General features: G+C 36.0%; 2 protein-coding genes across 3 annotated transcripts; both read left to right on the plus strand.

The window, feature by feature from the left end:
- The first annotated feature begins 20,150 nt into the window (after positions 1-20,150).
- Positions 20,151-39,356, plus strand: LOC109021842 (probable LRR receptor-like serine/threonine-protein kinase At1g07650). Of its 2 annotated transcripts, none has more exons than XM_035683608.1 (24): positions 20,151-20,334; positions 20,712-20,886; positions 23,285-23,368; positions 23,964-24,032; positions 24,122-24,193; positions 25,613-25,684; positions 25,784-25,855; positions 26,218-26,289; positions 26,362-26,433; positions 26,521-26,592; positions 26,672-26,743; positions 28,990-29,061; positions 29,147-29,212; positions 29,498-29,563; positions 29,643-29,678; positions 29,829-29,887; positions 30,680-31,062; positions 31,160-31,355; positions 31,898-32,038; positions 33,948-34,066; positions 37,375-37,585; positions 37,684-37,924; positions 38,256-38,406; positions 38,935-39,356. In XM_035683608.1, exons 1-24 carry the CDS (start codon positions 20,217-20,219, stop codon positions 39,304-39,306), a joined length of 3,063 nt encoding a protein of 1,020 aa, XP_035539501.1. In that variant the 5' UTR covers positions 20,151-20,216; the 3' UTR covers positions 39,307-39,356. The 2 variants fall into 2 exon arrangements, with proteins under 2 accessions (XP_035539501.1, XP_035539502.1); XM_035683609.1 differs by having other exon boundaries at positions 23,297-23,368.
- Positions 39,357-64,043: 24,687 nt separating this feature from the next.
- Positions 64,044-68,027, plus strand: LOC108982175. Its single transcript, XM_035683740.1, has 2 exons — positions 64,044-65,637; positions 65,887-68,027. The coding sequence occupies exons 1-2, from the start codon at positions 64,044-64,046 to the stop codon at positions 68,025-68,027; spliced, it is 3,735 nt and encodes a 1,244-aa protein (XP_035539633.1).
- Positions 68,028-71,170: the final 3,143 nt, after the last annotated feature.

Raw genomic sequence — 71,170 nt, forward strand, 5'->3', positions numbered from 1 at the left:
GAAAATTTTCTTTTCTAGATAATATGAGGAGCATGATCACTTTCTCAGTTTATTTGACCTCATCTAGTGTCACTGCTGCCATTGTCTCCATTGGGATTTATTACTAGTTGTGTTTATTTTTCAAAAGTGAAAATAGATATGAGATGACATGCTTTGGGGTTTCTTTGTCAATCAAAGCTTTTAATAGATAAATTAAGCATAAAGTTATGTGTTTAAACTTTATTTATTGTCATGCAGTATGGTTTATATTAAAACTGAATAATAGGTAAAGTTAATATTGGATTAGATGACAAATTTAATTATGTACGTTGTATTCATTTGCTCTTGATAACAATCCAGACAATACATTGTATGGTCTGCTTATTTACTTTGTTAGATGTAGTGTTGCCAGTTATTTCTCTGTTCAATGTTCGCAAGTCATTCTTTCCTCTCCATTGTTGTAGGGGAAATATGAATCTTACAGTTTTGCCGACATCTGATCTGCGCCTCTCATTCATTGGAGACAGTGGTGAGATGGAGATATTATTTACCTTGAGACAATGGTGAGACATGAAAGAACATGCATGCACACACACCTACTGTGTCATGATAATTTGAGTGGGCCCTGAGGCTTCAGGTTGTTTGACCCTAAGATTTTCCAGTTTTGATTTGAGAAGAAGATACCAGTTTAACCAAAAGAGTCTTTTTTTTCTTTTTCTCTTTTAACAGATGAAGGATTTACTCAAGAGGAAACCTTCTATTGCTAAATTAACTGGAATCTGTGAGTCATGCCTCAGTTGCTTTGCAACTCATCTTCGTGCCAATCTTGCAGCAACAGTGGGTAGTATACAAGCAAGTTATCCAGGCTCACCTATTCCTCCCTTGGATACCACCACTGAACTGTCTGATACATCTCAGAGTGGACACTCACTGATATCATTTAAATCTATGCGTTCTCGGCACATTGGAAGTCAATCCGTAGAGGCAAATTCATTTCATCCAAGCAGCCTCAGTCCAAGAACCGACTCCTTGAGAATTTGGCCATTACTTTGTCAACTGCAGTTGATGCATCCTCATCAAATAGTTTAGAAAATGATATCACCAGGAATCTGCCATTCTCCCCATCGAGTTTGCTATAGTCACTAAGGAAATTAGTTGTTGCACCTGCTTTATGCCTCACGACTCAAGTCTCTTGTTGTGTCATGTTATTTATTAGTGTTGTGCAGTAATTGGCAGTAACTGGGACCTGTTTTTCATTGTATGTATTGACAAGTTTGTCTAAGGTCATTGTATGTATTGACAAGTATGGTATTGACAAGTTGTTGTATGTATTGACAAGTTTGTGTAATGTTATATGTGCGAAATTCAAGATTTGGTACTGGCCTGATTTTGTCAACAATTCTTGTCAACAGTTCTTGTCAACATTTCTTGTCTAACCCGATTGGCAACAATCATAATGAAAATACAATTCATGAACTCATATAGGGTAACTCGATTGGAGGAGAGGAAGTACATGCCAATCTATCCAAAAATCATTGGCAACAATCTTGTATCTTTTGTTCCAGATAATACATCCATACTAGTTTTGGAGTCAAAACAAAAAGTGACATTAATCTGTGTAATAAATTCTTGCATTAATCTGTCAACTTACAAAAAGTGACATTTACAACTTACAAAAAAACAACTTTAATAAGTAATTACATGCCCCACGATCAAGTACAACATGATAAACTAACAAAAAATGACTAATGTTTCCTCCAAAAAACAAAAAATGACTAATCCATTAGATTGTATCAGCTCTTGAAAATCCTTCACGTTCACTCTTTCACCTCTTTGACCTTCACGTTCAACTTACAAAAAATGACTAATGTTTCTTTTAGAGGATTGTCATTAGTCTCAAAATAATAAACAAACTCAACAAATCCATCAGAGTGACTGCCCTTGAAAACCCATAAATTACATTGGGATTAAAACCCATAAGTTTCCTGCATGTGAAGTAAGAACAAGAAATAGAATTAATATAATTGGAGAACATATTTGGAGGAAAACAGGCTATATATGCTCATAAAAAAAATGCTCCAAAATGGATCATGGCATCTACATTTGTCTTCAAGGAGCATAATGCATTTCATGGTCTAGTTAGGTTCCCTACCAATGCTACGCATCATACTTTAACAACTTTCCAATGAAAAACCAGACCATACCTACCAGACCATACCAGACCACAAAATCAGCCATCAGACCATACCAGCCCCACAAAAACTGCATAATTCCACAAGTTATTTTTTATTCAAAAAAAGAACAAAAAAACAGTGATCAAGTTATCCTGTATAGTTCAGTTTTGGATGATTATACCCCTTTTTTTTTTTGTGCTTCAACTTCTATGCATATAAGCTGTGACGTCAATTACAGCATATTTGTCAAGTTACTGTCCTACGAATAAATTTCTCTCATCTACATAATTGCAAGGATTCTCGACCCCAAGAGATCAATGGACTCAAATATGGAGTGTCAGGGGCTTTTATATTACATATGAGTGAGATTTGTTTTTTTCTTGACAAGTAAAAATTTTGTTAATAGTAATAGAAGAATAGGCATAGGCTAGCACATTGGACATATACAAGGGAAAACACCTAGTTAGGAAGAATAAATAGGTACAAGGAAATCATAAAAATCAAGCCTATTAAAATATATTGCATATAGAAATAATGTATTGTCACGACATGATGTAACCATAGTTGCAATCCCCTCTTAACAGTTGTTACCACTATTAAGATTATACTTTCCCTATGTCAATTCTCTCTCTTTTACTAGGCTTTTAAGTTTCAAAGTAAGGCCTTGCCATGGGCAAGAATCCAAGTCTGACCTGATCAGACTCAATAAGGATTTGACCTGAACTTGGGAGATAAATCTCACTAATGGTTCTAATCAAGAGATATTTATATTTAAATTTTAGCATTTTAAAAGGAAACATAAAAGCAAGATCTCCAATATATACCATTTTCATTTAAATTCAAATTGAAACTGAATTTGAACATTGCTTCAATATATATGCATACTAGTGGTTGTGCAGAAATAAATTTAAGGATATTCATCAAACTTACAAGAAATATCTAACTGTTTCTTTACATAGCAGGAAGTTAATATATATTCATCAGATGTTGTACCGCACTATGAGACATAATGCACATCAGTACAATTTGACAAAATATAATTCCTTAGGGCACTTGTTCTTTGCAGTGGAGTAAAAGATAGTTGAACCTCTGCTCAGATTTATATGGGAAAAAATGGGCTTCTTTCTTCTGTGACCACTATACAATGTATTGTACTTCCTAGTTCATGTCGTCGGCTTCACAAAGCTAGGTTGTATTGTACGCTGTCAGTTAACCTTATAATTTGTCAGATAATATTTATGCTATAACAAAGAAACTACTCTTTGTTGCAGGATGGCCAAAGATAGAGAAAAATAGAAAAAAAAATTGCACATAAAACAGAGAATGCTCATACCCACGGGCACTTTCTTTCACAAATCGACCACCGGCACAGATGGTGGTTCGACAGCACAATGACGCGGGTTCGACGGCACCAAGACGAGATGGTTGATGCCCGTTGCTCAGATGGCGAAGGAATGAAGAGGATGAAGAAAATTTTTGAGATGCAAAGCAGGGATGAGTTTAGCGCTAGATGAGATGGGTTTCTAAAATCTAATTTTTTTTTTAATTCTTTTATTAAAATAATAATATAAAAGTGACGTGGTTATACCACGTCACACGGCTCCGCAACAGGTACCCAACGCGGGGTAACAGCAGAATTGTTCAAAAATATTTCATCAAAAAATCATCTCCTGATGGAAAAATTATGTTAAAAATATAATTAATTAAAAGAACTATATGAAAATATTCTTCAAATATGAATCTTACCAGTTTCTAACTTATAGCTTTCCGCATCTTCCATTAAATCTTGAGACTCATAATTAACGGAGGGAGCCATTAACCAACTTTGTGTGCAAATAAGAGTTTCAACTATTGCAGGGGCCAATGAACTACAGAATGAATCTAAGACACAACCTCTAACACTAAATGCCGACTTGGAAGCAACAACATATATGCGAATAGCTAATACATCTCGAGCTATATTGGCAAGGATCGGCAAATTGATTGAATTCATCTTCTACCACATTAAAATATCAAAGTTGGGCGTCAATCCTTCAAGGCTCTCCATAAAATATCGATCCAACTCTGATTTGGACTCTACGACATCCTTTGATGCTTGATACTGCTGATACCTATTATAAATATCATCCGCATTATAAAACGTTGTGTTGCTTTGACTCTCACCAACACTTGAACCTACATTGGATTTTGAATATTGTTTATACATCCGCTCAATCATCCTCCTTAACCTTATAACAAGTTCAGATGCTCACTCATGGCCAAGAAAATCTGTAAATCAAAACTCTAAAACTTCAAACTTGGAGCGCAGATCAATGACAGCCGCAATAAATAAGATTTTGTTTACTTTTTCAAAATCTCTCCAATACTTGTCATATTTCAACAACATCCTCTTCGTCATAGTTTTCAACATATCATCATCACCCATAGAAAATTTGATCGAATGGGTTATAGATTGAAGCTATTTCTCTAATGAACAAATGTGAAGTTGCATAAATTGAGCCTGAAATTCGCAAAGTGATATCGTAAAAAATCTTCAAAAATTGTACAAAAATCTTGATGATTTTCCAATCATCTAAAGTTGGTGGTCTTTCTCCAACTTCAAGTAAATGCAGACCAAACTTATTGTCTTCATCTTGCATCACCTCAAAAGCCGCATAATAATTAAGAGCCGCACTCAACATCTACTCAACATCAAATATGTTGAGTTCCACCTAATTGGAACATCAAGAGAAAGAAATGCACCACCTAAGATATTTTGTTTTTTCGTGCATGACTTGAAATTTTCAAGTCTTGCAAGGTAAGACTTCACATATTTCACCGCATTCGAGTTTTCACAATTGATCTATCAATTTCTTTCAAGCCATCATGGACAATAAGATTCAAAATATGTGCACAACATCTTATGTGCATAAGGTCATTCCAAACAATCTCTAAGTTTGGTAATCTTCCTCAAATAATCAATGGTCGTAGTATTAGAGTATGCATTGTCTACTGTGATTGTAAATATCTTCTTTATGCCCCATCTAAGTATAGATGACTTGATCTCTCTTCCTATTGTTGTTCCTTTATGATTAGGAACTTTCATAAAGCATATAATTCTTTTATACAAAACCCAATCATCATCAATAAAATGGGATGTTATACACATATAATTAAGATTTTACATTGATGTCCACATGTCAGTAGTGATGCAAATCTTATAATTGGATGCCATGAATGTCCTTTAACTTATCTTTTTCTGACAAGTACATTTTCATACAATCTCGCATAATAGTAATGCGATAGGGGATTGGAAATCTAGGCTCAACTGCAACCATAAAGTCCTTAAATCCTTGTTTTTCTACAAATCTAAATGGTAGCTCATCCACAATTATCATCTGAGCTACCGCCAATCTTATTTTATGCTCATTATAATTGGCAAGTCCAAAACTAGGACTGCTAATTGTACCATCCACCCCATCCCTCCTAGGTCCGGCCGTTTTTTATTGAGAATTATTCATTCTAATCCTAGTCTCAATAAAGGTCTTACATGTGTCAATATGGTATCTCAAGGATGAAGTATCTTATTTTTTAGAATGACATAATAAAGTCTTACCACAGTAATTGCATGCAGCTCTTTGGTCATTGGGATCCTCATTCTCAATTTTAGAAAAATGAAGCTATACATTCGATCTACCTTAAGATCTTTTGATAGGAGGGCGAAAATGAGAAGGAGTAGTTGTAGGGAGAGAGCTATCCAAATTAATTACATCAAAGATTGATTCAGACCTAACGAAAGCACAGTAGCACTAGGCTCCATAGCTGCAATTTGAGATAAAGAGAGCATCATTAATATATATATATATATATATATATCAATATCAATATATATCACACACACACGCATACATACATATGATTAGGTACATGATTCCCAAGAAGCAAGAAATTCCTATCATCATAATACGTATCATCGCTAATACCTATTTCATTTTGGGTCTCATTACCAAATAACATGGTGGTTTTGGAGTATGGATTCAACAACATAAAGGATAGAAATGATCTATTTTAAGGGCTAGAGAGCAGAGAATCACGAAGAAAACGGAAAATCCATAATACCCAAAAGTTCAACAACCAAGATCAACCCAAACTCAAGAAAATGGAAAACCCAAACCCAAAAGTTCAAATCATTCATACCTTCTGTCCAAGAGAGATATTGAGAGACCGAGAGTGAGAGGGCAGAGTGCGAGAGGGATGAGTTCTGAGAGGAGAGTGTCTGAGAGACTGAGAGAGAGAAAGAAATGCTGAAGTGCTCGAGTGGATGTCCGAGAGAGAGATTGAGAGACCGAGACTGGGGCAGAGTACGAGAGGGATGCCGACTGAGTTCTAAACTTCTGAGAGGAGAGTGTCTGAGAGACTATGAGTGAGAAAGAAAATACTGAGCGCCTGAGATTGCTGAAGTGCCCGAGTCTGGAAGAAAGAAATCGATAAAAGAAATCTAAAACGGCGTCGTTCGGTCAACAAATACGGTTATCGGGTATTAATCAATTTAGCCGACTAATTTCGAAAGCCAAATGGAATTCACCTGTTTCGCACCCATTTCGTTTTGAGTCGGGTAATTCAGAAACTTTGAGTAGGGTCGGTTAAGCAGTTTAAATTTACACTCTTATGTTGAACCTTGGACCTTGAATGGAGTAATACCCTAAGATCAAGACCTTCACCACTTGGGCCAACCTCTTGACATCAGTACTATTTACGTCCTTCTAAATAACATCTTTAAGCTTTATAAGCTTTTAGATAGTTTGATATCTTCCAGCACTACTTAGCTTTATTTGTTTTTGTGAATTTATAGTTGCCATTACGAGATTCTCATTATGTGCATTTTGATATTTATTTGTTTTCATTGGTATATCTTGCAGCATTTAATCCATTGGTATATCTTTGTGATGCACGCACAACCTAATCCTAAATAGCAGGATATTTTTAGTTGCTATTTGTGATTTAAATCTTTTTCTAAGGTTTTTGGGTTCTATACCCTTCAGGTTACTGATATATTTATGAGTGATGGTAGCCTATCATCCAGTGACCGTTGGGCATGCTGCATAAGTAAAACTCCTCTTTTTTTTATTTATTTTTTATTTTTTATTTTTATTTATTTTTTAACATTTTTAAATATTTTTTAAAACAAAAATACGAATGCACTAATAGTCATTTTCTTAATCAGTAAGTAAAATAAAATTAAATACATAAGTAATCAAAATGAGAGGCAAAACGAGATGACATACTAGCATTATTCTATATTTATTAGTTGGTTTTACCCTTGTTTAATATTTCCAGAATCTTCCCAATGTTCTTTTCGGTTTGCCACTGTAAAGCTTTTTCTAATTGCATGTTTGGTATTAGCGTTTTTGGTCACAGTAGAGTAATTTTTTGTCTGCAGTAGAAGTTTTTCGCTAACTTCTTTCCAAATAATAAAAAAGAATAAAGAAAAATCATCTCATTCCACCTCTTCATTACTGCAGCCACGAGTAGATTACTTAAGAACATACAAGGAAAATCTTACATGTATGGTGTTCATTACTATCAAGAGCATATCCATGGCTAATCAATATATGCTTTTTCTTGAAGATTACCATATATAAACAAATACATTCCAATTTCCTTTATATGAAGTTGGTAAAGAGGCCAGCCAAGAAGGACTAAGAACAACAAAAGGCAAACTTCAAACGAAATTTAGATATTGGGGGTGAAAGTCTCTAGCTAGATGATTAACAACGTATTTTGTACATACCATTCTCCAATCAGTGGCACCTGTCGCTGATCAATAGTATTATCAAGAAAATATTTAACATGGTAAACCCAGTGGTTTTGACACCCCTTGCAAAGATGGTTACACCGGAATTCGGTGTCTTGCAAAAATAAACATACGATATAAGATTACATATCTATACGATTATTTAGAGTAATATTAGATCATATAGATATGAGAAAGATCGGTAAGATTTACTATTAAAAAATTAATTTTTTTATATAAATCTCATATTTATTTACTTTTTTTAAAAGGAATGAGCGATGTCTGTGCACTCTATGCCTGCAAATATTATTTATTTATTCAAAATTATCATGATAACCATTGCTGAATCTTGTTCATGGGATCTTCGATCTCATTTAATTGGAATTACAAAGTAAATCACTACAACCTTAAACCATTGTCCACCTTAGGGCAGAAAATGGAGATAGTCAAACGGGTCAACCTCCAATTGCTCCTGATCTATGTCACTCCCGTCTGATCTGGATATGCTTTCGATGGAAAGGAACGCATATGGAGTTGCACAGTTTCAGAGGGCCTTGTGCAGACTGAATTCAACAAGGACAAAGGGGGTGGAAGGATATTAAAAAACAGAATGGCCTATATGTTAACACGTAAATGCAATCCATGCAAGTCATGTTGACGAAGAGAGTGGCATGATTTGTAACGACGGAGTTTTATTTAAAGAACTCGAAGGCTTGCCGTCCATGAGGAGCCAAAATAGTACTTATCCAAAAATAGGAAGCCAAAATCATAAAATTCCCTTGATTGGAGCTAACTCATTAAGGTGCGCCCATATAGATACCCTCATTATTATATAAAAGATAGAAAGGTTGGTTTTGGGATAATGATATTCAAGAGTAGTAATAAGGCAAACCAACAATGCATATTCATCTCCCGTATTTTTGGTGAAGAAACATGATGGATCTTTCTTGACGTTTATGTATTGATTAATGAGCTCTAACCAAAATCACTATCAAAGACAAGTGTCTCATATATATTGGGCATAGATGAGCATTTGGATGAGTTGAATGGTGTTCTGCCGCCAGTACTCCACCGTGGACTGCCTATAAGGGTGTAACCTCAAATAGACCCAATCCCCCACTTCATATTCGACCTTCCAATGATGCTGATCATACACTTTCTTGATTATCTCTTGGGCCAAGCGTATGTGTTCCTTTAACTCTTGTAGTATCACATCATTCTTCTTTAGCGCTAGCTCTTCTTCCACTGATGCTACCTTGGTAGTTCCTGGAAGATATGAGAGAAGTGTAGGGGGTTCTTGACCATATACAACCTCAAAATGAGTTTTTTTTTTTTTTTCCAAAATGGAGTGTCAACTAGTGCTGTAATTATACTCTGCCCAAGCTAATCAATTGACACATTCCTTCGGTCGAGCCCTTGTAGAGCACCGTAAGTACATCTCCTCTGTGAGATTGACCACTTTTGTTTAACCATTTGTTTAATGATGGCAAGCGGAGTTAAAATAAAAATTGGTGCCTTGGAGTCGTAATGCATGGTTTCGTCCAAAACAGACTTGTAAATGTCGTTTCCCAATGACAGACAATCATTCGAGGTTGCCCATGGAGCAGAAAAATATGGTCGAAAAAAACTAAGCGACTTTAGGGGCTGTATATGGATTACTCAAAGCCAAGAAATGCCCATATATGGACATCCTGTCCACCACGACCAAAATGGTTGTCTTTCCATTGTAATTTGGTAAGCCGCCAATGAAATCTACGGAGATATCTTTCCAAATCCTATTAGGAATGGGTAAAGGCTGCAATAATCATGCTGGAGCCATATTAGAGACATTCTTACTTTGGTACACGTGACAATCCTGGAGTGCTCTTTGATGTCTTTTTTCATTCCTATGCAATTCCTTGACTCGCTGGTATGACTTAAAATACCCTTCATGGAATGCCCATGGAACTGGCTGAGAAAATAGGGAATGAACTTAGAATCTCATGGCAAGTAGATTCAATCTTTTAAGATTATGAACTTCCATGGGCCCATTGCCAATTGTCTTTTAATTCACACAATTTGAAATTGTTAGAAACTTCATCTCTGATGACCTTGGCCCAATTCAGAATTGGGTGCGAAATTATGTTAAAGACATCTCATCTGGATAATGCATCTGCCACCACATTTTCTCGTCCACACTTGTACTCAATTGTAAAGTTAAAGCCCAAGACTTTGTGAGCCACCTTTCTCAGGCACTCGTAGTAATCTTCTGGGACCATAGATACTTGAGGCTCCAGTGATTGATCCAAACCAAAAAGTGATTTCCTGATAAATCAGGTCGTTATTTTTGTAGAGTTAAGACCATTGCCAACGTTTCCTTGTCGTACGTTGACTAAAAGAGTTGTTTTCCCTATAAGCCTTGACTAAATAAAGCTATGGGACGTTCCTGAGGAAGAATGGCTCCAATATCACCCTTGAATGTGTCACAATCAATATAGAAGATTTTGGTGAAGTGTGATATGGCTAGAACTAGTCCTTGGGTCACGGCTTTCTTAAGTTTTTTAAAGGCCGTTTCGGATGAATTGCTCTAGGAGAACCATCATTTTTAACATTCGGGTGAGTAGTGACATTATTTTTCCAAAATGTTGTATAAACCGCTGGTAAGTATCGACCCTCTAGTCCAAAGAACGCAGTGTTAGCCATTGAACCAAGGCGGAGACTTTGTCAAAGTCAACTTGTTTAGCTGTAAAACTAAGAAAACCTTCTCCAAATACGTAAGGTAATCTTCCCATAAGGAACTATATACCAATATATCATAAAAAAATAATAATTAAAAAAAAAAGAACAAACTTTTGGAAGTACCTTTTAAAACTTCATTCATAAGGGCTTGGATTGTCGAAGGTGCATTAGTTAAGCTAAAAGGCATAGCAAACTTCGTCGTGTGTTCAGTTCAAGTTTTTGTGATGTCGTGTGGAGCCACGTACCCAAACTTGATGATATCGAGAGTGGAAATCGAGCTTAGAAATATGGGCACCATGTAGTTCGTTCGAGAGTTCATTGATCAACGGAATTGAAAACTTGTATTTGACCGTGATTTTATTCAATTCACGGCAGTCCATACTCATACACCAAGTGTCGTCCTATTTTGTCACGAAAACAATAGGTGTAGAATAAGAACAAGTGGACTCGCAGATAATACCTGTTGAATATTGCATGTCTGCTATCATTTTCTCAATTGCTACCTTTTGATATTGTGGGTAACAGTAGGGACTGGGCCCATTCCATTATATATTGGTATCCTATGATCATATTTTTGTGATAGCGGTAGCTCTTGTAGTTTTGAAAACACGTTTTCATTTTCTCTGAGTAGCCCCTCCAATTGTCCTTTATCGGTTGTCCTACTTTTTATCAGCTGTCCTAACATTTTATCTTACTTTTTATAATTAGTTCTTCTATATACAGTCAGTAGATACAATCGGCATACAGTCGTTCATGTCACGTCAGATTTAAAATGAATTATTTACTCTTTCTCTAAATGCACATGTTCTCTCTCTATCTCTCGCTCCTCATGTCGTCTTCCTCTCCCATCAGCTCTCTCTCTCATCAGCTCTCTCTCATTAGTTTTGTCTTTCTCTCTCATCAAGTGTCTCCATGTCAATCTCGTTTGCACCAGGCACTTGCAACAAGCGTTTTGCTTTTATAATTAAAAACTTATTTTTAAATATAATTTTATTTATAAAAAAAGAACCAAAACATAAAGCCACCGCTGGTGGCTATTACATCCACCACAGCTCGTGGTGGTGGTAGTACCCATGTTGGCTGGTGGTCGAGATCATCCCTACGGTGGCCAGGCCACCCATTGTGGAGATGGAATATTTATAAGCACCCACCATATATGGTGATCATCTTGATCGGAATATTCTATCATTAAAGAAAGGACAGCTCTAATTTTCCGTTCTTTTTATATAAATTCCATCTCCAGTACATTAATAAAAAAGTTTTCAAAAGATTAATAGTCAAAGCTGCAAGGACCATTAATGTTGATGCTATTGAGTGTGCACGAGAGTCTTGAAATCTAATTTTATAAGTTAATAAATGTCCCTAGCTAGCTAGCTTCTTGAGCATATATGCATGCAAGATCATGATGAGTGGGGCGTTGGATCAATTTGGACCTGTCAGTCTATATATATATTAGGTAGGAGGGATAGACAAACAACGATGGTGTAGAAGTAGGATTTCATGTTGTATGTTCACAAGTACCTACAATTAATTATGGATTTTCCCATGCATGTGGCATGGAAGAGATCGAAGAATGTCATCAAAGATAAATCGAAAAAGGCTTCTTGAGATTGTCTGAAGCAGATATATCATGTGGTAGATAACAACTCACCCGTGAAGCCTATCTCCTTAATTAATTAAGATATAATATATATAGTACTAGTACTACTGCAACACAAGACAAGATCGATCATGTAAAGAAAGATCCAAGCTGAGTAGTCACTTTCCTTGACCACTTGTCATCAAAGCAATACACATATTTATATATATGTTTGATCTATCCGCACTAGGAGACGTTTGGATTCGAAGATGATTTGAGATGAGCTGAGATGAATTGAGATGGATTGTGAATAGTAATGAGATGAGTTGTGAATAGTAGTGAGATTTATGAGTTAAAGTTGCTGAATAGTAGTGAGATGAGTTGAGATGAGCTGAGATGAGCTGAGATGAGTTGAGATGAGCTGAGATCACTTACGAATCCAAACGAGTCCTAAATGTAAGTGTGTGTGGCATCAGATCAGATATTATTCCACCCACCGGCAAGTGGGTTTTGGCTGCATCGACCGCTTCTGGTCACAGAAAACACCAAAGTCAGTCGTCAATGCAGAACGTATGAGATACTTCGAAAGCATGCGCGCAGACTTTGACTGTGGAAAGTCTAGTTGAGTTAAAAAAGATTAAAATTCACTTTTTCTCTCTCTTTTTCAGACTATTAATTATGAACTGCATGCATGCACATCATGAGATAGATATATAAATATATATATATATATATATATATGCACATCATGAGATAGATATATAAATATATATATATATATATATATATATATATATATATATATATATACACCAGCAATAGGATAACGTCCAAATGACATTTGCCTAATTTTTTTTTATTTTTTATTTTTTATCTAGTGATTGAGGAAGTGTTTTCTTTAGTAATATTGTGAATTTTTTATTTTTTTAAATATTTATGATGATTAAAAAAATATATGAAAAAATAAAAATAAAAATAAAAAAATGAAATACACATTCAGGACATATTTTTGAATTACTTTTTCGGTAATTGTAGCAGTTCTCTTTAGTTAATTAAGAATATTATCATATTTAAATTATATTAAAACTCTAATTATTTATATAGTTTTACTTTTTTAAAAATATTTAACAAAATTTCATTATTTATTTAATGATTAAATATTAGTATTTTATAAATTAAATTTGATAATTTATTTATGATATAATATTTATATGTTAATTATCTATTTTTAATTAATTTAAATCAGTATTTAAATTTTTACAATTTGATCAAATTTGAAAAGTAATGATGAAGGGTTAGATTTAAATCTTAAAAAGTTTCATTTTCGTCTCGCTTTCTCTTTCTCCCTCACACTTTTTTTTTTTTTTTACCTAGTGATTAAGGAAGTGTTTTTTAATAATGTTGTGAATTTTTTATTTTTCTTAAAAATGTTTATGATGATTAAAAAAATACATGAAAAAAAAAAGAAAAGAAAAAGAAAAAAGTGAAATACACATTCAGGACATATTTTTGAACTACTTTTTCGGTAGCTGTAACAGTTCTCTTTAGTTAATTAAGAATATTATCATATTTAAATTATGTTAAAACTCTAATTATTTATATAGTTTTACTTTTTTAAAAATATTTAACAAAATTTCATTATTTATTTAATGATGAAATATTAGTATTTAAATTAACTTAAATCAGTATTTAAATTTTCACCATTGATAAAATTTGGAGAGTTATAATGAAGGGTTAGATTTAAATCCCAAAAAATTTCTTTTCCCCTCACTTTCTCTTTCTCCCTCTCTCTCTCTCTCCTTCCGCTCAGCCACAGCTTCTCTCTCTCACCCGATCTCCTCCCTTAAGCAATCGTGCGCCACCGTGAGTGTCATCGACCACGTCATCGGCTTTCCCTCACACCGGCGAACAAACCGTACCGTCGAAGCCCATTGGCAGCTCCTCCCTTCGCCGCACGCGAGCAACCCGAAATGGGTTTCAACGCTTGCGTCACTGTGCCATCGCACCACCACCATCGAGCTCCTCTTCCTTCGACAATCACCCCCATGGGCCCAAGCCAACGTCGAAGCCCCCATGGCAGCCCTCGTCTCCCCGCAACTCCCTCTCCTGCATGGGTCTCACACAGTTTCTCCACCATACCACCGCCGTACGTTGTCCCCACACCACCGCACCACCACCATTGAGCTCCTCTTCCTCCGGCGACCACCCCCATGGACCCAAGCCACCGTCGAAGCTCCCATGGCAGCCCTCGTCTCCTCGCAACTCCCTCTCCCGAAATGGGTCTCTCTATTTATTGATCATTACATATAATTCAATTAAGATATTGTATGCGGTGATTTTGTGATTTGTTGTGGTATTTTGTAATAATTTTTGTGATATTTTGTGGTGATTTTGTGAAGTGGATTGCTGTGAGGATGTAGAGATGGACGAAGAAGGGAAGCGTAAAATAAGAATATTGTTTATTATTGTTTATTATTGTTCATCTTACTATTCATCAGATGATACACACTTTTAAATATAAGGAGATATATATACACACACATATATAAAATGTTAATTGGCATCCTAGTATAGTAAGGTCGGTAAGAACAGAAGCGTCAGATCGGCCAGACGGCAGTAATTAATTAGTTCATATTTTATTATTTTTTTTTCTATTTGTGCTATTTATTTGATTCAGTGATTGCACTGATCTCTAGAATGAGTTTGGTTACTCTGAAATTAATGGTACTTGTTTAAAATCCTGTATGTCATAAGATTTTCTAATTGATAAAAAAAAGCACGTTTGCCATATCTGTTAAATGGAAGAAAAAATAAAGTGTAATTTCGAATATTAAAATAGTCTAATGTATAAGAATAAAATTATTATTTATTTATGTTCATCTTAAAAATATACAGTAAAATTTCATCATTTATTTAATGATGAAAAATTAGTATTTTATAAATTAAAGTTGATTTTTAGTGTATGATATAATATTATTCTCTTAAAAATGTTCAGTAAAACTTTATCTTTTATTTAATGATGAAAAATTAGTATTTTATAAATTGAAATTAATTTTAAGTGTATGATAGAATATTTATATTTTAATTATCTATTTTATGTTAGTTTAAATCAATATTTAAACTTCTACCGTTAGATTAAATCTAAAAATTAAAGATAAAAGGTTGGAATTTAAAACCCAAAAGCTAATATTTTTCTCAACTTTTTCTTTCTCCCTCTCTCATTCACCATACACGATTATGGTATTACGTAGCACATTGACTTTTACACAGATGAACCCAAAAAAAAAAAATTTTTTACTGTTTATTACTGTTCATCGTACTATTGATAAACAATAATAGGGATATGCGAAAAGAAAAAGTAAAAAAAAAAAGGCATCTTTACTGATGAATAGTAACAAAAATAAGCTCTTTTAAATTATAGGAAGAGCATGGATGTATACTTTTCCTTTTTAACCCTTGGCCGACACCAGCTTTAAGTTAATTATAAATATTGTAGTCTTTTCATTTCTAAATTATGAGTATGCAAACGTTAAAATATTAACTCTATTTAATTTTCTCTATATTGGATATATATAGTATTAACTTTGATAAGATGAGATCGAACAATTATAAGAAAAATAAATATTTGTGATTAATTATTTACGATGAAAATAGACTAATTTTGATAAGAAATAATCATTCTTAAAAGAAATAGTTTTTTTGTAGTGAACTAATATATACATGCATGTAATCATTTATAATACTATTTATTTTTTTGCATTTGGATGAACTTCTAGTGATCATTGGTGGAGATGAAGCAATCTCAGTCCATGATCTAGTTTAAGTACTTATATATTTAAGAGAGAAGAGCAGTAACGTCTGTTGGTAATGACAAAGGAGTGGAGGGGCTAGAATGCCAACTTCTTGCTCATAAGCATCTCATCACCATTGATGGAACCATTTGGGCAAGAGGATGGAATCATGCATCTTGACTCTGATCTAAAAGAAAGGATCACCAAGCTGTATGATTGCAATTGTAGTTTTGGTATAGAAAAGCTAGCTCTTCTATCTTAGGCTTCCACGTAATCACAACAATTATAAAAAGAGCTTTGCTACACAATCTCTATCACACTCCACACTCCACACTCTACATTTTTTTAAATTTTTAATATTTTTTTAAAATTTTCTTTTGAGTTTATTCTTTTTAAATTATTTTAAATTTTTTATTCATTATTTATATAATAAATATTTAATAAAAGAAAAAAATAATAAAAATTAAAAATAATGTAGAGTTTGAAAATTGTATGAATAGTAAGAGGTTGAATAGATTTTTTGTTATAAAAATAAAGGTGAAAAGAGACAATAATCTTTTTGGGACATGATGTGCCTTGGCATTGGGTGGTGTCATAAAGCTGGAAAAGGTGCACTGGAAAGGTGGTGCATGCGAACCCTAGTTGGGTCGTCGTACTTGTAGGGACGATATACTGAGAAAGGTGATGGAATCAGTCCTGTCCATCATGAGAAATTCATAAAATCATTGATTTTTTTTTTTTTGGTCAAAATAAGGATATTTGGATAAAATGATGTAATTTTTACGAATTAATTTATAAAAATAATCTTTTTATTAGTACATTATTGTATAAAATATTGTAAAAAATATATGTGTTTATCATTTTTCCAAAGTTAATACCTAGTGATGACAATTTTGAGGTTAAGACCAAGGTATGGGCAATTTCTGTTTCAAGTCTTGTTTATATATTAAGATGAGATGAGATAATTTATAAATAGTAATGAAATAATTTATGAATAATAGTGAAATAGTTTGAGTTGAAATGTTTCATGAGATTTTAAAAAATGAGAGAAAAAATTGAATAAAAATATTATAAAATTAAAATATTGTTAGAATATATATTTTTAATATAATTTTCATTTTGAGATTTGAAAAAGTTAAATTGTTGTTTGTGCTTTATTTAGAAGTTTAAAAAAATTGTAATGATTAAGTAATGACTGGATGAAATGTTAGAAACTTAAAATTAAAAAGTATTTTTATTTGTAGTGTTTGGATATTGAGATAAAATGAGATGAGATAAGAGGTTTTTATTATGGCTCTATGGCGAAGAGGCCTTCTAATTGTTTTGATAAAATGAGATGGATTGAAATGAAATGAAAGTTGAATAAAATATTATTAGGATATTATTTTTAATATTATTAATATTTTGAGATTTGAAAAAGTTGAATTATTTATTATATTTTGTATGTGAATTTAGAAAAGTTGTAATGATTAGATAAGATGAGTTGAGATCAACTTTGAATCCAAATGAGGCCTAAATAATAAGAAGGTTAGGTAACTGTTTGAAGATTAGATAAGATGAGTTGAGATCAACTTTGAATCCAAATGAGGCCTAAATAATAAGAAGGTTAGGTAACTGTTTGAAGATTAGAGATGCTTGAAGAATGAGATGAGATGATAATTTTAAGAATAATAGTAAAATGGTTTGTGAATAGTTGTGAGATAGTTTAAACTAATTAGTATTTTTTGGGTTTTAAGAAATGAAAAAATTGAATAAAAATATTATAAAATTAAAATGTTGTCAGAATATAATTTTTTAATATAATTTTGTTTTAGCATTTAAAAAATTTAGATTATTTTTTGTTTTTTGTTTAAAAGTTTAGAAAAATTGTAATGAGATTATATGAAATTAGATGAATGAAATGAGATGAGATGTGATGAAAATAATTTCCAAGCATCCCCTAAGAGATTTGTAGAGAAGTAAGGAAGGTAATTTGGAGGGTAATGTGGAAATCTTGTTTGGTGACAAACAACTTTACATAGAAGGGTGGGGAGAATGAGATGGAGATTGAGCAATAACTGAAACAATAATGCTATTATGTCATTTCATTTTGTTCTATCATTTTGATCGTTCAAGTATTTATTTATTAATTTAGGAAGTGATTATTAGTATATTAGTATTTTTTTTTATATTTTTTAAAAAATGTTAAAAAAATATGAATAAAAAAAATTTAAAAAATTTAAAAAATAAATTTTGCGTGAGACACATCCAGTAGTCACTGGGCAACACCCTAATAACACTCTAATTGAAATTAGTTAATTGTTTGAAGGGGCAGTGCTAGAGCCACCAATAGTGGCTCCCAACATGCACCGCCCCTCGTGAAGGCTAAATGCCTCTTTTATTTTTTTGTCTTTTTTTAAGTATTTTTTTATATTTTTAAATATTTTGTAAAAAGAAATTTACAATATCATAAAAAAAAAAAAATTTACTTAATTATTAAGTTTAAAAAAGAAGAAGAATATGGGTAGAAATGTTGGGGGTTCAAAATGGTGACCTCAAGCATTTCTATTGTCTGAAGTGACGCAGAATAGGAGGAATGCCAAGGGCTGATCTCAAAGGCGCAGGAGTAGGGTTTCTAGGCATGGTACCTAAGGTGACTAAAATGAGGGAAATGATACACTTCTCGCGCTGGTCGCGCCTCTCGCTCCCTTTTATTTTTTTTTAATATTTTTTTATTTAATGATTAAAAATATATTTTTTTAATAATATTATGATTTTTTTATCTTTTAAAAAATATTTAAAACTATTAAAAATAATATATAAGTAAAATATATATATATAAATCCTAACATTAACGATAGCTCACACCTAGAGTTGAGAGCAATAACTGTAGAGCCATCTTTAAAAAGAAGGATTGGCCAATAATTGGAAGTGTTTGTTGAAGGGTCATATTAGCGTAAGACCATGTTAATTAGTAGTGAAGTAATTTCACATGATTTATAAATATTAATAAAAAATAATAAAAAAATCTTAAAATAATAACGAAAAATAAGGATAAAATATTTAAAATAGTGAAATGAGAACACTCCATTATCCAAATACAGCTTAGACTCCTCTACAACAATATGTCTGGTTGGGTTTATCATTTTTCCTATATATATTCGTGAGTTTGGAAATCATGAATAAAATTTGTCATTTTTTTAATTTATTCAATATCAAAATCAAATATACTCCAAATTTATCCCAACAGAGATTTGTTTGAAGTTAAATTCATAACATCTCTAGTCTTCTTTTGCACTCTTACAATCGGTAGGTAATAAGCTTTCTTTTAGATAGAGAGATGAAATGAGATGATATTTAAATAATAGTAAAATTATTTGTAAATAGCAGTAAAATTATTTGAATTGAGATATATTATAGAGTTTTGAAAAATGACAGAGAAAAAATTAAATAAAAATATTATAATGTTTAAATATTGTTAGAATATAATTTCTTAATATTATTCTTGTTTTGAGATTTGAAAAAATTAAATTATTTTTTGTATTTTGTTTAGAAGTTTGAGAAAATTGTAATAATTAAATAAAAATTAGATGAAAACGTTAAATAATTGAAATTGAAAAATATTTATATTTATGATGTTTAGATATTAAGATAAAATAAAATAATATGAGATAAAATAAAATGAGATAAAATACTTCATATCCAAACAAATTTAGAAATTTTGGTTTAGAAGAGCATGTTGAAACTTTAAATACATAACACAATATATACAATTTTAAATAATGTTACATACAATCGTTGAGTATATAAATACTGCATAATTATTTAAAAAAAAAATTTATTATTAAAAAAATAATTTATTTTATATAAATCTTATATTTATTATTTTTTTAAATAATTACATAATAATTACATAACCCATAATTACAAATATCAATTTCTTAAGATTTTAGTTTTAATGGTTGTATAATTTCACTAGGGGCCCTTTCAGTACTTGAGTGAATCCTAGAATTCGTGACGCGGTAGTAATCATAATTTCACAACGTGGTCCACAATTTCTTGGAGTATTTTTGTCCTTTCTATACGGACTACATTCGGTCCTCGGTATTCTCGGGCAGCCATAGCCTGACACATTCATTAACTCGGTTACAGTATCTCTCCCTCTGCTTTAAATGCTGAGCTGAGACTGATATTCTCAGCTTCTACACAAATTCTTATTCCCAATGGGAGCTGTTTTTGCAATTCCAAAACTGCTTCTTGCACTCGTCGTCTTCTACACTACAATGTTATCATTTGCAACCATTGGATTGGCAGCCACCGCTAAACTTCACAGTGACGAAGGTATCAAAATCTGTCATCTTCTACACCCCTTTAGACTTGGAGACGAAGAAGAGAAAGCAGAAATTTCGTAATTCATTTGTTATTGTTGAATGAACTCAGTTCAGCTATTCCCAAATTGTTGCATTAGCCTCTACCAACTGATCTGGGTTACAATTAGTTAAGATTACAGCCTATGATTAATCATTTGTTTTGTCTGAAAAGATTATTGTTGCTTATGTTGAATGCTCATATACTGCCTCAATAAAGAAAGAATGCAGAAGATTGTTTCTTAAGAAAATCCATGATTATTCAAATGGGATTTTTTTTTTCTGCCTATATTTTCCCGGTAGCCAAACTGGTGACTTGATACTTCTTTGGGTTTGTTTTGTTTGGTGCAGTGGAGATACTGAAGAAGATAGGGAAGAAACTGGGGAAGAAAGATTGGGATTTTGGAATAGATCCCTGCAGTGGAGAAGGGAATTGGCAGAGATTGGGTGAAAGAAAAGGCTTTGAAAGCAATGTGACATGCGACTGTACCTTCAACGGCAATTCCTCTTGCCATGTCGTAAAGATGTACATACATCTCTGATTCTCTATTGCTTTTCCTCATTTTGTTCTCTCTGTCTCTCTCTCTCTGTGGTAATGTTTTCTCCAAGGCTTTTACGTGCTGATCTTTCTGTTATGATTAATTTTCTTTAGGGACTCTCTTAGCTGAGGCTGAGAGAGAGGGGGGGTGGGGGGGAAGAGACAATGACTGCAAAACCAAGGGAGTGTGTCGTATCAACTGTTGATTGGTAAAGCACATGGGTGAACTTATCTATATAGATAGGAGTGTAATGGTTTAGAATAATACTAGACCTACCTCCGGTATGTTTTTTTTATATGTTTTTTTTTAATTCCTTTTTTATATAGATTTTTTTAATATTTTTTAATATTTTTAAAAAATAAAAAAAATTTACAATATCATTAAAAAATAGTTCCTTAATCACAAAGTAAAATAAGGAACTATTTAACTTTATGATTAAGGAAGTGTTTTTTAATAATATTCTAAATTTATTTTATTTTTGTTAAATATTTAAGATTATTAAAAAAATTTCTATAAAAAATAACTGAAAAAAAACACATAAGAAAACAAATGCTAGAGCCAGCGGGAGCCAGCAGCGGTGGCTCTAGCAGTACTCAATGGTTTAATCTGATTTTGGACATATTTTAGAATTCAACTAATATATATCGGTTTTGAGATTTAAAGAACCGATACCGCACTGATTACAACCTTAAACCGATACTTTCGATCCAATTTTTTCAATATATTATGTAGTATATATTTTATAGTATATAATAATATAGTAATAATATATTATAGTATATTATAATATATATTATAATTATATTATAGACTATAGTAATATATTATAATATATAATATAATGATACATTATAGTATATTATAATATACAGTGCTATTGTATTAGTATAACTACTAGTACAATAGACTATAGTGATAATATATAGTTATTTATATAAGATTTTTAAATTTAATAATATATTAATTAGTAATTTATCATATAATACAAAATTATTTTATATATAATTTTTATAATTATATATAAAAATTATATATAATATAAAAAATCAAATATTTTATATAATATAAAAAATTAAAAATATATATATATTTTAACCGTCCGGTCCGGTATTAGGAAAAGAAAAAGGGGAACCGGGTCGATTTCAACCGGTTTTGAAAAAAATGAAATCAGTACTAGATTGGACTGAACTCGTACCAATCCGGTCCTTGTTTAACCTTTTTTTTTTTTTTTCACCCCTAATAAATCGGTTTTGGGTCGAGCAACTTTGGATGGGGATGTTGGGTTGGCCAAGAAATTCCACTAATGCTGTTGTGCTTAGGTCTCGCACAGAAGTTTCAATGAGCATGTTTGAACCTACTCATCAAACAATACTAAACTTTTCATGTTCTTTTATTTTATTTTATATTTGCTTTGATTTCTTTATTTTTTCTTTTTCATTTGTTCTAAATTCCTCTGACTAGGTAGTTTTCGACCATAGATGTTTGGTAAGGAAAAAAAAAATATTTTTTACAAATAACAATTTGGGAAAAAAATATATGTCTGAAACCAAATTATTAACGCATACAACCATATTATGATTATGCTCTTTTTTACCTATCAATTAAATCAATAATTAAAACTGTCTGTCCCTTGGTATATGCAAAGTATACGAGTTCTTTGTTTCTACTTGGGCCACTCTGCCAGCACATGGGGGTTCCTCCATTCTTACTCACTTTTTCTTATTTCTTAAGTTTGGATACAGAAACACTCTAAATCTATCTTATCTCATTATTACAATTTTTTTAAATTTTCATATAAAATATAATAAATAATTCAACTTTCTCAAATCCTAAAACAATAATAATATTAAAAAATAATATTATATCAATATTTTATTTAACTCATTTAAAACCATCTCATCTCATCTTACTATCCAAACGAGCTCACATGGTATCCAAAACTATCCATGTTAGAAGTTCTTTTTTTTTTTTTTTTTTTTTTTGGTGATTTTGGAAGCCACTCTGGCTTGAGTTTTTGACCATGGATGTTTGGAAAAGAAAAAACTATCCAAAACATGGCAAAAAAACTTCAGTCAGAGGATGTAAACCTGTAGTCCATACATCTGCCATTATCAGACATTCCTTTTAACTTGCTAATAGTATTATTTCTTCCTTTATTTTTTTCACTTTTTTACAATAATCCATACATCTGCCATTATTAGAAATGTGTCGAATCAAATCTACCAAAAAAACCTTTTTCCTGCTTTATTAATTAATATTCAAAACAAAATGTAAACCTATAAGTGAAAGATATTTTTAAGTATGCTTTATTTTCTGTACTTTCTGGATTCCAGATGTAGAATGGTTCTGTTGTTATGAATGCCATGTTCATCTAATTTGCTTTAGAGATATATGCAGAGCTATGAAGGCGCAAAATCTATCAAGTACTCTACCACCAGAGTTTTCCAAGCTTCCCTACCTCAAACAATTGTAAGCAAGAAAGCAGTACTCCTCTAATTTGAACTAAGTAACCATTTACAATTGTTTTATCTTTTTTAAGCTTCCATGTGTTCTATCATGTGAATTGTTGAGGAATAATCTCACTTTGCCTGTGGACAAAGTCTTGGGCATATTTATAAGGAATGAACAATCCTCTCTTGTTAAACCGGTTTTATGAGATGAGTTAGTTCCATAAATTTCTTCATGGTATCAGAGCCTGCCATAGGACGAATGGGGACCCATACTACTTATCCCGTCACAAGGATTAGGAAAAATACTGGCATGCACGTGAGGGAGGGTGTTGAAGAATAATCTCACATTGCTTGTGGACAAGGTTTTGGGCATGTTTATAAGAATGAGCATTCATCTCTTGTAGAACCGGTTTTATGACATGAGTTAGGCCCATGAATTTATTCACTGTTGAGGAATAATCTCACATTGCCCGTGGACAAGGTCTTGGGTATGTTTATAAGAAATGAGCAATCATCTCTTGTTGAACTGGTTTTATGAGATGAGTTAGGCCCATAAATTTCTTCATAAATAGTGAATCACCATTGGCTAATTCCAAGCACTTCATTTTGTACAGAGATCTCAGTCGAAACTACCTCACTGGTTCAATACCTCCCCAATGGGCTACCATGCACTTGGTCGAGCTGTAAGCACCCTCTCCCAGCTTTCAATCGGTTACCACTTAAGAAGAGTATCCTAGTTGGAAGTTACATGTTTTGTTAATTGTATACGCAGCTCTCTAATGGGGAACAGCTTGTCAGGTCCCTTCCCAACAGTTCTCACCTGGATCACCACCCTCAAAAACTTGTATGTTGGAATCATTCTTTGATTACTTTCATATTCACGATTTATTTTTGTCACAATTATTACGAGTTGATGCTGGTGATTAAGGTTAGACTTGCACCATTTTACAACAATAATGGAATCTGCTTATGATCATATGTGTTACAAAATTATCAAATTATCGTTTTATCAACTATGTTTTATAGAAAAAAGCAGTAGTATGTGATATTATGCAATTTCTTTGGGTAAGATTCTAGGAAGCTTCCTTTGTGTTGGTTAGTGCCCATCCCAGTTTTGGTAAGTTTTTCTTTTCCTATACTAGACCCAATTAGGCAAGTATCATCAACTTGCCTGTTGTACAAACCAGTACTTAAATCAATTAATTCTAAGAAAAGTGTTAGGTTTATGAAGAAACATACAAAATGAAACCTTACAAACTGAGGTGATTTGATATGATTTGTTAATCTACCCCAAAATAAAAAGAGCTTTATAATCTGATCTACCATATCAAGCCATGTCAATTTGTATAACAACTATTTGTAATTCTTTTTGTGCACCAAGCATTTATCTAATTCTAAACCTTCAAACAATGAAACAACAACTCAAATTTCGAAATTAATCTACCCAAAAAAAATAAAAAATTTAAAGACTCTAGATACTCGGATATGACTTTTGTAGAGTGATTTATTTTTTCAGCTGGGTTGGTTTGGAATGGGTCATGTCCAAAAGAATAGTTGACCTTTTTGTTTCGTGAAGAGGGCTACTTGCCTCGTGTGGTGTATTTGGAGGGAAAGAAACTAAAGTTATTTTGAGGATCATAAACAGACAATGGAGGAGCTCAAGACTTTCTTTCTGAATACTCTACTCAGCTCGACAGATTCTTTAGACTTCAATGGCTTAATTTACCAGTTTTTCTTGTAACTTATTCTCTTTCCAGATAGGTAATCACTTAATACATGTCTTCTGTATTTGGATTGCACCTTTCTACCTTTTAATGAAACTTTTATTAATGATAAAAAAAAATGATGCAATCACACAAGTCATTAAAATTAAGGTGTAACTGTTTTGGGTTTTGTGCACAGTAGACTTGGGTCTCTAAAACTGAATCACCTTCAATTTTTGTGACCTTTCTATGTCAGCTGTAATAAAGGCCTATCCAATCAATTTGTCAAGGCTAACGTGAAACAATCCATCAATCCATTTGCAATTTTTATAACATTTTATGATATTATATTAGAATTCTTTTCTGTGGGATTTAAAGTTTAAAAAAAAAAAGACTCGTAATGAAATTGAGCCACACAAGATTCATCTGCAGAACCTGTCAACCCACTCTATTTAAATGGGGGCTTTGCATAGCTACTTTAACTTTTCCAGCTCTATAAATGGCTTCAAAAAATATTCAGATGCATTTTCTAAATTATTAGAAATTTATTCATTTTACAGGAGCATTGAGGTAAACAGATTCTCAGGACCCATTCCACCCGAAATTGGAAAGTTGATCAATTTACAAAAACTGTAAATCTTTATCACCTTCTTCACTACATTAATCATTAAAATGGACCTTACTGATTCCCATAATGTAATACTTATGACTCCTTTATTATCTTTTTGCAGTATCCTGTCCTCAAATGCTTTTACAGGAGAACTGCCAATTGAGCTTGCCAAGTTAACCAACTTGACTGATATGTGAGTACTGAGCATCTTCATTAAATTCATGATATATTTCTTAACCCAGTATCATAATACCAGGCTGGACAAGACAAGTAAGCCATATATATGAACAACAAGTTCTTTCTAGCTGTGCATTAGAAACTTGTCATAGTGCCAAAGATATATAGAAAACAAATTATAACTATTAGCTTTTACTCAATACAAATCTTATTTTGATATTTCATGATTACTACCTACCATACAGTGTTAGTGGATGTTATAATTTGATTCAATTATTTCTTATGTTATTCCATTTGAAGCTTCGTATGTAGTGTGTGCCTGAAACAATGATGTTTGCCAGAGTGACTTCTTATGTTAGTTTCTATGATACGTTTTAGGAGGGTAAGCGACAATAATTTCTCTGGAAAGATACCTGATTTCATTGGTAATTGGACACAGATTAAGAAACTGTAAGTTTCCTACATGTAGCTTACTGCATCATAGTGTATGCTCCTATTGATCACAAACGCATTATCTGTCAGGCATATGGGGGGTTGCTTTCTCGAGGGGCCAATACCTTCAAGCATTTCTGCCTTAAGAAGCTTAAGTGATCTGTATGAATGTACTACAGCATCATATATTTCCTTGTTTTAAAAAAATTGAACATACGAGTAATTGTTTATGTTCTTTTATGATTTTAGGAGGATAACTGACTTAAAAGGTCAACGATCTACTTTCCCACCATTGAGTAATATGGAATCCATGAAGACGCTGTCAGTTGAATTCCCTATGTGATTTATTCTTCTCATACTCTGAAATTATACTTTTAGTAACTTCAATGTTGTGCTGCAGGATACTGAGGAAGTGCCAAATTTATGGAGAGATCCCTGGATATATTGGATATATGGAAAAACTTAAAATTTTGTGAGTAGTTCAAGAGATGGCTCTGAGGACCTTCTCAATTTTCCATGTTCTCTTGGGAAACCTCAATTAATAAAGAATTCATGGAGGATAGGTTGCTATATGATGTTAGAAGGTGATTATGAAAATGGTTTTGATCATCCACGTGATTCTCCCTGCACAATATTATTACAGTCATTGAGTAAGTCAGCCATAGTCAATTGTTATCAGTAGCTATTGTTATCAAGCCAGTAACTGATATCAATGGTTGCTGTCAACAAGTAGATAATCATTATTTGATTAGGTTAGGTTGTTTGACTTGGTTAGGAAAGAAGATATCAAATAAAAGTTTATCAGGATTTTCTTTAATCGAAAGCTATGAGGATGCTACCGACGTAGACATGGACAAAAGGAGCACCAAAACATCAAAAGGAAAAAGAGCAAGAAAGTCCTGAAAACTAGAAACAGAAGAATTCGGAAAATATCAAGTGAATCATGGAAAAGCTCCTCCATCACCCTTTTGCAATCTTGATGCGCCAATAACTTCTTCCCCTCCAAATGCACACATCATACATGACACAATCAAGTAACTTTTATCAATAATATAGGAAAAAAGAGCAACTCTTATCAATTGTTATTGTTAATATGGGAATTATTATTTGATTGAGCTATGTTATTTGATTTGGATTTGGACAGGAAATATCAAATAAAGTCTCATATGAAAATAGTACTATAGGTTTATTAGATTTAGTTTCTTATTTCATTCATATTTTTATAGGTAGTTTCTTATTGCATTCTTAGGAACGTAATGTTGCATATCAATAAATGTTTTTATCATTATTATTTAGAAATACAAAACTACTCTACCAAGGAGGCTAAAAACCTCAATGAATCCAAAAACTTTGTTTTCTCTATTGCTGAGAATCATAGTTAAGAATCCAACAATATTTAATATTGTTGGATTCTTAACAGAAAAATCTTGGACTGCCTCTCTTGGGAAAATTTTGACGTTCAATATTTAAGGAAGCGGGGTATTATAGGTATGGATTGGTGTTTCATGTGTAGAAAGAATGGGGAAACCGTGGATCATCTACTCTTGCATTGTGAGGTGGCAAGAGCTTTGTGGGATGGCATTTTTTGTAGAATCAGTTTGGCTTGAGTGATGCTTTGAGAGAGGTTGATCTTCTTGTGTGTTGGAATGGGCTCCATGGTTGTTCTCAAATGGATGTGGCTTGGAAGATGGTTCCTTTGTGTCTTATGTGGTGCATTTGGATGGAAAGGAATGAGCGGTGTTTTAATGACAAGGAGAGTACTTTGGAGCAATTCTGGAATTTCTTTGTGCACTCTTTCTTGTTTTGGTTTTCTGCTTTAGTGATTAACGGAGCTTCTATTCATGATTTTCTCTTGCCGCTTTCTGTTTTCTAGAATGTATTTAGGTGTTTTCTGCTGTATACTAACTGTGTACATGGGCTTTACCTATACAGTCATCTCTAATAAAATTACTTCTTACTTATCAGAAAAAAAAAGATAAATTTAAGTATTCAGTTGAAGAGTGTGTGGAAAGGCTGGAAACAATTTTGCTCATTGCATGGCATGCAGATTTTTAAAAAATCTAACAATGATAGCAGGCAGGAGGGACTTCTTTTCTAGTTTTATTCCAAGGAAAAAGAAGTACCCAAATGAAATCCCATGGACAAGCGAGAGTTTAGAGTCTTTAGACTATTTTAGTTTGCGAAAGCTTTACATAAATGTAAGTTAGTTATGATAAGCATATTCTGCCTGTATTTTCTTTTGGAAGTTATGCCCTTTTACATCATATGATGTAAACCCAACATTCTTTAGGTAGGTATTTTAGATGCTTCTTTATCCACTAGTTTTGTCTCATAACTAATTTCTAACATTTCATGATTATTATTATTTGTTTTTTTCCCCGGAAGAGGTGGAGAAGTGAAACTACAATGAATTTTTCAGACCAGTCTCAAACAAGAATTACAGTATCTTTCTAATTGAAAAATGCTTTCCTCTTGTGATACCTAGAATATGACATAGTATGGATCTTAAAGTTCTTCTATCATTCACATGAAACTTATATGACAGAAGGTTATAAGATTTTCTTTTGTTGGTGAAGTTTGCACAATTACACAATTGCATAATTGTTGTAGTTAACATTCCCGCACTCCATTATTCATGACTTATTCACATGTATATATAAGGATTTGATATTTCTTTTTTTGGTAGAAACTAATATCCACTTTCCTTTATTAATATAGAGACCTCAGCTTTAACGACTTAACTGGTGAAATTCCAATGACCTTTGTCCAACTTGCTGATGTAGATCTCATGTATGTGAATTCCCAATTAACAAAATTTTCTGTTTACAACCTTGGTAATGCTATCATTTAAGATATGCATGTTGCTTTGTCCTAGCTATTTGACAGGAAACAGGCTCACTGGAAGCATACCCGGATGGCTCCTAGGAAGAAACAAGAATGCGTATGTAATTCCTTGACTCTTTTTCTCACATTACCATCTCCCCTTTGTAAGCCTTTAATAGAAACAAAGATACATTTTGATAATTGTTTGGTTCCACTTGGATCTGGTTGCATTTGGAGCACCATGCTATATTTATTGAAAAGTATGATGCACCATGCAAAACTTATAATACGACTTTCTTTATGAACTTTGATCCTCTGATTCTAACTTTAAGAAACACAAAGCTTGCAGCAGCTACATATGAAAAAATAGGATTATTTTCTCATTTCTTGATATTTGATATAGGGATGTCTCTTACAATAACTTCACTTGGGAGAGCTCGAGTCCTGCAGAATGTCCACGTGGGAGTGTGTGAGTATTTTCTTCTCTTATGTTTTATTTTGCCATCAACAATGTATAGTGACAACAACTATTTGATTCGATTTTGCAGAAACTTAGTGGAGAGCTACTCGGCAGAAGATAAATTGTAAGATTTTGTTCTTGTGTAATAATATAATCTATTATTAACTGTAAGAGGTTAAACAATTGTCAATGGTTGCAGTTTTGGAATAATAGCTTCAGATTGACGTGTTTGTATTTAAGATATAAGCTCAAACATCTCTTCCATCTGTTGTAGAAGTAGAATTCATCCATGCCTAAAAAGGAATTTCCCATGTCCAGCTGCGAATAATGAGCGTAAGTTTCTCGATCTAGAACTGAATTCCTTTTTTTGGGGCAATTTTTGTAACATTAATTTTATGGATCCACACCTACATAAATGAATTTAGTAAATAAATCCTCAACTACCCCCTCCCCCACCCACCCCCAAAGAAAAAGGAAGGAAAATTAGGATTTTAGGGTGCCTACTTGGGAAGGGCCTGGTGGAACAATTAAAAATGTAACTATTTGAAATAAACCTGTACTTAATATTGTTTTATGCCAAGTTGTTCCTTCTTCTTAGATAACGTATACAGCAAGAAAGAGGTAACTATTGTTCAGTGAAATATTTCTTGCAAGGTTGGAGAGCAGTATAGAGGCGCAATTCTCAGTAAAGAAAGAAAGAAGTATATATTGCATCCCATTTGCTCATTATAACTTACAACTACATAAAAGATTCAGATTTCAATTTTTAGATTTTGTGGGATTTTATTATCAGTGATGTGAATGGAGTAAATTGCTTCAATCCTTGGAGTAAGCTTGAAATAGGTAACTTGAACTTTTTGTTATACTATGCAGAATATAAGTAACAATGCGTCTATTCCCTAGGAAAGAAAAAGAACGAAAAAAAGATAATATTAGCCATCAGGTATAGGGTGAGTCAATTCAATAAATAATTTAGAAAGACTCATCTTTTGTACCTGAAGATGGCGATGCACAATGAATATGATTTACTGAGTCCTGAGGTAAGCCTATCTTTCAATGTGTACTGCTATGATGTTTGGAAAGATACTATTTGAACATTTCCCCTAATTATCCAAACTTAAATAGGTCATTACTTGTTGCACATTAATTGCGGTGGTAAGGAAGCCAGTGTCAATGGCACCAAATATGAAGCAGATAGAGAACAAAGAGGTGCTTCGATGTTTTACTTGGGTCAGAACTGGGCTTTCAGCAGCACCGGTAACTTCATGGACAATGATGTAGAAGCAGATATCTACATTGAAACCAACACCTCTGCATTTTCCAATATATCTGTTCCTGATTCAGAACTCTACACAACAGCACGTGCTTCTCCCCTCTCTCTGACATACTACGGACTCTGTCTCATGAATGGGAACTACACTGTTAAACTTCACTTTGCAGAGATTATTTTCACAAATGATAGATCATTTAATAGCCTTGGGAAACGCATATTTAATGTCTACATGCAGGTAAGAAAACTTCAATATGCACCAACTGAGAAAGAAACTTTCTCCAGTCCAGATTGTAAACAAATGAGTACAATCTTTACTATATGTTTTGATACAGGACAAGTTGGTATTGGAAAATTTCAATATAGAAGATGAGGCAGGTGGAGCTGGTAAGCCACTTATAAAGTCATTTACTGCGGCTGTCACGAGCGGTACATTAAAGATACACTTTTACTGGGCTGGAAAAGGGACAACAGGCATCCCTGATAGAGGAGAGTATGGTCCTCTCATATCAGCTATATCAGTAGATCCTAGTAAGTAATTATAAGCTCGAAATTCTTCAAGGTACATTTCTATATTGCCTGTTACTTAAACAGCACAATTCTGAGAGTGAGAATGTGAGAGAGGTTGTTGTGATGCTTTTAAAAATGCTTCTGCCTAAGGATTTTGTTTCAAAAATTGTAGCAAAGGTAATAGTTTACCTCCTAAAAGTTCCTTACTGAGTTACAAATAAATGGATGTTGTTCCATATGCATTGCATGCAAGGAAGCAAAAAAAGGTTGTTTGCTAACCTTACTACAAAGCAAAATATGTTAAAATAGGATGAAAAGAATTAGTTATAGAAAGGTCAAAAGTAAAATTCTTTGATGACATAAAAATGATGCTAAATTGGAAAAAAAGAAGTTCGAATTTGAACAATTCAGCTGTTATCAAATGAATATTGATTTGTAACCAGAAGTAAAGCCCAATGAGTTTGGGATTTGCTTATAAGACTAGGTCATTTCATGCGTTTAACTGGATTGAGTTTTTTTTTTTCCTTTCATTTTGTTGACTTGAAATAATTCCTGTCTTCCAGATTTTGAACCTCCATCAGATGGTGACAACAAAGATCATTTGATAATAGTGGTTGTGGCTGCAGTAGTACTTCTCGGTCTTCTCGCCCTATGTGTAATGTGGAGGAAAGGCTGGATGGGAGACAATGGCTCTGCAAACAAAGGTATGAAACATTTTTTCTATCCTTAGTGAGATCTTTGTTTATTAGCATCTCTAAATCAAAATTGCACCCCACGTAGTCAGAGTGTAATTCACTCACCATTTAGTGCATCACATCACAGTTTCACCATCTCCAGTTTCAAATGGGTCAAATGGAATTTACTTCAGCCACATTGACACATCAGCTTCCAATATTCCCCTTAGGCTTCTGTAAATCATGTTGGTTTTTCAACTTAGAAATGATTAAAATATTTGATATAAAGTAAAAATAATGTAAACCATTACCTTTGTTCAATGTATCGGTTCGATTGTCTAGATTTAAATGAAAATGTGTCTTGGTACTTGAACCAATGTATGCCTCTTGGGGATATGAGCCTTAACCGTTTCCCAACCAAACAATGGGTTGTGTCCTTTGGTGAATTAGAAACATTTTCAATGTATTCTCTAATTCTTGAGAAGTTGTGACTTCTCAAAAGTGTGACTTCGTTTAAGTTGTGATTTTTTATAAGTACCATTTCATTTATGTGATGTGACTCTTCATATGTACCATTTCATTTAAATAAGTTGTGACTTTTCATAAGTACCATTTCATTTAGGTGATGTGACTCTTCACATGTACCATTTTATTTAAGTGATGTGACTCTTCAAATGTACCATTTCATTTAAATAAGTTGTGACTTTTCACAAGTACCCTTTCATTCTCTATAAATAGGGAACCCCACCCACAAATTCATTAACTCCAAATTCTCTACAAAACTTAGATAAACACTTCTCCTTCTCTTTGTCTTTCTTTCTTTGGGCTTTGGCTATTTTATATCGGGTTCGAGGATCTCCTTTTGTGTGCACCGAGGAGGAGATTAACGGGAACCGACGTTGTTGTATCTTGGGAGTAGACTGTCAAGAAGCCTAGTGCATGTTTAATATTGGAGGCGGCGAAATCTACTTTAAGGAAAGCATCTATCATAACGTGCCTCAACATCGGATTCTCTTTCTAATTTATTATTATTATTCTACATATTCTCTAGTTTACAAAGCATGTCAGAATATATTCCCAACAAATCATACCGACTAGCACAACCAGGTCAAGCATAAGGCAGTCCACATTCGCTTGACTGTAAACAGTCCTTAAAAATCTGTCATTAACATATCATTTGAGTGCATTTAGTTGCACTAAAAGATTAAAAAATAAATATTTTTATGTCTTTCCTGCATATGCAGGCAGTCTTAAAATTTCACCAACAATTTTCATTATCATGATTTTTTGAGAAAAGTGAGATCACTTACTTGCACAGTGTATGTTAAATTCATGAGAAAAAGCTATTAGCTTAGTTTTGACTTGTGTATATGATATAATGTGTCCATATGGCATATTCCACATATGGTCATGAAATTTCAAATTCATCTTTTTTTTTTTCTTTTCCTTTTGAAGCAACATTCAATGCAAGTTCGCCATCTCCTTGAATCATACTAGCAGAACCAGGTCAAGCACAAGACAGTCCCGACTAGCATGACTTCAGACAATCTTTACAAATCCATGTTTAAACGTATCGCTTTGACTATAATAAGTTGCCTTAAAGATCAAAATTAAAGTGTTTTTTTCCTGCATATGAAAATTGTCTTAGAATATTAGTCACAATTGTCGTTCCCATCATTTTTCTAGAAAACTGGGTTGATTTACTTTGTCATGGGTTTTATGTTAACTTTGAGAGCGAAAAAAAGTCTAACAGCATAGTCTCTCTACTTGGATATCTACTATGAGGTGTCCATATTCCATGGGTGCCCTTGAAAGTTCAAACTTGTCACGTGTTTCTCTTTTTCCCTTTTCAACACAGATAATTAATTAGCAAAAGAATATAACAAAACAGATTATGGTATCTTCTCTCTATTGACATTCAATACTGTATTCTGGACAGAGCTTAGAGGTATTGACCTGCAAACAGGATTATTTACATTACGACAGATCAGAGCTGCCACCGAGAACTTCAATCCAGCAAACAAACTTGGGGAAGGTGGTTTCGGGTCAGTTTACAAGGTAATTTCATGATTCTCTTGTATGAGATCCATTCTATTGCAACTACGTATATGTATATGAATGACTTCAAATATTTATACAATGGACAATTGTAAACTTTTTTGTAACACCCTTATTCCTCTAGGGTCTAAGAATATACTAGTTTTAGAAAAATATGAGGGTTGGAATGCTACACACCTTTAAAAAATTTTCTTAAGATCCAAGTATAAAAGATTCCAAAACTAACTTTAAAAAATTTTCTTAAGATCCAAGTATAAAAGATTCCAAAACTAAAAAAAAAAAAAAAATCTTGTGCTAATAACTTATTAATAAATGAAAACATGAACTAAGATTTTCCATAAATAACCAGGACTCATAAATCTTCTCCCTGAACCAAGTCCTCTCCTGCAACATTTTCCTCACATTGATTATTACCTGGGACATTCACACAATTAAAACAAAAATGAGTAGAATACTTAGTTAGGAACTATCTCATACAGTAACCATATATGGAAATAGGTTTTCCATCATGAAATAACATAGTCACATTATGTGACAGCATTGCTTTAAATTGAATATGGCCTGTACACATCGTTACCCCAGTGCCATCTAGAAGTGGAGAAGAATTGGAATAGTATTTCTTATTTTCTAAAATAAGGTACAATCCGTATGTCTTATAGACTACAAGGATAAGCCAGAAGGAAAGAATAATAAAGGAAAGAATAACAAAAGGTAAGAACAACAATTGCTAACAAATCTCCTAGAATATCTCCTAAGAATATTTACATAATCACAGAAATTTCTCCTATAATCCAGGGAGAGTTGACTGGATAAATTTGGAAACTCTCCAACAGTTAGGGATAGGAATCTATGTGACATTGGCTCTTTTCAGAGCTAATGGGTAAGAAACTAGCCTTCCACAAGAATGACCATCACTAGGTGCACTGCTAGTGATGCATTCGAGCATTGCAATCTGTCCTTCAATTCTGGCACCATTTCCTCTGTCATGGGCCATGGCCCTTTTTATTAAAACATTTACCTCATGCAGTCAATTATTAACTGTCTGCTTCGTTTGTATTATTTTCCTTTACATTATGCTCTTCCTTTCCTTGTCTTTCATTCATTTAATACATAGTGATACTATATATATGCATAGGTAACCTGAAACATCCATTTCATTCAAATTTTGCATCATAATAATAAGAAGAGGGTACATGTAAAATGGGTTACCAAAGAATAGGCTTATACAGATATCATTTAAAACACATACATGTAGTCTGGTTTTGCAAAATAACATCTTTTTTACATAAACAGTAATAAGGGTATGATCACAATTACTTACCTCAAACTTTATGCAAATACTCACTTTACGCAGTTAACCACTCGTGCATCAATAGGCACCTATATATAAGCACACCGCTGCATTAAAATCTACTCAAGTGCATAATCAATTTAAATCTAGAGCCTTGCCAAGTGAGCCTACTCATGATCTCTCAACCATTTATTTAACCTAATCATGTCCTCCTATAGAACCTTTAACATAAGCCTTGCATATCATAGAACTACTCCTTTAAGATCAATCACGCTATTATATGCAACTTCTAACGCAACTTAGTATACCAACTTGTGTCATGTGGCTATTAACCCTTAATGACTCCTTAAAAATTCATGACCTAACATCATGACTCCATTATATCCATATTAATCATCCTTCTATAACAATCGTGTCACCTCACAAAACCTTTACACTACCTATTTTGCTTGAAATAGCAACAAGATCGTGAAACCTAACTTATAAGCATTTACCTGTGACCATCAATTGGATCCTCGTGTATTTAAACTAACCATTAAAGCCTATCTTGTTTTCTTAAACAAGTTATTCCTTCAATTCATACCTGAAGCATATGCTAATCCACTCAAATGGCAGCAATCCTAGGTTCACTTAGTACATCCCCAATGTACTATTTACCTTCTAATATCAATACACCCAATTTGTCTCCTCCTATCACATATGCGGTCCATAATCTTATATAATTTAATGATTGCATAGAAACACTTAAAACATATAAATTCCTATTGCTATTACCTCGATGCATCTGCCCATGTTCAATCCTAGTGAGTCACATATGTTGCAATCAACCTAACAGAACATCTATACTTAACACGTGGCCCATATTGTATACCTATTCATACCTTAATCTACTGCTAACCCATGTGCTCTATCTATGGAGCTGGGAAGAGAGTAACCTAAAATAGAAGCTTGGGTTCAGTGGCTGGCTTGTGCACGGTGCAGCTTGGTTGAGTTGGCTTTAACTATGGTGCAAGAGCATGTATGTGGCAGGGAAGATTTAGAGCAGTAGGGCTTTTGTTAATGGGCAGAAAATAGAGAGGGTGGGCATGTAGGTCATGTTTTTAAAGAGAAGCAATTGGTATCATACATGGAGAAGAAGATGTGTATGGAGGTTCTTGGGTGAGGGTGACTTTTAGCTACCATGGGTTTTGTGTATTTGGAGTAGGTATAGGTTTTGTGCATGAAGATAGAATTAAGGCTATGCAGGCAGGATTCAGGTATGGTATATGTGGGCTGAATTTCATGGGCTAGTTGTGGGCTTTGGCAAAGAAAATCCATGGGTTTGCCTACCATTTCATGGGCCGGGCCTCCTTATAGGTCCTAATGAGCCAGCGTCTATTCCTTTGAAATCTAAGTCCACCATTCAAGGTCCAATCCTATTTACACACTAATTATTTTTCAAACAATAGACACGGGCTTAAAGGCCTAAGTTCATATCCTTAACCTAACCACCTTATAAAAATAGAAACCCTAATTTTAGAGAAACCCTAGATTTCCTAAAATGAAAACTGCACAAAAACTCAGGGTGTTACATCTTTAACTTGTTTTCTGTCTCAATTTCCAAAACCAAAATTTATGTCAAACTGTACGACTAGGGGATTGTAGCTACAAATGCCTAATAAATACTTTACTTGTTCCAGCACTCTAGTGTTATAAAATTTCAACCTTTGTAGCTACAGTCATTGTCCAACTTCAACTTTTGAAAGATTTGAAGGAGATCTGTTTATTAGAGCTACTCCATCTCCAAAGGAATTTAGAAGTGCTTTTCACAATGATTTATTGGCTCCAATTAAACACTGATGATTTCATGACGTTAAAAGCTAATAGGCATCAGGGCTCAAAAGCTGTAAAATATCATTGTAAAAGGAGTAGATATGGACTTATGATACTCTAGTGTTATGAAATTTCGGAAGCTAATTTCCATGGTTATCATTTGTTAATGCTAAGTCTAATATCAGGTCTCTTCTTTCTGATATAGGGTGTGTTATCAGATGGCACTGTAATTGCAGTGAAGCAACTCTCCTCAAAATCTAAGCAAGGAAATCGAGAATTTGTGAATGAAATTGGAATGATATCTGCACTACAACATCCAAATCTAGTGAAGTTGTATGGATGCTGCATTGAAGGAAACCAGTTATTGCTGATTTATGAGTACATGGAAAATAATTGTCTATCTCGCGCACTTTTTGGTGAGCACTTTCTACCATCTACGACATTATGTCGCATACAATACAGCTTTTAGTCATAAAAGGCTCAGAAAATTTAATTTAACTTATATTTTAACCAGGAAAGGACACAATACGCAGATTGAAACTGGACTGGCCTACCAGGCAGAAAATTTGCATAGGTATTGCTAGAGGTTTGGCCTACCTACATGAGGAGTCGAGGTTAAAAATTGTTCATAGGGATATAAAGACAAGCAATGTGTTGCTTGATGAAGATTACAATGCTAAAATTTCTGATTTTGGTTTGGCAAAGCTAACTGAAGATGACAAAACCCACATCAGTACCAGGGTTGCAGGAACTATGTAAGTGCTTTAATAAGAGTATAGAGGTTAACATTCTTCTTTTTCAGAGCAACACCGCAAACTTGTAAGAAGTTATTTACTCATCTGTACTTGTCAGGGATAATAAAAGAGATGCTATCATCTAAGCAGACACAGACTATTCATGGTTTCCTTCAATTGCTTGGTCATAATTGAAGAGAATTTCTTGGTTGCATGTACTTATAGCTTCCAATCCCCACAATACATCGCCCTTGAACATCTTTGCCCTCAAACTTGATACCATAAATGTCATAGTTTAAGATTCAACCTACTTGTTTTGCATAATAATTGTTTGTGTTGTTTGATTATGCAGTGGTTATATGGCTCCCGAATATGCAATGCGTGGTTACTTGACCAATAAAGTAGATGTTTATAGCTTTGGAGTTGTTGCATTAGAAATTGCCAGCGGAAAGAGCAACACAAATTATCGTCCAAAGGAAGAATTTGTTTACCTTCTGGATTGGGTAATTCAAATTGCTTAGAATTTCTTTCCTTTTTGTTCTTTGAAGGTGTGTTATTTAGTTGAAGTTTTCACCCATCTAAACATTCAAACCATCATCGGTGTTGCAAATACGTCAAAGTAATATATATACACATATATTCTTTTAAAAGAATACCCTGCCTGATCTTACCACGCATTGTCAAATAATTAGCTAATTATCCAATAAATTAGCTAATATTACAAATGATTCTAAAGTTTCTGATAACTCTTACATTAATGATTCACAAATCTTTCGATTAATTACATTCTTTATAGGTTATAATATTGATATAGTTTATTCTCGGTGTGCGTCTCTCTCCCTCCTTTCTAATCATTGAATTTTGGCTGCTTGATTTCATTGTTATTGTCTGCTTACTTATTATTATGCCAGGTTGTTTTAATTCTTAAATTCCAAAAGATGCCCTAACACGGTATGATGTCCTTATGTTGAATTAGTAACAATTTTCTGAGGGTAACCTTTTTTTTTCGGTTGATTGGGGGTTTCTTCTAGGCCTATGTTCTGCAAGAGAGAGGCAGTTTATTGGAGTTGGTTGATCCAGAGTTGGGATTAGAATATTCATCAGAGGAGGCCGTAGTGATGCTAAATGTGGCTCTCTTGTGCACCAATGCATCCCCAACTCTTAGGCCTACAATGTCCCAAGTTGTGAGCATGCTTGAAGGAGCAACTACCGTTGAAGACTTGCGTTCTGATCCAGCCGTTAATTCCAAATATAAGACAGTAAGGGATAACTTCTGGCAGAATCCAAGCAGCACCCATAGCATGAGTATTGATGGTCTATGTACCAATTCCTCTTGTTCATATATTGAATTAGGAGAGACGGGTGATCTTTTAAGAGCTAGTTCAATTAAATCGGATGAGTAACATTTGTATCATAATAGCACTTGATTATAAAGAAACTAGGTGATTTTTAATGACCATCTTCCACAGATGGGGGTGTCTGATCAAAATACGTTATATAGGCTATATATCTTGGTAGCACTTCGAATATTTGAGGCACGAGTAACATATTTAAACCATGGCAAAGCCTTGATATTAAGAAGAACACTATAATTTGTAGTGACAGATTTATGTAATTTTGCTTGCTTTTGTTAGAAGTAGATATTTCCACGTATGCAAGTCACCTACAATTGAAACTTGTTTTGTATAAGTAGTTCAATTTATTTGATATCCTGACAACTTGGGTGGTGTAGATGTAGCGGTAGAATGAGTATACAGAGGTAGCTTATATCTTTTGAAAAAATGGGACACTGCAAGGTATTTGTATCAGTCTAGGAGATCTATCCATTTCATACTTGCCATTTGCTAATAACCTAATTATTTTTTAAAGAACTATCACAGGGGGAGCTCATGCCATTTCAATTTTTCTGAATAAGTAGATGGCCTGCTTGGGGCAAAAAGTGCATCTTGAAGAATCTAGGCTGAATTTCAGTCCCAGTACTCATAGCTCCACCATTCAATCCATCAAACAGATATTGCTATTCGAAGTAACTCCACCAAAAATTCTATACCTAGAACTTCCAATCTTAATGGGTGGGTTGAAACAAAAGACATTTTTATAGTAGCATGCAAGAGCGTCCAAAAAATGGGCGGGTTTAAAATAAAACAAATGCTCGATATATGCTTTGATTAAACTGCTCGATTGTAAAAGTAGAAATTTGCTTATGAAATCAAACAACCCATTAAGCTCAGCTCGATTGAGTTAAGGCTCTTTTAACAACCCATTAGCTTGTTTAAAGTTATAATAAATATATAATATTTGTTGATGTCGTGTTTCGCACACCCTTGGGCTAGGCCCCAGCAACTCGGGTCTTCAGAGCTAGGTCTCGATCGGTGCCGTGTGTGAGCCCCAGCAGTAGTTCGGTGTGGTTGTACGGTGTTGGTTCATATGTCCATAGCAATGAACAGTATTTAAATGCAGAAAATAAAGAGCCTACGTCCACGGGGAATTGGGGAGGAGAGACTCCACTATAATAAACTAGTTTATAGTCTCTCGTAGGCTCTCATTTCTCACTGTAAAATGGAAGCTGTATAGCTATTTACTAGAGAATCGGTTCTCTCTGGAGATCTCTGGATGAAGAAGAAATCCCCAAGTCCAAAGAAGTCAAAAAATCAGCCCCCCCAGTCCGTAGGTTTCCCCTTGCCTTTTATCGCCTACCCCCCAAACTTGCTTTAAGTCACCTCCTTCATTTTTCTCTTATGACACCTTACACCTTATTTTATGTCACTTCTCCATTTTTCCTATGCTGACATTGCTTTCCCATGCCTCATGACACCCCCTTCGTTAGTCCCTTCTTGTCCCCTCTCATTCTCTCATACTTTATTTTCTAGTGAGTCCTCCCCTCAATGGCTGGGGCCTATGACATTCTATGGGCCGGGGAAAAACGCCCTTACATTACTCTGCCAATTCCTATTGGACTTCTCTGATGGGATTTTTATAGTTTGTTTTTCCCGCTGGTCGGTCCTTAGGTGGGTTTCTACCTCGCCGAGCTTTTATGTCGTCGCTTGGTCATTCTGATTTCCTTTAATCTCCTTTCCTTTTCTATTTCTTTTGGTCGCCTTTCCCATCTACTTATGCCTTTCCTTTCGCTTCTATTTTCTGTGCCCACATTCATTTCACCCTTGTTCTTTAGTAATCTTTTCCTTAGCCGCTCCTATTCTGTACCTCGCCGAGCCTTTTATCTCTCATTTTTCTTTCCTTTTACTTTGTCCTGTCACTTTTCCTTAGCTTTTCTTTTCATTTGCTCATTCCTGCATTATAAGAGTGTTAGGTTCTGTTTGCGAAGATTCATTTGATGGAGTCTGTTGATGAAGATTTTGTTGGTGGAGATTTCGTCGATAAATATTTTGTAGATGAAGATTCCGCCGATAAATTTTTTGTAGATGCTGATAAATATTTTGTAGATAGAGATTCCGCCGATAATGTTTGTAGATAGAGATTCCGCCGATAAATATTTTGTAGATGTCGATAAATATTTTTTAGACAAAGATCTTGCTGATAAATATTTTGTAGATGAAGATTTCGCCGATAAATATGTCAGGTCGAGATTAATAAGTGTTATTTTTATGTGATTTTTATCACTATTTTATGTATGAAAAGTGTCATTTTCCCTTCAATACTATTAGTTTTATTTTATTTCTAAACATTTTTATTTATTTTCTTGGATTTGAAAGAATGAGAAGATTTAATACAAAAGGAGAGCATTTTGGTACAAAAGAAGATACTACGGATCTAGACCGATGAGAGGCAGCGAGATCTGAAGAGAGCCGATGAGATTTGGGTGGGGAGCCTTGTCTTGTGGGCAGCAACGAGATTTTCTCGCCCAAAGGCGAGAAGACTTTCCTCTCGGTAGGCGAGGAGACCCAAGCATGACCAAAATTGGCGACAAGAGTTAGGTGAGCGATATATTTGACATTTTGGGTGAGAAGGCTTAGCGACAAGGCTCCGGATGGTTAGATTGGACGACGAGTCTAAACTACCAACTTAAAGGACCAACCTAAACAACATCTTGGTCAATCACAAGACAAAAGGCGAGTAGCTTTACCCCTAGGTAGGTTGGCGAGAGGGTTCTATCATTCCAGTCTGGAGTTTTTCCACGTCCATTAGTTTGGAGAAGGCCGTGTGGTCTTTGTGATCTCCAAGCCCGTTCGTTTGTGACCACCATTCCAGTTATATTCATCACAGATGGAATCTACCCAGTGGGATAATTCCTCTCGACCGGGATTAATCTGATGCTGACCACCAAATTCGAGTTCCGAAATCAATTTGTTGGCGACCAAATCCTCCCGAGCTCCGCAATTCAAGCTGCATATCACTAAATCCTCAATTTTAGATAATCTCGTTATTCTTGGAATAATTTATTTTATGTTAACGTCTACTTTAGAAACTATTTTCCAGATCTTTAGGCTAGATTGTAGCTTCACTTATATTGTTTCTAGATTTAAATTTTGACATCTATTTAATCTCGACTTGTGAGATGAATAGAGGGGGTTCTCTGAGTCTTAGTCTGAATATGAGTTTTAGAGTCGAAGTTTAGAGTTCCATAATTTATTCTTCAAGTGTTCTTTCGAGGAGGCGGAATTGGGTGGCAGAGAGGAGAGCCAAATGTTTCATTAATTGATTCCAACGAAGAACATCAATTTTATTATTTTTCTTTTTAATTTAATTATGAACTAATTCTATTTTCTAGAGTTTTGATATAGTCTAGCATTGAACACACAATTTATATTCCAAGTTATTTTATTTTCAATATTTCCATAATTGAGTGCTTAGTCCTTGTTCTTAATGCTTGTAATTCTCTAGCTAATTATTGTTCGATCTATTGAATCACAATGAGATTGATAGATGATTTGTGATTAAAGCTCTAAGATTAAACACCATTAGTTGAGTGAAAGTAGAGATGCTTTACCGTGACTAGTGTGATTTTCAAGAAAAATCTAAAAAACTTAATGAGTCTTCTATTAGTTAAATTCACATAGAGATATGGAGTTATTAGTTAGAGATATTTTTGGTATTGTTTGAGAGAAAATATTGAATAGTTAAGGGATTTTTATTATCAACTTGGGATAACTAAGGTTCTATAACAAGGAAAAATAAATTGTGTGAGATTTTTTAGGTGAAATCAAACGCTCTAAATCTATTCTTTATATCTTTAAAATCTTAATTTTAATGTTCTTTTCTTCAGTTTAATTTAGATAAACCATTCTTCAAATTTTGATTTTCCAAATATTAATTAATTTAGTCAATTTCAATACTCAATAGCATAATTATTCCATGTGGGTTCGATATCCATTTTCTTTAAAACACTTTATTACTTGTTATGATTCTGTCCACTTGCAGATATATTTTTATTCGAACTGAGATCCTGTTGATATATATTTTGTAGATGAAGATTTTTCCGATATAAGTATTTTTTAGATGACGATAAATATTTTTTAAATATGTCGGGTCGAGATCCCGCTGATAAATATTTTGTTGAAGAAGATTCCACCGATATAAGTAATATCGGGTGGTCAAAAGATTGAACCTGCGCTTCGCCGTGAGGCAGGCTGGGACACCCTAAGGCTAGTCCGAGACCCTCACAGGAAGGTAAGTAGGAGATGCTGCCCCAATAAGTAATGTCGGGCAGCTGAAAGACTAAACCTGCGCTTCACTGTGATGCAGGCTGGGCTACCCTAAGGCTGGTCCTGCCTATTGACCCTCATGGGAAGGTAAGTAAGAGATGTCCGGCCGTGCCATGCCGTCTTGAAAGTAATGTCAGGCAGTCGAAAGTCTGAACCCGCACTTCGCTGTGAGGCAGGCCTGGCCGCCCTAAGGTTGGTTCTGCCTGTTGACCTCACACGAAGGTAAGTAAGACATGCTGCACAAGTCAAACCTGTTAGTGAGTTCGCAAACCTGAGCTATTTTTTCTGGGATGTGGTGAAGGTATAAGGTGCTATCTATTTGGTGTTCTGTTGCTGGAGATGACGTTCCGTTGATAAAGATGTTGGGTGGTCGAAGGTTGACCCGCACTCCTCCGCAAGGGGGACAGAGTCGCCTTTGGTGTGACTCGTCCCTTTTGCCTCATAGGGAGGTAGGTTGGAGCTGGTTGAGTTTCCTTTGGTGGTGATTCTGTTGTTGGAGATTCTTTTGTTGAAGTAAAGTCTGTTGGTGGAGATTTTATCTTTGGGTGGCCAAGGGCCTACCTGCACTCCTCCGCAAGAGGGATAAGGCAATCTTTAAGGCCTACCTTTCCCTTTTGCCCAGCAGGGAGGTAAGTTGCTGATGGCGATTCCGTTGATGTAGATTCTGCTGATGTATCTGTCTTTTTCTTCATTACTCGGGGGGTCTATCGACTTGGCCCACTCTCTGTTGGGGAGAGGTCGGAATGCCTCATGCCATTCTGCCACTTTGTCCCCAGGGGAGGTAATTCGGATAGTGATGTGGCTAGTCCGCTCCTTCACTGCAACGGGGGCCGGGGTAAGTTATTCGGATAGCCATGAGGTTGATCACTCTCTCCATTGTGGGAGAGATAAGGCAACCTTAAGGCCTACCTTTCCCTATGGTATCCAGCAAGGAGGTAAGTCATTTAGGCAGTCTGTTACTGAACCGACTCCCACACATTGACATTGTAGGAAATGGTAAGTTTGGGGCTGGCGCTGATCCCACACTTCGTCGTAATAGTCAGGTATCTATGAGGCTGATCTCGCTCTCCACTGTGGGAGGGATAAGACAACCTTAAGGCCTACCTTTCCCTATGGTATCACGCAGGGAGGTAAGTCGTTCGGGCAGTCTATTGCTGAACCCACTCCCTCCTGTTGACGCTGATGAGGAAGGTAAATTTCTAATGTTGGGTAGCTGAGGACTAACCTGCACTCCACCGTGGAAGGGATAAGGCAACCTTAAGTCCTACTTTTTCCTATACGCCCCTGTTGGGAGGTAAGTTCGGACAGTAGTTGGCTGACCGCTCATTCACCATGAGAGGGTTGGGGTAAGTAATTCGGGCTGCCTCGAGGCTGGTCCTGCTCTCCTAAACAAGGAGGCTAAGTCGCCTGCTTGCCTATCATCCTTTGTGAGGAGGTAAGCTATTCGGACAGTCTGTCACTAGACCTGCTCCCACCCATTGACATCACAGGAAAGAGTAGGTTTGGGTCAGGCTGGCACTGATCCCACACTTTGTCACAGCGGAGGTCGGGGTAAGTGATTCGGGTAGCCGTAAGGCTATTCCTGCTCTCCCGGACGAGGAGGCTGAGCCACCTGCTTGCCTATCATCCTTTGTGGAAAGGTAAGTTGTTCAGGCAGTCTGTTACTGAACCTGATCCTGCCTGTTGATGCTTACGAGGAAGGTAAATTTTATCTTCGGGTGGCCAATGACCGACCTGCACTTCTTCATGAGAGGGATAAGGTAACCTTTAAGGCCTACCTTTCCTTATACAACCCCGCGAAGGGGTAAGTTGTTGATAGAGTTTCCATTTAGTAAAGTTGACTTTGTTGATGGAACTTGGTTGATTTTGTCGTTGTAGTGTCGAGTCGTACAAAACAGAATTCATACCACAGGAAATAATCATGTTAGTAAAACAAATTCACATAAGTTTTGAAGAAGACAAACTGGAGCGTGTAGTTGCCACGACTGATTTTTACCCGTTGTTATTTGACCGAAATTGCCTGTAGTTGTTTTGTCATTTATTCTCCTCCTTGCTCTTCCTTTTTATTTCTACTTCCATTTTTTTTTGGTTGGGGAAGTCACCCGTCTTCAAATTTGTACATTTTCTCTTGATCGTGTACTGTCGTGTTGTTGTCCGTTGAGTAAGGTGGTGGGGCCACTTGCACTCCACACATGAGCATGCTATCCATTAAGTAATGAGAGGCTCTGCCAGATGCGCATGGCCAAGCCGATGTGCACGGCCGAGAAGCTGGCCAAGTGCATTAGCTGAGGAGCATCACCCGACGTGTATGCCCGAGGAGTGAGCTGTGCAGCTAGAAGAAAGGTCGTATAGTCTTGCCCGTATGTGCATGGTGGGCATGCTGTGACCATGCGGCTGGAGGAGGCCAAGGAAGGTGCTAGTCGAGGAGTACATTCACTGGATGTGGAACACATGGCCGAGGAGTGGAGAAGAGGCTGCGTAGAGTGGAGAGGGGGCCGCTGTGCATATGGCTGCATTGCATGGCCGTGGAGAGTCTTTGAAGTTGTTGCCGATGAGCTGCTGGCAGAGGAGATGTACTGGCCGCGAAGTAGTTGTCTCGCCACTGTGTGGCTGTGGAGTGGAGCTACGAAGAGGATGTTGTGGAGCAAACTGCCCATGGAGAGGAGGCCGTGTAATTCTAGTTCACAGTGCATGGCCAACGTGTAGCTCCACTGGCCGCGGAGATGGCTTGTCTGCCTATTAGTGGCCGTGGAGATCTCTTGGCCAAGAAGAGGAGGTCGTGGAGACCAGTGGTTGACCGCGTTGTTCGCAGAGTGCATGACGGGATCGGGCCGAGGAAAAAGATGCCATGAAGGCTGGCCGTGGAGTTTCTATCAAGGCCGCATATCAGGTAAAAGAGGCCACCGCCATTCGAGAATGGTCGGCATTCGCTCTGGCGCAGACAGAGGAAGCTGGTGGCCTAGACGGTGGCTTCTAGTGAGAGCGAAAATGGCTCACTTCAGTTTTCCGTGAGTCCGCTGTGTACGCAAGTTGTGCGCGGCCATAGGATGGCGTTTGTCCGCCAAGATGGCCAGAGATTAGCCCATCGAGGATAGACGGCGTCGGCTGCCACAAGGTGACCACTGACGATGTCCCCTAGTCGCGCTACTGTCGGACTAGACTGTTACCCTGTGCGCGAGCCGTGGTGCACATGGGAGTGTGCTGCTCACGAATTCCCGCTCGGCAGACTCCGGCAGGTTTGCCGTCAGAAACCGCCGGTGGTCCGAGCGGAGGCCATCGGCTGGGGGGGGTCTAGGCTCTCGGCTATGTGCCGCAGCTCTTACGTGCATGAAAACGTGCACCCGAGTGGTATGTGCATGGCACTATTCATGCCATGCATGACCACTTGTTCCAGTGCATTGCTCACGTGCACAGTGCACTCTGGGTCCCCTTGCAGTTCACATAATTGCTCTGTATATCTCGACCTTTCTTTCCTTACAAATTATGATGTTATAGTAAGTATCTGCAGTCCGAGGGGTTAGGGAGTTTGGGTTCCCAGCTCTATACACTGTGTGTGTGGAAAGCACTTAAGTGCACTGCACTTGCTTGGCCAAGGAGAAGTTCACTCGCCCCCCCTTTTTTTTTGCAGTAATAGTTTTTATAAAAATAAAAGTTGAAATGTCGAAGATACTTATCTGAAGAATTTTTATCTACTCCTTCGATATGAGCTCCTTGTTTTCTTTGCGAAGCATTTGCACTTCCATCGGTTAGCTTCGTCACCCAATCCTCCTTGATATCCAGCCCTATATTTTATATAATATATATATATATATATATATTTGCTTTGCCTCCATGGCCTCCTTTGTGTCTCGTCCGAATCGCTTGGAACGAGTTGTTGCGGGCATAAGAAGTACACACAAGATCTATTACGATCCCACAGACGGCATTACTGTTGATGTCGTGTTTCGCACACCCTTGGGCCAGGCCCTGGTAACTCGGGTCTTCAGAGCTGGGTCTCGATCAGTGCCGTGTGTGAGCCCTCGGCAGTGGTCCGGCGCGGTTGTATGGTGTCGGTTTGTACGTCCATGGTGATGAACATTATTTAAATGTAGAAAATAAAGAGATGAACGCCCAGATTTAAGTGGTTCGGCACTAGGCGTACGTCTACGGGGGTTTGGGGAGAGGAGATTCCACTATAGTAATCTAGTTTACAGTCTCTCGTAGGCTCTCATTTCTCACTGTACAGTGGAAGCTGTATAGCTATTTACTAAAGAACCAGTTTTCTCTGGAGCTCTCTGGATGAAGAAGAAGTCCCCAAGTTCGAAGAAGTCAAAAAATCAGCCCCCCCCCCCCCCCAATCCGTAGGTTTCCCCTTGCCTTTTATCGCCTGCCCTCCCAATTTGCTTTAAGTCACATCCTTAATTTTTCTCTCCTGTCAGCTTACACCTTACTTTATGTCACTTCTCCTCTTTTCCTACGCTGAAATTGCTTCCCCATGCCTCCTGACAACCCCTGCCTTAGTCCTTTCTTGTCCCATCTCCTTCTCTCATACTTTATTTTCCCTCCTCAATGGCTGGGCCTATGACATTCTATGGGCAGGGGAAAAACCCCCTTACAATATTAGTATGTATTTATACTCAATATAGGTTGTATAAATATACGACCATACAATTTAACTCCACAGATTTTTATATTAGAATTTGTTAGTTAATAAGAAATAGTGTAACTAATATGTTATAAATATAGGTTATTCAATATGTGTATGTACATACATATGTATACAATATATCAACTCTATATGTGTGTAAAATATGTATATTAATATATTCACATGAGATTGTTATAGAATATATTCTATACTTAAATCCTTAATCATGAAAAATTCTAGATATAATTATAGAGTGTGCAAGCGTCGATCAATTCTATTGAAAAAAGTAGATAAATATGAGACCCATATAAAAAATTATTTTTTTAATAGTGGACTCCACTGTTTTTTAAATTGAATGTGCGGCGCTTATACAATTTATGACTATATTTAGCATTACTTCTTAATTATATAATGCTAATTAGTATATATATATATATTTTATATGATATATCTAATCATGTAATTATGTAATCATATCAACCTTTAAAACTAAATATGTCACGGGCGGATATAAAACCCAATTAAAACTAAGAGAAGTTGAGATACTTCCTTCCATATGGCTTCTTTTCGTATGAAAGTGCACGCAATTTGGCCTCCTTTTCTGTGCGACTCCAATACAATGCAATATTGGTCCCAATTAGTTTAAATGCTATTGTCTCCGAAAGCAGATAGAGGAATGTGTTCGTTGTGGGCAGTCAGAATGTGTTCGTTGATGGCGTTGTTTTAATGAATACTTTAAATCATGGAAAAAAAAGTCAAATGGAAGGCAATATTTAGTGCTTTCACTATACTAATAAAGACAAGTTGAAAAGGTGGTAAAGGACACTGGCGAAAGGAAAAGGAAATGAAATCGTTTACATTGAGGTTAGCCTCATAGGGTCAAAGTTTATTTTAAAGTCCGTTAAGGTTTAGTCGATGATGTTGAATGGTATTAATAGGCTAGTACTTTAGGAAAATCTAATTGAGATTTACGATAATTTTGAATAGGCTTAGTCCCAAAATTTATTATGGTGAATTATAAATTTTAATTGAGCTCAATAATTAAGTTAAAGCTCATTTAATATTTATTAGATGAAATGGGCACATTTTGAAATTTAAGATCGGCCATATAATATGCATCCCTTTAAGGCTTGTAAAGGAATTGAATGCTACTGACCTTAAAACATACATTAATTGTGCCAGGTATAAAAGGTCTCATAAATAAAATTTTACTTAATACTTAATTAAAGAAGTCTCTCAAATAAACATTTGTTCAATAGCACTTAGTTGAGTGAAATAGTCTAACTTGTACTACGCATAGCGGAAGCATAAATAATTTAAATATCAAGATAAAGTTCAAAGCCTCTCTCTAAGCCTCAAGCCCTGTTGTCAATGTTACCCTCTTGGATAGCATCCTTGCTTGCAAAATCCTTAAAATTTTCCTCACCTAGGGGTGAAAAAATATTTAAAAACAACTAAAAGGAGTCGAATACTCACTAAGAAAAACTTCCTCGGATATCATGCAATAAACCTAATATAAACATAGGGTTTTTAGTTAAAAATCATCGTTCTTAAGAAAAACTTACCTTTAAGCACACATAAAACATTTGCCTCATAGTATAAAGAAAATAAAACAGTTATTTGCTCAACCTTAACCATTAACTACTTTCTTTTGTTACCTTAACCTCATCCTTAATGGCCATTTACACACTGTTAACCCCTGTGTGTTAGGGTTATCGACCCTTGTAATCAAGGTTCTAGTCGTAGTTAGCATAATAGAACCAAACCCCAAGAATGGGGAATCACTAGGTGCACCGCTAATGATGCATTTCGACATTGCCATATGTTCCAACCTTAAGGTACCATCCTCATCCTTAAATGGCTAGTTCATTAACCTCATTAAACACATGTAGTCATTCATTTTATTTTATTTAACATTGGCTTACCTTATAATCTTTAAAATAAATGGTCATACTATATATTCAGTCACACATCAGTCATGTAGTTCAAAATCATAAAACATATTTCATCATAAATAGAATTTTTGAAAAGGGCTATCAATGAAGAGCTCATACATACATATACATTTGAAAACATTTACTTCATAAATACAATTGAAAAAAAGACTTTATAGTTTACCATAAAGCAATGCATAGAAGAATATGATCATAGTCACTTATCTCAATCATTGTTCAATTTAAGCTAATTGTACATTTTTTCAAGCCTTTCAACCAAACCGATAATAGTTTCGATAATTGTGTAAACTTCTTAGTCGTTGAATATTATGTGTGCTATCTTTCATGCATGGATATCTTGGGTTGTCTAAGTCTCTTGGCAGTCACTATTACTCGTTTATGACTATATTTACTCAATGCAATGCTTATGGCATGTTTAATTTAATGCGCATGTCATGCTCGGTTTAGTGCTTTTGACATGCTCAATGTGACATGCTCGGGTTAGGGCTTGCCTGAGCAATGCTTGCTAGGTTTAGGGCTTAGCGGAACAATGGTTGCTAGGTTTAGGACTCATGTGACTCTCTCTCTTTCCTATTTACACTAATATATCATGGCATGCTTAGGGCTTTGATGCATCTAGTGAAGAGGATGGTCACCTAAGGTAAGGGGGAGGCCAAGAGGGTTAGGGTTTATAGCCATAATTCCAGATGCTTGAGGGTATTTTAAGAGGTACTCCAATAACCTCGGTGGCTAGGACACATAATGGATGTGTAGTTAAGGGTCATGGTGCTATGATGGTGGTGTTGGTGGTACGTGGTGTGCTTGTCGTGTGAGTGAGCGCTTGAGTATGTGGTGGTTTAAAACGTGATGTGTGTGAGATGAATGGGGCTGCTTTCAAGCAGCCATTGACAAGCTACAAGCTTGAAGAAGAAGGATTACAATTTTGTTAGTTAAGCTTGTAAAATGCATGTTGTCGTTCACTTGGGTGGAAATGTTGTAAGTCGTGTAGTGTGTGTAAATAATTGTTGTAGTGAGTAGAACGTTGTTGTTTGAATTAGTAGAATGATGTTGTTTTTAAACTGTAAATAATTGTAGATTCTTACAACGTCGTATAACTTTAAAGAGACTATTATAAGAGGGAGAAATATGGAGGGAAAGGCATCCAGAATTTGATAATTCTCTTTCTTACTCTGTCTCTCGCTTCTCACTCTCTCTATCTCTCTCTCTTTCTACTTCTTGGAGATGACTATCTCAAATTTAGTCACTTGAAGGGGTCCATTAAAATTTGGTATTCAGAGCCATGGCGAAAGGAACCCAATCTTTTGCTTAGATTACGGATTCTTTGAACCATTTGAGGTAGCAACATGAAAGGTAACATAAACAAATTGAAGATATTATTGTAGTGTTAGTACAATAACAAGAGGCCACTCGTGCTAATAGGAAGAACGAAGATAAGGAGTTTAGTGAATTGCTACAACAAATCTCTAGAATTTCAGTGAATGGTTCGATGGGTAATGATGTGGTAGGGAGTTTAGGAGGAAATGGTTATGTAAATGAAGCGGTGGGAGAAATTCATCATAGAGAATAATAGAGGTTTCACTAAGGGAATTAAACTCGAATTTCCAAGATTTGGTGGCAAGAATCCCTCTGGTTGGGTTTATAAAGCGAATCAATATTTCTTGTACCACCAAGTGCCTCTAGGTCAAAAAATCTTTATTGCATTATTTCATATGGATTATGACGCTCTTATATGATTCCAAGATGCTAGTGAAGCGAGGGTCTTTCACACTTGGGAAGGTTGTATACAAGCTGTCCTAGTCAGATTTGGATCATCTCCCTATGATGATCCAATGGAAGCTCTCATGAGATTGAAGCAGGTGAGTTTGAAGTAATCTCTAATAGAATTAGAAGTATTTCTGAGAAAAATAAACTTAGTTGTTTTTTGAGTGTTTAAGAGACGAAACTAGTTTACCTATGAGGATGCTGAATCCTACAAACTTGAACGATGTGTCTGGATTGGCCAAGATCTAAGAACAATATGTGTGGAGTACAAAGAGACCAAGGAAGAGTGGATCTTTTGAATCTAGCTGACAAGGGCCAGGGTTGAATTTGAATAAATCGGGTCAAATGAGCTCTATTTTGGGAGTTCCAAAAACTCAACCAATTACTAAAATGCCTTATCAAAAATCAGTAAGGCTCAAATGTTGGAAAGAAGGAAAAAGAGCTTTTCTATTTTTTTTAGGAGAAATGGCATCAGGAGCATAAGTGCATCAGGCCAAAATGGTATTTGATTAAGGGTATGGAAGCACCTAGAGATAATGATGGGAAGGGGAGCAAGAACGAGAAGGGGAGCAGGAACAAGAATTAAAATTCCTGGAGGCATTTCATGAGGAGTCTATGGAGATTGCTTCCATATCTCTGCAGGCTATGGTAGGCACACCAAGTCCAAAGAATATGAGAGTATTAGGATAGTTGAAGAACAAGAAGGTAGTAATATTAATAGATACAAGCAGTAACCACAATATTGTGGATATTACAGTACTTACTAAATGCAATACATCGATAACAAAGGCTAGTGCAGTTCAAGTGAAAGTGGCCAATGGAGAGGTTATGTTAACTGAAGGATTTTGCAGTTCCATTTTTATGCAGATACAAGGTAATACATTTGTCATTGAGTTTTTTACACTTTCTTTGGAAGGTTGTGATGTAGTATTGGGGTCCAGTGGTTGCTATCATTGGGCCCTATTCTGTGGGACTTTGTAAAGTTGAGAATGGAGTTTACTTACAAAGGCAAGCAAACACGTAAAGGGGTATTACAGTTGCTGGTACTAATATGATAGATGATAGGGAATTTTCTGAAATTTCTACTATGGAGCACAAAGGCCTGTCACTTCAGTTAGTTTCAGGCGAGTCCAAACAACCTATTACTAATAATTTTGAAGATGTGTCTCGATCGTGACAACAGTTTAATAGAGTTTTTGAGGAGTCTAAAGACTTGCCTCCAAGAAGAACTCAAGACCACCATGTACCCTTAAAATAGGAAGTTACGCAGGTTAGTTTAATGCCTTACTGATACCCATTTTACCAAAAGAGTGAAATCGAGAAGCTTGTTACAGAATTATTAGACTCTAAAGTAATAAGGCCAAGTCAGTCCCCATTTTCTTCTACAATTTTATTGGTGACGAAAGCTAATGGCACATGGAGGATGTGCATAGATTATAGGATTTTGAATGAAGCTACTGTGAATGACAAGTACCCTATATCTATTGTCGATGAGCTTTTTGGCTCCACTGTACTCTCTAACTTGGATCTCAAATCAGAATATGATCAAATTAGAATGAAGGAAAAGGATATTCACGAAACAACATTTAGAACACATGAGCATCATTATGAGTTCTTTGTAATGCCATTTGGACTCACTAATGCGCCCTCTATATTTCAAGGCCTCATGAATGATGTATTTAGACCTTTCTTAAGACACTTCATTACAAGGTGTGAGGAAAAAAAAGAAGAAGACTTACCAACAGAGTGGGGTGGCGCACGGCGCAAGGAGCCTAGGTTGTGATGGTCGAATGAGTGACTTCTAGAGGTGCACAGGTGTGGCACAAGTCTTGAGGAGCAAAGTGAGTGTGTGCCAAGTTCTAGGGTTCTATAAATAGGGTTTGTGGGGTACAAGTCTAAGTGGGATGAGACTTCTAGTGTTATGCCCTAGTGGAAAATCCGAAGTATGCTTAGGGTCTTGATCATCCTAGGGTTTTTGGCTTAGACTAGGTCATCCTAGGGTTTTCAGCTTAGGCTAGGTCCATCCTAGGGTTTTCGGTTTAGACTAGATTATCCTAGGGTTTTTGGCTTAGACTAGGAGATGTGATTGAGTTAAAAGTTGTGATTAAATTAAGAGTTGTGTTTGAGTTAGTAGTTGTGATGGGTTTAAGAGTTGTGATTGAGGTAGGTTTTTGTCAACCTTGATGGTTTACTCCTGGGGCCAGTATAGCACTTGGGTTGGTTCACCCTCCCTAGACTCTAGCGGGCTTGGACCCATTGGGCTAAATCCAAAATTTTGCTTTCTATAAATTGAAACCCTAATTATATTATAATCTTGCCTCTCCTATATTAGAAACTAGAAGGTTCGTGGTGTTACAGGCTAGTAGAGTCATTGAGTGATGAAAAATGATATTTGTAGTCCTAGGGTATCCAAACCTTGTGCACTCCATTTGAAAAAAGTGGGAAAATCTGGGACACACCTAAAAGAGTTACTTTTTTAATGGTAGACCATTTTTTTTTCAAAAGGAATGTGCTGAGCTTGAACACCCTACAATTGTATCTAGCATTACTCATAAGTGACTTAGGCCATTAAATGAGATTGAATGACCCTTGCAGGAATTAAATGACATAGGGAGGCTTCACACGGTGGATGGGGCGGTAGCTTATAAATACTCTACATATTAGAAGACAAAATGTGACTACATTCTAAACTCATTTATCTTTAGCCAACCTTTGAGTTTATTTTGACTTAAGCATGGGAGGCTCTTTCGTCTGGGTATCCAGCCTCTTTGTGCCCTATTGCAAGTTGAGATTAGTGGAAGACGGCTAATGCAAAACTATTCAACATTTTGGCTTCGTTTGTGGAGATTTTCTTGAATTTCCTGAAAAACATGAATGCTAACGACCATACAATCTTAAGTAAGGTGGGGATCAAGGCGAGCATGCATATACGGGGACATAGAGCGTAGGGAACACCAAGAGGATACCAGTGATGCCCACAAAGTTAGCTTGGGATTTGATAGAGCTTGAACCGTCGGGACATGCAACACAAATTCACATACCTCCGTTCATGATAGTTAAAGTGTGACACTCCCAAACCCCTGCTTGGAATGTAACATAGACTTGTAGCATCGGGACATGCAACACATGGTTACGTACCCCTGCTCATGACAGTTAATATGCAATACATCCTAGTATACAACTAGCAATACGTAATAATTGCAGCGGAAAAAGGGTGACATACAAAAATTTATGCCAGAATGAACTAAATATCCCAATAATATAACCATGAGTTTAAACTTAAGGATAGCATTACCTTAATACAAAATACTTAATCCAAGTTTTATAGTTAGATAAACTCTTTCATACACTCTAAAGTATGAAGAGTCGATACTATGAACATTGAAATGATATCTAGTCTTCGCTCAAAGTCCGGCTCCTCTCCAACCATCTGTATCCAACGGTCCATCCTGATCATCCTTTACCAGTCATGACACAACTTCTATCATTCCCTCCATAGTGAGATTCCTTAAAATCTCAGTAAGTTAAACAGGTAGCTTGCACAAAGATAAATTATGCATGATAAATGATAAATATAAAATGCATGTAGAAAAATTTGTATTCTCCCATTAAGCTTTTTCAAAAATCCAACAAGTCATAAGAAAAACTTTTTATATGCATTTTCTTGTAGATAAAATTTTTCAATTCATCATTTCAAGAACATAACATTTCATCATTATTAAAACCTTCATTAACATTACGTAAGGTAACGTCACAACTCTCATATATGCACTGTGAGTATCTGCTGGTGAACGTAGTACAACTCATGTTGACACTATGTCTTTGTCTGCAGACATCGTTCTCAATGTGTTGATATTAGCACATATCATCATCATAACATATCATCATACCATATGCACCCACCAGCATTAGGTGCCATAAATGACTTCGATCTACTATTATTTTAAAAGAATCCATTCGAAACCCGTTGACTGTTCTTCGTCAACATAGAGGTTACCACTCCATTTTTACTTACTCCATTGTGGATAAAGGAATTCCACTAGAGTAATTCCTCATCCTAGCCTTTGGAGTCATGATCAAATTTATTTTCATGCAATGCTTGAAAAATATATTTCATGACATTTGCATATGTAGTAAACATCATGTGAAAAATGACATTTATATGCAATATGCTAAAAATGATGAAAATTTCACATGTCATGTAAGCAAGTAATCAAATGCTCAATGATGTATCATATAATCTTTCATACTTAAAATGACATTTATAATATAAATGTGTCATTTATCAATAAATCATAAATAAGTTATTAAAGTGTAAGTTAGAGGCTAACTTACAAACTTCTTGGATGCTTAGAAAATTGATGCGGTTGTAATAAGAGTTATTTTGAGTTATGAATGGCATAACTATGGAAAATGTTCATAACCAAAAGGGCACATGCAATATTTATGAAATTGCACCTACAATTTCCCAAAATTGCCACTAAGGCTCTGAATTTTCACTATTTATATTTTGGCCCCTAAATTCACCAAACTTCACATACCTTATATTTTCTAGTGTCCTTCAAGAAAGGCTTAAAATTTTATATCTCTCAAGTTGGGCCTAAGGCTTTTTAATATCTTATCCTTAGCCCATCGCATCCTAAGTGAATTAGGGCCCAAAAGTATTATGTCCATCATGTAGGGCCTAAAGACTTATGTCCATCAAGTAGGGCCTAAAGTCTTATTTCTCCCAAGTTAGGCCTAAGGTCTTTGTGTTTATCCTTTGCCCATCTCATTGATAAGTAGGATTGTCATATGATTTTATTATTCTGTCATTTATGAAAAGTGTCAGTTTTACTTCAATTTTATTTATTTTATTTTATATTTTCTTTATTTTCTTGGATTTGAATGAATGAGAAGATTTAGTGTAAAATTAGAGCATTTTGGTACAAAAGAAGAGAGGGGACGAGATCCAAAGAGAGCTGAGGAGATTTGAGCGAGGAGCCTTGTACCGAGGGAAGCAAAGAAAATAATCGTTCCTTTCGATAGGCAAGGAGATCCAATAGTGGTAAGAACTGGCGACAAGAGTCAAGTGAAGAGTGAAATATTTTACTTCTAAGGAGGCGTGAAGACTTGGCGACCAGTCTAATCGATCAACTTAAAAGGCCAACCTAAATGACATCGTGGGCAACAACCAGCAAAGGCGAGCAGCTTTACCACTAAGTAGGTTGGCAAAAGCAGTCTTTCATCCTGGTCGGGAGTCTTTCTACTCGACAGGTTAGGAGAGGGCAGTGTGGTCTCTGTGACCTCCACGCCCGTTCATTTGTGAACTCCACGCCATTTATATTTAGCGCACAAGGCATCTACTTGGTAGGATAATTCCTCCCGACCAGGATAAATATGTTGACCATCAAATCTGAGTTGCACAATGAATCTGTTTGGCGACCAAATCGTCCCGAATTCCACAATTCAAGTCGCATATCACTAAATCTTCCATCTTAAATAATCCCATTATTCTTGGGATATTTCCTTTTATTTTAACATCTGTCTTTAGAGATTATTTTCCAGATTTTTAAGCGAGATGGTAGCTGCAGTAATCTTGTTTTCAGATTTGAAATTCAATATCTATTTAATCTCGACTTCTGGGATGAATAGGGGGAGTTCTGAATCGGAGTTTTGTTTTGAGTTTCATTTGTTTTTTCTTGTTTTTCTTTTTTTTTATTTCATTATGTACTAATTTTATTTTCTAGAGTTTTGATTTTTCTTCTCCTTTGTAGGCCAGTAGTAAAGTGGGCTCCACTTCCTCATTTTCATCATGATTCACCTTCTCTTCAGCATTGCTAGGAGAACTCAGCACTCCGAAGCATAGTGCTCATACTTTTGACATTTGTAGCATTTGATTTTGGACTTGTCATATTGTCGCCCATTTTGCCATGGGTAATTTCCTCTACCACGACCTCTTGAGGATTGACCTCTCTCTTCATGGTTGGCGTTTTGATTGCTTTGTCCGCTTTTCCTTGTCCTCGTCCTCTTCTTCCTCTTCCTTGTCCACATCCACGTCCTCTTCCTCGTTGACTTTTATCATGCTCTCCTTCCATCTCTTTTACAGAGAGCTTTGTGGCTAGAAACTGCTCAATAGATTCTTCCTTCTTCTTCTTCAGTCTTTCTTCATGGGCTTGGAGAGATCCCATTAGTTGATCAATTGTCATTGTCTCTGAGTCTTTCACCTCTTCGATAGCCACTACAATATAATCGAACTTTGAATGCAACGAGCGAAGAATCTTCTTCACCACCCAGACATCCTCCAGTTTTTCTCCATATCTCCTCATTTGATTCACAATGGCCAACAATTTTGAAAAATAATCTTCAATTGTCTCAAATTCTTGCATACGAAGGACTTCGAACTCACCTCGTAGCGTTTGGAGCTGCAACTTCTTCACTTTATCAACTCCTTGATAGGAGTTTTGTAAGATCTCCCATGCTTGCTTGGAAGTAGTGGCATTGGCCATTTTCTTGAATATTGCTTCATCCAAACATTGATGGATGAGCGTGAGAGCTTGTTGGTCCTTCTTCCGCAACCTTTGCAAAGCCTCCGTTTGATTAGGACTCAACAAAGCTTCATATCTAGGCTCCTCATAGCCTTTCTCTACGATCTCCCATGCATATTGAGATTCAAGCAAAGCTCTCATTTGAATGCACCAATTCTCATAATTCTCCTTTGTCAAATGCAGAAATTGAAACGGAAACGTCGAGTTGGCCATCTTTAGGATCTAGAAAATTGTAGCTCTGATACCAGTTTGTTGGAGGAGATAAATTGATATTCTATTCTAGAGGGAAGAGATGAGAGACTATTTCTGAAATTTCTCTAAGTGAATTACTTTTCAAGTGGCTTGCTTTGTGCCAATGCATACATAGGTATTTATAGGCTTGTAGATTCATCTAGCATTTACTCTAATACATGAACTTCCCTAGTACACAAATACCCAAGTACATGAATACTCCAAATATATGAATCCTCAAATACATGAATTACTTCTTTCAAGATGAACCTTCACTCTAGTCATAAATCTACCAAAAAACAACTCTATTTACTAAACTAAGTTTATTATTCAACAGTTCGTATATTCATCAATGAATATTTTGTAGAAACAAAATTTATCTCAAGAATCAATGAAAAGGTACTTTTATTTCATTGTCTCTTGGCAAAAACGGTAGTCTACACGATTTCCTCATTTGACAACTTGCATACATAGAAGGGAAAATATTCTTAGAATCATCAAAACAAATTTGTTTATTTGAATGAAGATGATCCAGAATTTGCTGATGAGGATGCCCAAGACAAAGATGCCAACATGCCAGACCAGCTTTGCGAAATCGAGTTGAAAAACATGTCGTTGGAGCACCATCAAATTTGTTTTGATGGTCACAGGTATCGGTCCAAGCTTTAGAAGCTTGTACGACATGCATTTTTGCACGACACCTTAGCATCCCCATTCTTAATGGTCAAAGGTATCGGTCCAAGCTTTCGAAACTTGTCAAACATTGCACACTTTGCAGGTCCACGACCAGATTTCTTACTCTCTAATCACCAAAAGTGCCATGTCACAACCAACACAAGAGCATAAACATAGATTCCTCGGTTTAATAAGAATAACTAAATGCACCTCTATACTATTGTGCATGAGTGTAGCACCTAACACTCTACCTATGTTGATTATCGGGTCCGCGAATTCCGTTTCAAATACCACATCTGGTGGTTGAGTTGAATCATCAGACTGAGAGGTAGTGTCGTCTCTATGTGTTGGTTCATTGGGTGGTGGTGATTGCAAATATTGGCTAGTTGACGATAGACCAACCCGTGTACTTCTATCCCGTCCAGGTGTTCTTCCTCTATAAGTTAGGGCCATTCTATGACAATCCAATTAGGTATACCAAGTGGCTAAACTGCATAAAGTCCAAGGAGAGTGCTGATGAATATTTAGTATTAAAGGTTTTAAAAAAGAAACATTAATTTTTTTTTAACCGAGAATGACTTTTGGGCTTTATAAAAGATATGATGCATGAATGCATGAAATTTATAAATTCAGCTTCTAATCAAATGAATTTTGGATTTTTTTAATTAATATCTTCAACTTTTTAAATTTTTAGAGGTATATTTTCGGATTTCTTTAGTATCTTTAAGCATTTTTATATTTTGGAGGCAAAATTTATGGACCTAGAAAGAAAATATACACTGTTTTTTTCCAAACTTTTATGCTTCAAAAATTTTAGATGGAGTAAAATAAAATTCTCATATATTTTAAAGATTTAAGAAGTTCTTGAATCTTTGGAACCAATGTTATTTGTTAAAAAAAAAAAAAGTTATAAGTATTTGTATACACATTCCTATATGTGAATTTGAATAAGAATTGTTAATTCTTTTCTGGGAGGCCGGGGGCCATGGACCCTCTAGACTATATGTTTATGCTCCGATGATGCATAGCCTTGTAAGACTATATTTGTGGCATGTAAAAATCGTGCTCTATTTGAAACCAAGCACAAAACCAGCTCTTTCACATGAAGTAAGAAACGGGGTTAGAAAAGGAGGAATCATTGTAGACGGCTAAAAAGAAAAAGCACTCCTTTATTATTCATGCATTACAAAGAGAATACACATGCTTTAAGTAAGGAAACAAACACAGATTCTAGTTATTGGCTACCGAACCAAACTCACTACAAAGCTAGTAAACCCCCATCACTATCGTTGATACACTAACCATTTAGAAACTTGCATGTTTTGAAACTACAGCATATACGAAATGTAAACAATTTACTCAAACCTATAATCGCAAACCACAATTCGGGCTTTGCAGAAAATCATACTTCATGTTCAAAGATAACAAAATCAGAAACTCGGAATGGATGTTTCCCACTCCTTTTCCAACTTACTGAGAATGTTGTCTACCGGAAGCTACGTTTCAGCAACCGTTGTCAATGCCAGTCACCGACCTTTCAAAATCTCATTTTTCAACTTTGAGGCCTTTCTGTGAGACTGTGTGTTTATTTGCGTGTCTATTTGCCCAAAGCAAGAAAATAGAAGAAGATAAGATAAAGCCTAAAGAGGACACAAGGAAAATTACATAAACGTCCCTCTGAATTTAAGCAATTGGCGCCACATTTGCCCGCCTTCTCCGCCACGTGTAATTTATTTGCCATCCCATTTTCATATCCTAAACACGTGTAAACCATGTCTGCTTTATTGGTATAATATTTTTTTAAATTAGAATGTCTTACATATTAAAAATAAATATGTCTACTTTATTTGTATAATATTCTTTTAAACTAGAATGTCTTACATATTAAAAATAAATATGTCATGTATAATATTATTTTCAATTACAATATCTTACGTACATATTAAAAATAAATATGTCTACTTTATTTGTATAATTCAATTACAATGTCTTACATATTAAAAATAAATATGTGTATTTTATTTGTATAATATTATTTTCAATTAGAATGTCTTACATATTATAAATAAATATGAAGAAAACCTAATATCACATACATTTAAACTCTTTTAAATACTATGGATAAAGAAGTCAAGGTAGAGATTCTTATTGATCAACAAACAAGTGAATGGAATACCAATTTCATAAAAGCTATCTTTCAAAGGAAGATGCAAATACTATCAGTCAATTGCCTCTTAGTCACTATAACAGGTCTGATAAATTGATATGGAGGTGAACAACAAATGGGATTTTCAATATTAATTAAGAGTACTTACTAATTGCAAGGAGAAATTGAAGACAGCGGAAAAGGACAAAGCTTGAAAGGCAAACACAATAGAGAGGAATGTACCAAATTCTTGAATCTAAGTATCCCTCCAGTCACAAAGAATTGGAGGAAACTCTCCATGACAATGTGCAAAGTATGTATTAAGTTCAGTTCAAAGAAATGAGTTTGTTTAAAAAAAAAACTCTTTTAAATACAAATTTGAATATAGTTATTTATGTATATACTTAAAATAATAATTTGTCAAATTATAAGATATATTATAAATATATTCTTTTACGATTTTATTAACTTTTATATTAAGATATCATGAATGATAAATTAATATAATTAAGTACATGATTATTAATACAAATTAATGAAGTAGTCCAACATTTTAGTAATCGATTTATTTTATTTTAATAAATTAATCAAGCTATTCGTATTCATTAAAATAAATCAGTCAATAAATCATCAAACTGATTTCAATGAGGAATTTGAGCTTAATTTATGTTGAATCAAACTTAATAAATAGGTTTTATATATAATATTCGGCCCATTTAATAATGTTAAAATGTCTATAGTACTCAATAGATGCCACCGATTGGAGTGCTTCTGCTTTCTCTAGAGGAAGTGTGAGGTTCAAGTGCTTTGAGTTTAATCTCAAAGATCTACGTCTCACTTCATGTGAGTATTGTGGTATCGGTTTGTGCTTGTGAGTTCGTAATGGAAACAGAGGATTTAGCATCGCAATGGGAGAAGCTACATCTTTCCAAGGAGGAAAGCTCTTTTTTTCATGTCAACCCAGAAACTCACATTGATGAAGATGCACGGGGCAAATATTGTCTGGTGGGGAAGGCCTTAACTGAAAAGAGTGTTAACAGCGAGGGATTTAGGGTCACAATGTCTCAAATATGGAAGCTGGAGGGATGGGTTATTTTCAAGGAGTTGGGAGAACAATGTTTCCTGATAGAATTCCAAAAGCTGACAGATAAAGAGAGAATCTTAAGTGGACGTCCATGGTTCTTCGACAGACACCTTCTAACCATGTCGAAAGTGGATGAAACAATATCCATTCATGCATTACAGTTTCGGTTTGAACCTTTTTGGGTGCAGTTTCATAACCTACCGCTAGCAACCATGACAGAAGAGTTTGGTCAGCAGTTCGCAGAAGCAATTGGTCATGTTATCAGAGTTGAAGCCGAGGCTGATGGGCGAGCTTGGGGGAGATGCCTCAGAGTAAGGGTAGCGGTGGATATCCATCAACCGCTTCTGAGAGGGAAATGGCTGATGCTAGGTGAAAAACAACATTGGATTTCCTTTAAATACGAAAGTTTACAAAGCTTTTGCTTCAAGTGTGGGGTGCTATTTCACAAAGGAAGGAGCTGCACAAGGCAGAGAGTCGAGCAACAAGGCGATGAACAAGTTTCATACCAATTTGGCCCCTGGTTACGAGGGCAACCCAGAAACACAAACATCTTTGACAGGCGTAGGTACGGTGGTGGTGGAGGTGGAAACCACCGCAAGGATGAACAACAAGGAGACAGGGATCGGGTTGCACGTGAAGAACCAAGGTGCAAGGGCAAAGCTCTCGAAGTGGAAGTTTTGGCGGGAAAGCAAGACACGTCCCTAGCGGAAAATGAGGAAGAAAAGAAGCAAGGGGTCCAATCCCAACCACCAGCAGAGGAAACAATAGTAGGAGTTGATCCTGTCCAGGGTAGCTACCTTGGGAACCAGCTACAAGATCAGCTGGAAGATCAATCCATTAAAGGCCTGCAGTCAACACACGTGCATGTGTCATCTTTCGGGTCTGACACACCAAAAAAGGACCTCATGTGCAAAGAAGGAAATTGGAACCCCACCTTTGATCATGGAAAGTGGGAAGTTTCAAAAAGGAAGGGGGTGGCTCCTACTAGGAGGTTTGATGTCCCTAGGCAGCGGGTTCCTAGGCAGCAGGATTCGGGACAAGAAAGGGAGTCATGCAAGTTGGCTAGCCCAAATGATCACGTGAAGCATGGTAGGGTTGACTTGGTAAGCACTGTCAGAAGGTGGAAAAGAAAGGCTCGGGAAAGAGACACTCATGAGGAAGGCAATGGTGATACCCCTCTGGTTGATACCCCTAACAGGTCAGGCAGAGTTTTCTACCAGAGGGGATGCAAGAGGAGGAAGACACATAGCAACTTGGTCTCAAAAAAGAGTAAAGGACTTGATGACACAAATGAAGACCCATTGGTTAAGGCAGAGGCTGGTCTCCAGCCCTGCCAAAATTAATGAGTATTTTGGTGTTGAACTGCCGAGGGCTTGGGAACCCTCGGTCAGTTTGTGTCCTTAGGAATTTATCTAAGGTAAAGTGCCCCTTGTTAGTTTTCCTTGTGGAAACTAAAAGCAGAACAAAAAGAATGGAAGGGATTAGGAGAACTTTAATGATGGATGGTTGCTTTGCAGTTGATTGTGTGGGACTAAGTGGTGGTATTGCTCTCCTATGGAAAGATAAATGGAATGTCAAATTAATTAATTACACTAGATGGCATATCAGTGCACTGATTCAGGAAGATGATTGTGGACCAACATGGCAATTTACTGGTTTTTATGGTCACCCAGATACTGGAAAAAGAAAAGGCAGTTGGCAACTTTTGAAAATGATCAAACCCTCTAGGCCCTTGGCCTGGCTGTGCTCTGGAGACTTCAATGAAATCCTTCACCAAAAGGAGAAAATGGGTGGAGCAAGCAGACCCTATAAACAAATTGAGGATTTTAGGAAAGCAGTTGAATTTTGTGGCCTTAATGACATTCACTCACAGGGACTAAGCTTTACATGGTCTAACAATAGGGCTGGCAGGGAATTCACAAAGGAAAAGATTGATAGAGCAATGGGAAACAAGGAATGGAATGATATTTTCAAACATAGCTCGTGCACTGCTCTTGCAGCAGTTAAATCTGACCATTCACCACTCCTCATTGAAACATGCAGAACAAGTCACAAGAGAAGGAAAAGAAGAGTGTGCTTCAGATACGAGATGGCATGGGAGTTAAAGGAAGAATGCCATAAGGTAGTCAGTGAGGCATGGAGGAGGGACAATAGATCAAGTTATGAGGACAGTGACCTGAGAAAACAACTAGATACTTGTCAACAGGAGCTGCTGGCTTGGGAGCAGAAAACAAAGAAGCAGCAGAACTTGAACATCACACAGGGATTACAAAGCATTGGGGATTTACAAGAATCTGGCTCAGGCAATCATCTTGCTTGCATGAAAAAGGCCCAAGAGGATGTGCTGTCTGCTATGACAGAAAATGATTTGAAGTGGCGCCAAAGGGCAAAGCAACACTGGCTCAAACATGGAGACAGGAACACTCGTTACTTTCATATGCAGGCAAGTCAGAGAAGAAAGATCAATCTTATTAAAAGGGTTGAGGACCCACTAGGGAGGACTGTAACTGAGCAAGCAGAGATTGGAGGTGTATTCACAGGTTTTTTCTATTCCCTTTTTGCCTCTACAAACCCCACTAATTTTGAAAACTGCCTATTTGCATTTGGATCCAAACTGGACTTAGAGATGCAGGCCTGGTTAATGACCCCCTTCACCAAAGAACATATTAAAGAAGCTATCTTTCAGATGAATCCACTAGGGTCCCCGGGCCCTGATGGATTCCCAGCTCAGTTCTACCAAAAGCATTGGGAGGTGGTGGGTGAGAAAGTGTGTAATTTTGCACTCAAAGTACTTAATCAAGGTGGTTCATTGAAGGAGGTTAATGATACTTTCATTACCCTCATTCCTAAGGTTAAAAACCCCAAGAGAGTTACTGATTTCAGGCCCATTAGTTTGTGTAATGTGATTTACAAAATTGTTTCCAAAACCATTGCCAACAGGCTGAAGGTTATTCTACCTAAACTCATCTCTCTCAACCAAAGTGCCTTTGTTCCCGGGAGACTCATTTCTGATAACACACTGGTAGCTTATGAGATCTTACATTCCATGAACTCAAGAATGAAAGGTAAAAGAGGATTTATGGCTTTGAAACTAGATATGAGTAAGGCATATGATAGGGTGGAATGGCAATTTGTGGAAGCTATTATGATCAAGATGGGGTTCCCTCCCCAGTGGATTTCTTTAATTCAAACCTGCCTCCAGTCCGTATCATATTCTATACTTGTAAATGGGGAGCCTCAAGAGTCCTTTTTGCCTTCAAGGGGCCTTAGGCAAGGGGACCCTTTATCCCCTTACCTTTTCATCTTATGTGCAGAAGCCCTCACAGCACTCTTAAACCAAGCTGATGCCTGTGGTGTCTTGACCCCTGTCCCTATTGGAAGAAGTCCAATATCAGTGAACCATCTTTTTTTTGCAGATGACAGCCTGCTCTTCTGCCAAGCTAAAGCTGAGGAACTCAGGCATGTGCTTAACATACTTGACATATATGAGAAGGCATCGGGACAGGTGATAAACAAAGACAAGTCCTCTATTTTCTTTAGTAGAAATACTGGCCAGGCAGCTCAACAACAAATTTTGGAGCTCACAGGGGTTAAATCATGTGGCACCTTTGATAAATACTTGGGACTTCCTGCTTTGGTGGGCAGAGCAAAGGTGGCATCCTTTCATACTCTTATTGATAGAACCTGGAGTCGAGTTTCCAACTGGAAAAACAAATACCTCTCTGTAGCAGGCAAGGAAGTCCTCCTCAAAGCAGTTCTTCAAGCCATTCCCACCTATGCTATGGGTATGTTCCTGATACCAATCTCCATCACCAACAAGCTAAATCAATTACTCAGGAAATTCTGGTGGGGCTTCAATGAAGATAGTTCCAAAATTCAATGGGTAAATTGGAAGCAACTCAGTCATAGCAAAGAAATGGGAGGTCTTGGTTTTCGAGATCTGAGGAGTTTCAACCTTGCTTTACTCTCTAAGCAAGGGTGGAGAATTTTACAAAATCCAAACTCCTTGGTGGGCAGGATCCTAAAGCAGAAGTATTTCAGCAAGGAAGGGTTGTTAGAAGCTAAAGTGGGGTCAGGGCCATCCTTTGCCTGGCGAGGCATTCATGCAGGGCTAAGCTTGTTAAAAGAAGGTCTCATATGGAGGGTGGGGAATGGCCAACATGTTAACATATGGTCAGATAAATGGCTACCCTTTTCACCTCCATATAAGATTCAGTCTATCCGAGAGGTGGATTGTTGGTGTGAAAAGGTTAGTGATCTGATTGACCCTCAAGTGCAGCAATGGAAGGAACCCCTCCTACAAGAGCTATTCACTCAACAAGAAATAGCTGATATTAAATCAATACCTATTAGCATGAGGGGGAGAGAAGACAAATTAGTGTGGCAATTCACTACAAATGGGCTCTATACTGTAAAGAGTGGGTACCATCTCAGTAAAGTTTTGGAGTGTGCTCAGGAAGGGGAGACCTCAGGTAAAGAAAAAGAAAAACAGGCTTGGAAAACTATATGGAAGCTAAGAGTAACCCCTGCTACCAAGATGTTCCTATGGAGAGCATGTAATGAGGCTTTACCTACTCTAGCAAACCTAAGAAGGAGGAAAGTGGTGGAACACAGTTCATGCTTGACCTGCAAGCAGGAGGCAGAAACCTCTGGACATGTTCTGTGGGGATGCATTGCTGCTAAAGATGTGTGGGGTCAGGGAGTGAAAAAGGTGCAAAAGCTATCCGTGCAAAGTGATCTGATCTTTGATATATGGTCCAGACTCGTTGAGATACTCAGTTTAGAGGAACTAGAAGAAGTGGCAGCAACTATGAGGGGCATATGGACTAGAAGGAACAATACTCTTCTCGGAAAAGAATTCAAACACCCAAATGCCCTCCACCAACTGGCCAAAACAGAACTGGTCTTATATAGGGAAGCTCTTGCAGAGGACATAGGGGCCAAACTCACAACTAATGCTGGGTTTCCAAGGTGGTCAAAGCCTGAGGAGGGGTTATTTAAAGTCAATTGGGATGCTGCTGTAAATCAAAAGGACAGGAAAATTGGAATTGGAGTCCTCATCAGAGATCACCATGGCCTTTTTATTGGAAGTTTACAGGCTCACAGAAATCTCAAAGGATCTTCTTTTGATGCTGAGGCATACGGTTTGCTCCTAGCTGCAGTTTTTTGCAAAGAGGTTGGAATTACACACTTTTGTCTGGAGGGTGATTCAAAGCAAGTGGTGGATTTATTGAAGAATTACACAAAGAATGGGAGTTTGGGTGGCTGCCTGGTAGAAGATGCAAGAGAGATTCTGAATTCATATGCTTGTTGGTCAGTTACACATACAAACCGAGAAGCTAATATGGCAGCACATCATCTAGCAAAAACGGCTTTTGTTTGCTCAGAGGATACCTATGCTTTTGAAACATGCCCCTCGCATATCCTACATATAGTCACAAAAGAAATGTTGTAGTGTTTCTTTTACTCGATTATGTTCCTGGAGTTTAATGTATTTGACATCTTTGATTAATGAGATCAGTTCTTTCATCAAAAAAAAAAAAAAATAGATGCCACCGATTTTTATAAGCTATTGACACATCCCACACGAATAACAAGGACGTGGCAGATACACTCATTTTATAATCTAGAGTGACAACTGAAGCTTGCGGCGATTGCTCTTTTTTTTCTTTTTCTTTTTCTTCTTCTTCTTCTTCTTTTTTTTTTTTTTTTTTTTTTGCTTTTGGTAGCATATATATATATATATATATATTAGCATCACAACTCACGAAAGGCAAATTTCATTTGTCCGAACATAAATGGCCTGCATTGATATTTTCTCACCCTCCTGATTCTACATTAAGATCATTCGTATAAAAGAAAAGTCGACCATTGTCCAAACTACAGAAATGTTGCGACTAACAAAACCTTCCAGGACCATACCGGCCAGTCAACCAAATCACCGGCGCCAAAGTTGAATGATGGGGTGAGCGAAGACAGCCTACAACCTTCTCCCTCTTCTACCACCCATCCTAGGGATTGGAGTCACATCCTCAATTCGACCAATCTTCATTCCAGAACGAGCAAGGGCACGGACTAGGACAGACTGATCAGTCTACACCAGGAAGGTTGGTGGAAATATCATCTCTAGCTTGCAAAAGATGAGAACAATGTCAGACTCAAGACATTGCACAACATCTTTCTTACATGTTCGTGCACACAATTTCCGAAAAAATAAGTTAAGCTCCATCAATGCCAAGCGTACATCATGAATGAAGTACCCATTGATGGCCGCGCGAAGTAAACTTTGCATGAAGATGTGGCAATCATGACTTTTCATTTTTGATATTTTACAATCATTGACATTAACACATCTAGAAATATTGGAAGCAAGACCATCGGGAAATTTTACACTATTCAACCAATCACAAAACATTTTTCTTTCATCTCCATACAACATAAAATTGGCATGGGAGATTGTAATTCGGTCAACAACCTATTTCAAATGTAAATCTTTTCGTATAACAAGCTCAGCCAAGTCCCGGTAAGCATTGATATTATCTTTTTTTTGCCTTGAATATTCATCAATGTATCCAAAACATTGCCACAAATGTTCTTTTCAATATGCATGATGTCCAAGTTATATCTAAGTCTAAAAGATGACCAATAGGGCAAGTAGAAGAAAATACTCCTTTCTGTCCAATTCAACTCCATGGGGGCTCGTTTCCTTCTCTTTTTTACCTTACCAAATTGCACATGTCCAATGTTATCTAATAGTTGCAATATATCATCTTTAAATAGCTCTATAGGTGGCTCCCGATGACCTTCCTTACCATTGAACTTCGATTTATTTGTTCTCCATATATGAGTTGATGGTAGGAACTAACTATGGCCCATGTAGCAATGCTTCCGACTATAAGTCAACCAAAATGAATCTGTATCCATATTGCATGTTGGACAAGCCAACTTTCCTTTAGCATATGCAGGAAAATAGTTAATTGTCTATAATAAAGCTATATGCAATCGGAATCTTTGCCCAGATAATGCATCATAGGTAGATACGTCATTTTCCCACAAATCAATGAGGTCGTCAAGCAAGGGTCGCAAGTAAACATCAATATCATTCCAGGATGATTTGGGACTAGTAATTAACAATGAAAGCATGAAGAACGGATCTTTCATACATAACCGGGTGGCAAGTTGTATGGAACTTGAATCACTGGCCATATGTTGTACGGTTTATTGATATTATTAAACAAGTTGTAGCCATCACTAGCAAGACCGAGTCTGACATTGCGAGCATCTTCAGCAAACCAAGGGTTCTCTCGATCAAATGTGGTTCAAACCTCAAAGTCTGCAGGATGCCTCAAAGTGTTTAGATCCCCATCCCTTTGTGATTGATGTCATCTCATAGAAACTGTTGTTTTCTTTGACATAAACAATCTTTGCAACCTTGGCTTTAATGGAAAATATCGCAAAACTTTTTGGGGTACTAGTCGCCTTTGAAGTGTGGTAGACAACCACCTGAATGCCTTACACTTAGGGCATGATTGTTTATTGGCATTTTCCTTCCAATAGAGTATGCAATCATTTGGACATACATGTATTTTTGTGTACTTGAAGCCCAAATCTCACTCCAATGCGTAGGCCTCTTGGAAAGAGTTAGGCAAGAGTGCTTAAGGAAAAGCAATCTTCAACAGTTTAGTCAGCATGTTGACGGACTTGATACTCCAGCCGCCAATCACTTTTATATGGAGCAACTTCACAATAAATGATAGTTTCGAGAAACTCGTGCAACCAACATAAAGTGGACGTCGGGCATCTTCAAACAGATGGTCAAAGGTGGTTGGTTGTGGTTCCTCCAAGCTAGGACCCCCACTAGCTGCAATCATTTCCTCATTAACTTCCACGGTTGTAGCAGCATGGATGTCAGCTAACATATCGTCTGTGTCATCAATGTAACCAATGTCATCATCATCTTCGTCATCGTCTCCAAAATTCTGAGATTCTTGCTCTCCAAAATGAAATATCCAATTGCTCGGGCCATTGTGATGAACTGCCTAACCCCTTGGGCATATTCATTTGACATTAATCTATCGGTAAGATGCATCCAATTTTTATCCATCTATAACAATTGATAATACCATTACAATATTATCACCACAAAAGGAAAGCTTTAACATGAGAATGTAAAGTAAGCTTATGGTCGCAAGTAAATAACAACATTGATATAATAAAGAATGTAAAAAATGCAAGAAACTCTAATCAAGTTCCATTTTCAATCCTTCATTGCACGTCCAATACACAACCAACCTAATGGTGCATAAATATTGAAATTAATGGAACCATCAAGAGGGAACAAGCTCTTTATGCCAATAGAAAACAAAGGGTACTTAGATTCATCAAAACAGTGTTACGTCATAAAGCCCTAAATCAAAATCCAAATAAAAATCAAGGGTTTGACGATCTGGTGGGACGTTTTTGTGTGAGTGTACGTGGCATAAAGAGGAAGATCGACTCCATCCAAAACAATTACAACTTAATTCAGCTAAGTTTGTCATGTATAGTGATCAAGAGGGAATTTTGATACTAAAAGGCAAAATAGCCTGAAAATCATAA

The sequence above is a fragment of the Juglans regia genome, chromosome 12 (assembly GCF_001411555.2).
Source record: "Juglans regia cultivar Chandler chromosome 12, Walnut 2.0, whole genome shotgun sequence".
NCBI classification, from domain to species: Eukaryota; Viridiplantae; Streptophyta; class Magnoliopsida; order Fagales; family Juglandaceae; genus Juglans; species Juglans regia.

Bases quoted from the DNA above. Each gene is read 5' to 3' on its own strand.
- LOC109021842 (XM_035683608.1), top strand. From the start codon at position 20,217: ATGGGAGCTGTTTTTGCAATTCCAAAACTGCTTCTTGCACTCGTCGTC. The intron at 20,887-23,284 runs GTACATACATCT...AATTTGCTTTAG, and splicing joins TCTTGCCATGTCGTAAAGAT to AGATATATGCAGAGCTATGA. The intron at 37,925-38,255 runs GTAAGTGCTTTA...TTGATTATGCAG, and splicing joins ACCAGGGTTGCAGGAACTAT to TGGTTATATGGCTCCCGAAT.
- LOC108982175 (XM_035683740.1), top strand. From the start codon at position 64,044: ATGGAAGGGATTAGGAGAACTTTAATGATGGATGGTTGCTTTGCAGTT. The intron at 65,638-65,886 runs GTAAAAGAGGAT...TCTTATGTGCAG, and splicing joins CATGAACTCAAGAATGAAAG to AAGCCCTCACAGCACTCTTA.